Source organism: Gossypium hirsutum, chromosome D03 (assembly GCF_007990345.1).
Source record: "Gossypium hirsutum isolate 1008001.06 chromosome D03, Gossypium_hirsutum_v2.1, whole genome shotgun sequence".
NCBI classification, from domain to species: Eukaryota; Viridiplantae; Streptophyta; class Magnoliopsida; order Malvales; family Malvaceae; genus Gossypium; species Gossypium hirsutum.
The window spans coordinates 10,157,996-10,227,605 of NC_053439.1; the positions used below are offsets into that span (position 1 = coordinate 10,157,996).

Here is a 69,610-nt window from a genome sequence, read left to right on the forward strand (position 1 = left end):
ACTAGTTTAATCTACTACATTGAATTACGACAGTTCAGCTGCAGAAAAGAGACAAGATTATCGAACTGTACAAAGTGTGAACCCTAACAATTGGAAAACTGGTACCAGTGAACCCCTTAATAATTTTTGATACATGGAATTAGGAGAGACCCTACGAGACGTTTTCGTAGAATCTAAACACATAGGGGTCGTTCACGAAGTCCTGCCCTATTTAAGGAAATTTACCCTACGAAAGACTTAGGCTACGTGAGCTAAGCAAGGATACGAACCTCGATGTCAGATAGTTAAACTGTTCTATTTCGTGGGGTATATTGTTTGGCAAAACTTAGGGATCACATGTTCTTAATTCCTTTCATCAAATATATATATCTTTAGGGAAAGAGTAGTTAAGTTCTTGCAAGTGATGCAGGTTTACATGTTACTGCTGCTGTGTACCATGAAGTAACCGAAGTATGTTCGTGAGCTAGTGTTTTCTTAAAACTAAACATGTTTTATGTTTTAACTTACAGCGTGTTGAAGGTTAGGCTCAAAGGGAGAGTCACTTGGTGGCTAATGCAGCATTCTATAGCTCGGGACCGGTAACCGGACCGGGTGTGGGGTGTTACAAAGTCAATACTATCAAATAGTAATTAAGTCATCCATCACAAAAATCAACAACCCCTGACCACGTTTACTTCTGATCAACCATGTAATGCATATGAGAGGATATCATTTACCCACATACCAACATTCGGTTCCTTATCTATGAATTCCACTGTTGTGAATGGTGCTACATACTGCAGAAGTTGTACACCCAACATACCAACATTCGGTTCCTTATCTATTTGAACTCATGCTTTTACTTACATCAAGGTGTATGTGTCAAGCATACTTAGTCTGCCATCCACTCAGGATTTAGGCATGCCACACTATGAATGTAACACCCCTAACCCGTATCCGTCGTTGGAATAGGGTTACGGAGCCTTACCGTATAAATGTAACATAAAAACATACATTTCAAACATTAATATAACATAACATAATCCATTCATATACATGCATATTGTCCCTTATTCGAGCCCTCGAGGCCCTAGAAATACGTTAGAAACAACTCAGGACTAAATTAGAATCATTTGAAAAGTTCAGGAAAAAGTTAGAAAAATTAAATTGTATGGGTCACACAGTCGTATGGGTAGGCCCTGTGACTCACACAGCTGAGACACACACCCGTGTCTCAGGCTGTGTAACAATTGAAATAGGGACACACAACCATGTCCCAGCCTGTGTTCATGCCCGTGTAACTCTGTGAGTTGGGTCCTATGGCCAAGCCACACGCCCATGTGCCAAGCCTTGTAACACTCGACATGGCCTCACATGCCCATGTGCCAGACCGTGTGCTAGGCCGCGTAACTGCCTGACTTGAATGCCTTTAAAACCTAGAGGGGACACACAACCGTGTCACATGGCCGTGTGTCACACACGGCTGAGACACACACCCGTGTTTTAGGCCATATGGACATGAAATTGGCCAAAATCAAGCCATTTCCATCACCAAGCCAAATGTGTACCTACAAGCAATTTACCACCATGACCAACGCATCAAAAACATACCAAAACATGCTTAAATTGACCAATCTAAATGACTAAATCCATTCAACCAATATGCCATATAAGGCACCTCAATCACAATCAAACAATCTTATTTAAACATATGTATTACCACATTTAAAAGATACACAACTAAAAACAAACAAATGATGTGCCATTCATAGGCACCGCAACTATAACGAACATCAACAACTAAAACATGTAAACATTGATCCATTTCTAACATAGCATTTAATTCCCTCACAAGCCAAAACAAACTACAAGTGTTCAATTTCATACCATACTAATTGTACCAAAAGATACCTATTTACAATCTTAATAAAGTACCTAACAAATTAGTTTAGTATATTGTCATATTGTACCAAAACAACCTATATAGCCACATATACATGCCACTACCCTATGGGAAATAAGAACTACCAACATCGATGGATAATGTGAGCCAAAGGTCCAATCTGTCCAAAAGTCAGCAACAATGATCTACAAAACAATCACAAAAATGAATAAGCTTATAGAGCTTAGTAAGAACATATTGTATCATAAAACTTAACAACAATTGAAACACAACTCATATTTTACTTGGTTCAAAGTTACCAAAGTGTAACCGGGGCACGTAAGTGCAATTCAGGGGTACCGAAGTACAAATAAGGGCGTATAAGTGCAATTTAGCAGTACCAAAGTACAAGCAGGGACACATAAGTGCAATTCAGGGGTACCAAAGTACAAATAGGGGCACATAAATGCAATTCAGGGGTACAGAAGTACAAATAGGGGCACGTAAGTGCAATTCAGGGGTACCGAAGTACAAACAGGGGATAATTAACAATAATGTATAAATATACAAGTAGAACTTCATTTACATTTGAAATACTATGAACTTACATGACAACTAGAGCGTAGAAATGCTATTGACCTAATCTGTGATTTTTGCCTTTCCTCGATTTAGATCCAATTGAGATTTATCTTGATCTAAATAAATAATCATATTCAATTAAATATTTCAATCAATCTCAAAATTCAATTCAATCCATAATTCACATTTATTCATAATTATAGTTTTTCCCCTATCATTTTAACTTTTCACAGTTTAGTCCTTATTCCCATAATTTAAAATCTAAGCATTTTCACCCTTATTCCATGCTAGCCAAATCCATTAAGAACCCATATCAATAAAAATGAGACCTAGAGTCATACCATGCAAGGAATTCAAGCTTGATCGAACAAGCATTATTCCAGTGGAGTCTTCTCCTTCTTAATTTCAGTTAGGGCAAGAGAAAAATAAAAGATGATAGCTTTCTTTTCTTTTTTTTTAAACTTAATTTACCTAATTACCATTTTAACTTTTAAAAACATTAATAATTTCATTAAAACCATGTCCATAAATATGCACTATCACTTTAATTTTTTTATTTGCCATCCAAGTCCCTTAAATTAAAATTTCATATCTATTTGACATCTTTAATTAATAGAACTCTACTTTGGCACCTTTTACTATTTAGTCCTTTTTACATAATTAAGCATGCAAATGTCAAAATTTCTTAACAAAATTTTTATACGACCTTACAAACATTCTATAGACATTAAAATAATAATAACTAACAATTTACTCATCAGATTTTTCGTTCCAAAATCACTGTTCTGATTTCACTAAAAACGGACTGTTACAATGAACGTTACAAGTGAATAAATCCATAAAAAAATTTAGGACCTATTCTGCATAGGTCTTGTCAAATGTACTGCTAGCCCAGTCAGTCACATGTATGTCTCTATCTTTTGGGAGTCATCTGCTCTAATGCCTAAGACAAGGCATCTCCCCAATTGGACTTGATAGACGACATATTAGTTTTTCAATCGATTTTCTCATTTTCGATTAAACTAAGTACATGTTTAGGTTCATCTACTAATATCAACTATCTTTTTGTACTACGATCCAACAATGTAATATCGCTTAGTATTATTTTAAACAATATGAGTAGCATTTGCTTCTATTTGGTTTTGTCTGCAAAAACCATTTGAAGACAATAATACAAAGTATATTAATTGTAATAAATGACTTTGTTTTATTAACCAATCTATTGGAAAAATTACAAGTTTAGAAATGAATATTCTACACTCATCGAACCAGATCCAACACATTTACCTATTAATCGAGTTATGAATTTCGCTGTTGTGATTGATGTTACATAGTGCAGAAGTTGTATACCCAATGCACTAGCTTTTGGTTCCTTATCTATTTGAACTTAGACTTTTACTTACCTCAAATTATACAAGTCACACATACATAGTCTAACATTCACTCAAGATTAAGGTATGTCACACTATGAAACTCAAAAGTGAAGAAATCCATAAAAGGATATACGATCTATTCTACTTGGGTCTTATCGAAAGTATTGTTAGTCTAGTCAATCACATCAATGCTTCTATCATTTGGGAGCCATCTGCTTCGATGCTTAAAAGAAATCATCTCCCCGATTGGACTTGATAGGCAACATATTAGTCTTTCAATCGGTTTGCTCATTTCCAATTAGACTCAAGACATGTTTAGCTTCATGACTGCCTCCAGACGTACTAGCGTCCAAAGTTTGAATACTGCAACTAGTGATGTGGAATTGAGGCGGTATCCATAAGTATACGGCTGAGGTTGTAATATAGTTACAATGAAATGGGTGAGTACTCTTAGGATCTTACCCAAGAGAGGTAAGTGCTATATTAAAGTTAACCTAAAAGCAAATAGAATTAATTAGTAATCTAGATAAATCATATTACGACAAAATGTAAAGAAGAGATTTTTGGGTTTTTTTGAATGAAAGAATAGGAATCCATAAATAAAGTGAACAGCCCTACTTTCAGTGGTGTCAGAACAGTGATTTTGGGACCAAAAATTCTGATGTGTCAGTCCATAAGTATGAATTAATTAAAATTTACAAGCTCACTAAGATCGTAGTAAAATTTGGTTAAGAAATTTAATGTTTCGATAGTTAATTAAATAAAAAGGACTAAATTAGAAAAACTATAAATCTTAGTTTCTAATAGCTAAAGGAGTTAAATAGATAAAGAATAATGAAGTGGTGGACCACTATAGTAAATAGACCATATTAGTTATAATGGGTTGTGTTGGCTTGGTTATTTTGAAATTCTCATTAATTTTAACGGTTATTTTAATAATTAAATGATAAACTAAAATAGAAAAAAGATGAAAAATTATCGTCTTTTTCATGGTTTTCTTTTCTTTGGCTGAATACCATTGTTGGGAGACCCCCAAGCTTTGGTTTGTGTTTGACTCCGTGCATGTAAGCTATTTCTTACCCATTTTTTGATGATTTTTATGTTTTTGTGATTGTTGTATTGATATCTAGCTAGTTTAGGGACTAATTTGTGAGCTTTTCAAAGTCTTGAAAAATTACCATTGATGTTCTTGAAGTATTCTTCATCTTATTTCATGAGCATGAAGCTTGATGATAATTATGATCTAGTTTGTAAAATGATTTTTTTATCAATTTTCATGTTTAGTGATAAAATTTAAAGTAAAATAAAATGGACATGGTTTTTCTTGATAAATTAAAAATTATAGGGCTATTTTAGAATGGCTAAAAAATTAGGTTTAATGGGTTTAAAGTTTTTTTTTGACAAAGAATGGGCCCGAAGGCCACAACCTCAAGTTAAATTGCATCAAAAATTACAATGGGTTTAAAGTTTAATTGTGAGAAATAGGCTTGTTTTGGTCTTAAGGACCACATTGAATAAAGTGTAAATAGTTGGGGCAAATGTACAAAAATTGTAAATATGAAGTTATATGTATTAAATTGAATAGTTTATGAAGTTGAGGCTAATGATTGAAATAAATTATATTATAGATCAAGATCAAGTAGATAATCGAGGAAAACAGAAAGCTACAGAAAAGTCTCTAAACTTTTGTTATTACTGCAGTTTAGCCCTGGTAAGTTCGTTCAATTTAGTTTAATATATATTTTGAAATGTATTGAATGAGAATTTGGTTTTTGAATGTTCAATTGATGGTTTGATGTTAAATTAGAGTGAATTGAAGTAGTAAATTGTCGGAGCACTGTTTACTGATGATATTTCTTGAGCCGAATGAACGTAGGATAAAGTACGATTGCCATGCCAATAGGTTATAGTGTGAACTGTAGGGCATTGGTATGTGGCGAGACGATAATTCCTGAATTGTGTTTATACACTGAGTATATCGAGGTTCAACATTTATTGCGAACTATCGTGTTATATTACAGTAATTCTGGCATATTATCGGGTTAGGCACTTGCTGCTTAGGCATGTTTTCGAAGGGATGTTAACCTTTGGGCTAGGCACTTGGTGCCAATGCATGTTTTTGGTTGGTTGGGCTTATTTGAGTGTTTGGCGTGTTTCAAATGGATAACCGCGTACTCGTATTCGTTATATCATTCATCGAGCAATATTTCCAGTGTTAAGTGTTTAATTAATGAATCATATAATGGTTGTACATGAAATTCCCGATAGTGTTTAGACTTGATTTTGAATGAGCTTGTATGATATTATTAATATGTAACTTGTATATGATTGAATATAAAATCACCTGTTTATGCTAGTGGTTGAACAGGAAGCACTGTCTAACATTCTTGTTATTAATAATTGTTATGTTTATCTCAGTAAGCTTTATCATTTTAATTGTCAAAATTACTAAGCCCTATATAATCTTACTTGTGTTATATATTTAATTTCTTTGTAGATAGTATTTTGTGGAAATCAAGCAATTAGATCAATTCGAAGAAATCACACTATTCGAATATCTTTTAGTAGCTTTTGAACGTTTACTTTCGGTTATATGGCATGTAATAAGTGATTTGAAAATATTTTGGTTACTTGTTACTTATTGTGTTTGTTACACTTAAATGATGTTTGTCATAGATGGATTATTGGTACATGTGTATATACTTTTGCTGTTTGGCTTATAAATGTTCATAAGAATGTGATTTGGTCTTATTTTCCTATGCCATTAAAGAATGACTATCCTATAGAGAACTGGACTTGAATGTTGTGGATGAATGGTAAATTTTGGCATAAGCTAATGCATGGTTTTTTTAGTTTAAATGCAAACTATTTGGCAAATGCTTTTTGACATGAGAACATAGCTTTGATTTAGTATTGTTTAGGTGTTTGAATTGTGTTTTCATTAAGGGCACATTGGTTAGGCACATAGATTGGTTGTTTTGGGATGTTTTGAATCTATTTGAATGTGTTTTGAAGGCTTGTAAACATGTGTTTTTGGTATGTCTTGGCACCTAAGCAAATGGGTATAAAGTGGCTTGTTTTTGGGGCAATCTAGGTAGCACATGGCCTGGGACACGGGCTGTCACACGGTCGTGTACCACACAAAACCACCCCACACAGTCATGTGTTGTTATTTATTTAGGTACAGGTGTCACACGATCTGAGACACGACCTGCAATATGATCTTGTGTCTCAAGTCATCATGTAACACAGTCTAGAACACGGCCTATGACATGGCCGTGTAACCCAACATCGAATGCACACACTATTTGGCAAACGGTTTGCACCACGACCATGTGGCCCCATTTCGAATACCCACACGGGTGGACACATGGGCTGGGACATGACCATGTGTCCAAACTTTGAATGTCCATACGGTCTACGCTATGTCACACGGCCTAGCCACACGACCGTGTGACCTCTATTTTCAAAATTCTCCAGTTTCTCCAAAATTTTAAATTTTATTTCAAATTGATCCCAGAATGTTCCCAAACCATTTAAGGCCTCGTAAGTTTAATTTAAGGCCAATAAATGTATTTCTACCCTAATTAATATAAGTATTGAATGTTATTATTTAATTTATATAATCGTTTCTATTCAAAGTTCATTGATAAGAATTGTACTATAATATTTTATAACCCTAATCTGGCGACGGAAATGGGTTAGGGGTGTTACAGGTAGTCATAATCAACTATCGTCTCAGGCTTTCTTGTTCAATCAACTAGTGAATACCCCAGTAGGATCTTCAGATACGTCCACTAAAATACTAAATGAATAAGAAGTATTTATCTTCCGACCTCACAGTCCAGACCATTTCAGGGTTAAGGCGTTCACAAATAGGCCATACCAACTTTGGGTTACTTCCTACCTTGATGACTTCCTAGGATTGTGAGGCCTAGGGTTTAGATTCTTCCTTTCTTGAATAGCTGATCCGTTAAGAAATCCCTACAAAACAGTTAATTACTTATATTACCACTCACTAGTTCCCCATAAGAGGATTATTTCCTCATGAAATTCATAAACACAATCTACATTACAAGCCATTTGGTACCAAATCTGAGCCAACCCAAATTGCTTTCCTGGGTATTATTACCTCGAGCTACCTCCTCTCCCTGTTGTGTGAGGTTTTGGTTGGTCGAGCCTTGTTTCCATTGTCGAATGTGCATGAATCAAATTCTTCAACCTCTTTGGTTGGCATCTCCTCTTCTATGGCCAGAAAGTGTATTGGCTCTTCCACACTTTCATTCACAATCAGTTTAAGTTCCATGTTAATGGTTAGTTCATCCCTTACTTCTTCCTTTACAGTTAGATCTATTGCTATGTCAATTAGACCAGAGACCGTTTCAACTATGTTCAACTCATCCCCATGTTTTTCAATTACAAGCTCAGGTTGAATCTCGCCATGAATCTAATCATGGTCATCGATGATACCAGAGTTTTCATGATCCAAGTTGTGTGCATCAGATATGTCCTCCTTCATTGGAGGTAGCGCTTCGGATATTTCTTGTATGATTTTTATCATTTGTGCCATCATATCTGGCATGTTTCCTAATACCTTAGAGTTGGTCGTCTTGGTGATTTCACATAAAGGCATTTTATATGAATCATTGGGAGGCTTGTCTGGATATTCGGGCATATCATGATCTCTTTCAAGTTCCTCATACAAATTACCAGTAAATTCAAGAATATGTTCAACTATATTAGTACATTGTTCATTATTCCACTGATTCGTTGAGGCTTTGTTCCCTCGTTGGCTTAACTCGATCATGAGTAAGTTTTTGTTCTCCATAATTTCCCATTTTTCATATACTCCCTCCTCGCATATTTTGTCATCAAAGACCATCTTATTATTAAACCACATGTAATAAGTTTCATCCACATTTAAATGATTTTGCTGGGATAGTCTCTATGGACCAGTGACTAACTAAACAGGTATTCCTTTCCCCTAAGGCATACACTGAAATCAAAAAAGAAAGAAGTTAGGAAACATAAATGAATAAAAATAGAATAGAATAAAATCATATCTATAATTTAAAATTTTCTAAATTATTTTATAGAACGTAAAAATTAAAATCAATCTAGTAACGTTGCCTCCCCGGCAACGGGGCCAAAACTAGATCGCCTCTAGACGTAGTAAAGTCTAGAGTGTGAATACTACAACTAATTATGTGGAATTGAGGCAGTGTCAGCAAGTATATGGGTCAGGTTGTAATATAGTTACAACGAAGTGGGAAAGTACTCCGAGGATCGTACCCAAGGAAGGTGAGTACTAGATTAAAGCTAACCTAAACGCAAATAGAATTAGTAATCTAGATAAATCATATTATGACAAAACATAAAGAAGAGATTTTTGGGTTTTTATGAATGAAAGAATAAGAATTTCATAAATAAAGTGAACTTCAAATAACTAAAATCTAAACTTAATCAAATCTAAACATGGGTGATTAGCTCACTTCGGTAGTAATAATCAACTCTTGTCTCGAGCTTTCTTGTTCAATCAACTAGTCAATACCCCAGTAGGATCTTCTGATACGTTCACTGAAATACTAAGTCGGCAAGAACTAATTATCTTTCAACCTCACATTCCAGACCGGTTTAGGGTTAAGGTGTTCACGAATAGGTCATACCAAATTTGGGTTAATTCCCACCTTGATGACTTCCTAGAGTAGTCAAGCCTAGGGTTTAGATTCCACCTGTCCTGAATAGCTGATCCGTTAAGAAATCCCAACAAAATAGTTAATTATTCATACTGGCCGCGTCTGGATGTACTAACGTCCAATACTTCATTAAAAGATATATAAACGAGGCGATATATGCAAGTATACGGGTCCAATTGTAATATACTTATAGTAGAGTAGGTGAGTACTCCGAGAATCGTACCCAAGGGAGGCTAGTGCTAGATCAATGTTAACCTAAACACTAAAAGATCTAATCAGAACTCTAAATTAGTTATAGTATGAAAACGTAAAAAAAGGGATTTTTAGGATTTTTATAATAATAAAGAAATAAATAACAATATATTGAAGAGCAGAATTCATCAAATCTGATTATGGGTGATTGGCTCACTTCAGTAATCATCATTCACTGTCACTTTGGGTTCCTCATCAATCAACTAGTCGCTATCCCAACAGGATCTTCTGATCTTCCACTAAAATAACGAGTCGCCAAGAACTATTTATCTTCTAACCTCTGAGCCCAAACTAGCTTAGGGCGAAGGTGCTCCCGAATAAGCCATACCAATTTTAGGTTAATTCCCACCCTGATGACTTCTTAAGGTTGTCAAGCATAGGGTTTAGGTTCTTCCTTTCCTAAATAGTTGTAAGTAACCCTATAAAATAGTTAATAGATCATACCTCCACTCATTAATCCTCAATAGAAAGATTAGTTCCTCATAGTTTCCATAAACAATATAGAATCGATATAAAGAGTAAACTTGATAAATGAATTGAAAGTTTAGAGTTTAAGAAAAAGCTTGATTTGTATTAAGAATGAAAGTTTGATTGTCTCTACAAATTTGATCTCTCGAGATAAAAAAAAAGAATAAAGTGAAAGTAACTCTAAACCTAAGAAAAGAGAAAAACTAAACTAAAATTAAAAGAAGAATTCTAAACTAAGTAATTTGTGTCCATAATTTGTGAAAAACAAGCCTATTTATAGATTTCAGGTGGTTGTCATCCTTAACCTTAGGTTAGCTGATGTTTCCGAGCATTATGTTTGATTGTGAAAAACAAAACGCCCCATGACTGGTGTTAATTATCATCCAAAGTCGATGGTCAGACACATTAAGACTTGTGTAACGACAAAGGAGATAGTATACTCTGCTTGGGATTTCTTTAGGGGTATGTTGCGACACCATTAGACTGTGTCACGACATCGAAAGTAGTCTTGTGATTTCTCTATTAGGCTCCCTATGTTGTGACATTGATCATTCTGTGTTGCGACATAGGGACTAGTATCAGTTTAGTACGCCTTCTAATGGTCTCTTACACACTTACAAAGTTCATTAGCTCACCCTTAGACCTTATTCGACCCCTAAGGTTAATAAAAGAGTCAATTTGCACATTTTATTAACTTTAAGAAAACTTATGAAAACATAATTAAAACCTAATGAAACTGCTTGCTTTCAAGCTCCTAAAGCGCAAAAATTAGTTTAATATGCTACACAGAATTATAGCAGATCAAAATCCCCCACACTGCAGTCATTGCTTATCTTTAAGCAACACAAACAAAAATAAGTAGTAAAAGAGATGACCCTTGAGCAAATATAATACCAATGTTGACTTTGGAGCACATGACTAGGCATTTCATATTCACAAATAACTTTGACATGATGAATAATTGATTTATGACTTTTGACCTCAAACATATGAGTTCAGTGCATTACAAAGTATAGAAGCATTGAGGGCCTCACCTATAGGAATCCATCAACAATTCATACAAGTAATTTGATTATTCGAGAAGAATATAAATAGTAGTTTATGTGATTGTTTAATAAAATGTCCATTCATGCATAAGGATATTTAAGTCACTTAGGACTTTTTGGCTTGTAATGTTCTAAGGCTTATGATAGGTATGGAATTCAAAAACAGTAAGCATCAAATGGGTTACAAACACAAAAATAGTTTGTCACATCGTATCGATCCCTATTCTTCCCCCTTAGCGACCCTTACCCATTCACCACCTTCTTTCTCCTTCTCTCATCTTCCTTGTTTTTCGACATAGGAAATCATAGCCTACGAGTTTTTGTACACTAATGAATGAGTTTTTCTTACTTTCGTTACTTTGTCACTTTCTTTTTCAATTCATCTCACTAAAAAATGTTTTTTTTTCTTTTTAGGAACTTTTACCACTCGTATTGATTCTTTTTTTGGATTTTTCTTTTGTTCTACACTTTAGGCTAACCTATAGTTCCTATATTACACCAATATTTCCTATTTCACTCTGTTTTTACAAAATCTGCCATGATGTATCTACTTAACCCTCAATACTTATGGCCAGACCTCTATAGTCATGTAGTGCAAGACAAAGAAAAAAGGCAAATACAAATTAAGTTTCAGGCTTGGGTTTTGTAATATGGTTCATCAAGAAGTGTTAACAGTCTCAAAAATTGATACTAAAGGTGAATAAATATAGGTAAGATTTTTGGCTTTGGATATGTTCCAATCAATACCTTAGGTCATCCCTTAAATATCTCAATATGCACAAACTTAATCAACTAAACAAACTCAAATTCAACTATTTATCATTCATACTAGCATGCTCATTTCCTTGTATTTTCTATATCATTTGGTATAACTGATTCCTTAATGCCTATTTAAAGTGTAGCATATAGAACTTAGTAGTCTAATAATAAAAAATTTAAAATCACCTATCATCATGCCAAATTTATTTGTAAACACAAGCAACCTATGCACATGTTTCTAACCAATCAGTTGTATTTCTACAAGCTCAAGCACAGAAATGACAAGAAAAATAAAAGAAAAGCATAAAAATGAAAATTTTCTATGTTACCCCCCACACTTTAGATAATACATTGTCCTTAATGTGTGACTCATAAAAAGATAAGGAAAAATGTGAACCGATTGATCGTGGCCATTCCAACTGCTAATGATATTTGCTTCCTCCTTTATTTGTTGAAAGATCAAGAATCTTGTGTCTCTCTCATGAGGGGTTCATACAAAGAAAGTTGTAAAAAAATAAAAAAAAAACTAATTGTCCATTATTATTACTATTCCTACCTACTCAAAAATAAATTAAAATCATCCAATAAAAATTAATGCAATCTTCTTCAAAATAGAAAAAATTAAATTTTTAAACCTCCTCCAAATTATCGAGGGAAGGGGAATGCCTCTGCTCCATAGGTAATTTGCCCTTGGCCGAGCTACGAATGACAGGCCCTCATGAAGTTGAATATTGTAGCTAGAATGTCACTTCATACTCATCCTCTATCCAGGAGTACTCTTGTGTGCCCTTATAATCTTCGGAGTTTGCCTCCTCATCATCATCTCCCCCCTTAGGATGAGTTGGTCCCGAGCTAAACATATTTGAAAGGTAATTCGAAACTCGTAACCCACTTATTCTTGCAAATTCTTGGAGCATCGGTCCCGTCTCTTGCATCCAACTAATAATTACATCGGGGTTCTCCTTAACACTGCCACTTGTTCCTCTTCTTTCCCTCAACTACTTCTTCTGTTTAAGTGATTCTAGAATATCGAACTTCTATTTCCTTCTTTGGTTCCATTCAGTCATTTGTATTCTTTGAGCTTAACATATTGAATATATAATGCATCACCAATTACACTTTTTGTAGGCCTCATAAATTGTTCATTTTCGCTCATCCGAACTCCTACCCTTTGACATAGTGCTTTTACGAGATGAGGAAAGAAAAGACTGGCTTTTTTCCCACTCACGTAACATTTCATCTCGCGAATTATCCATCTTCTTATGCATACATGTTTTCATTTCAAAATGCTATACAGAAGAATAGCTCAGAAAGTATTCACATTAGAAACATTTAATGCAGGTGGAATTCGAGTGCCTGTGAATTGCATCCATATTTTTACTACCAAAAACATTATGGCCTAACAAAAGTTCATTGGGAACCTAGTATCTAGTCTAATGTTCCAGGTACCCCGGCCTGAGCCAAATATTTTATCACACTATCCTTATCTATGTTTTCAAATTTATCCAAATTAGTGCTAGTAAGAAAATCGCTTTCATAATATGGAGTGTCATAAAATTCACATATTTCACTAGGAGTTAAGGGGACTTCCACCCCTCGGACCAAGACATCAATCACATAAATTCAAAGACCATATTGAACTATCTAATGTTTAAGTGAAGCATAGAATTCATGGATTATGGGAACGATTGCGTTCTCTTTGGGAATGATACAAAATTGCACCCAACGATGGTACTTGACTAAAGACCAAATTTCTTTGCAGTGAACCATGGAGGGTTCAAACCCTCGCTCCTGAATGAGAGGTCTCCCCTAAGACTCGAGAAAGTATTTCTCGATATTTAAATGATGAAATCTTACAAAGTTCAAAACATCTAAGGTTTCTGAGACCTTAGCCTATTTTCTTCTCCTAAGAGGCATTTTCTATTGTTTGATTTGAAAGCAAGCAAATAGAAATTAATGAAAACTAATGGAATAGTAGAATGAGTAAAGGATTACATAACCTCAACTTCCTGGCAAAAGTTTCTATTGGCCCTTCAATTGATCGATGAAACTCCAAATAAAGCTTTAGAAATTGTAATAGAGATTTGGGTTATTTAGGGTTTAAGATGAAAAGAGGTTTATAGAAGAGTTTAGTGTTTTAAAAGAGTTTAAAATATGAGGTTAAGGTGTTTTTAAGTTAAAAAAAAGGGTTTTAAGGGTTAAAAATTGAATAAATTAAGGGTTAGGCTGCCTTGTTACGCAAATGGGTTGGGTCAACCATGTAGAAAATTGCAGCGATGTCACAACGTAGAGGTTTCATGTCACAATATCCCTGTCAGATTACTTATCTCGCGAAATTGGGGTTCGATGTCGTGACACAACTTGTAGTTTTGAGATTCTAAGAAATTGTCTAACATGTCGTAACACAAGAGATGGTGTCACAAGGTTGTTAGGATTTTCGTAATTCATGGCTATTGGACACAATGTTGTGAGTGAAGTGACTGTGTCGCGACATCGATTATTTATTTATTTATTTAAAATTCCAATCTTCAGAGTGTTTTGCCTACTTGTTAGCCCTATCTTTAATCATCCTATAATATTACAATTAGTTGGTTAGTGAAATATACAATTTTATACAGTTAGTTAGAGTTACTGAAGAAAACATCAAGTCTTGCTGCCAGACTCATCCTTCAACTCGGTCAATATGCACTTAGGTGCTTCCCGCAAGTTGTTTCTGTCATTATTTGACTAACACCCATCGTGCCATTCTATTCATCTGTGGTTATTTCACTCTTTGAATTTACCTTTTTGGCCTACCCTAACTACCGACAATTCTTTTCGCAGATCATGACTGTTAATTACTTGTAAGACTACATAATCACGTAACCACTTTAGTTTTTGCTTAACGTCCCTGCTTTGTAAGGATGTTGAGTATTGGGGTTCATACTTGTCAAGGATGTTGAGAATTGGGGTTCATATTTGTCACTCATTATGTTCATCTCAACCACCAGAATGATCCTCTAAGAATATTCTCTGGGATTTTGAGTAGCAAGGTATTATGTACTTATTTCCCCTACTGGCTCTATCTCTTCTCTTGTTGATGTTTCATTCGATTTATCTACATATTCTTCTATCCCCCGGGATGAATAGTCTAGGAGGTCACTACTCTCACAATTATCTATAGTGGCACTCTCTCCTTTACCCAATTCTAGACTTGACACATTATGATGCCTTTTTGAGGGTACACTAATATAGTTGTTATAGTCTTGAGTAAGAGTTAAGGCTTCTCCTCAGAGTTGACTTGGTTCAAGCATCAATAATTGTTGGTTCTTCTGTATTTCCGAGTCCTCACAGACTCCCTCTTCGTAGATATTAGTATCATAATCTAAATCTTCTTCTGACTACATATAAACAAAATTATCCATTCTTTTGTTGACTAATCTCTTATGGCTACTGAGGCTGCAGTTCTTGTTCAGAATGTGCACTAAGGTCTTCCCAAAAAAATAGATAGGTACCAGTGAATTTAATTATTTAAATAAATTAGAAATCGTATCTATAACCTAAAAATTTCCTAATTATTCTTTTTATAGTGTCGAGGTTAAAATTAAACTTGTGACATTGCCTCCCCAGTAATGGCACCAACAACTTAACCGCCTCCGAACGTCCTAACGTCTAGAGTGTGAATACTATAGTCAAAGATATATAAATGAGGCGGTATCCACAAGTATACGGGTCCAGTTGTAATATAGTTGCAACGGAGTATGTGAGTACTCTATGGGTCGTACCCAAAAGAGGCTAGTACTAGATCAATTTTAACCTAAACACTGAAAGATCTAATTAGTAATGTAAATTAGTTATAATACGAAAACATAAATAAAAGGATTTTTATGATTTTTATCCTAGTAATAATAAAGAAATAAATAACATGAGATTGAAAAGCAGAATCAATCAAATCTGGTTATGGGTGATTAGCTCGCTTCGGTAATCCTCATTAACCGTTGCTTCGAGTTCCTCATCAATCAACTAGTTGCTATCCCAAAAGGTTCTTTCGATCTTAAACTAAAACAATAAGTCAGCAAGAAATACTTATCTTCTGCCCTCACAGTCCAGACCGGCTTGAGGTGAAGGTGTTCATAGATTGGTCATACCAATTTTAGGTTAATTTCCACCCTGATGACTTCCTAGGGTTATCAAGCCTAGAGTTTAGGTTCTTACTTTCCCAAACAGCTGTGAGTAACCCTATAAAATAGTTAATAGACCATATCAACACTCGTTAATCCTCCATAGAAGGATTATTTCATCATTGTTTCCATAAACTATATAGAATCGATATAAAGAGTAAACTTGATAAATGAATCGAAAGTATAGAGTTTAAGAAAAAGCCTAATTTGTATTAAGAATGAAAGTGAATCCACAAATTTTGATTGTCTCCACAAATCAGATCTCTCAAGATAAAACAAATAACAAACTGAAAGTAACTCTAAACTTAAGAAAAGAGAAAAACTAATCTAAAATTAAATAAAGAATTCAAAACTAAGTAATTCGTGTCCATAATTCGTGAAAAATAAACCTATTTATAGATTTCAGGTGGTCGTCGTCCTTGACCCTAGATTAGCTGATATTTTGTAGCTTTAAGTTTTATTGTGCGGACCAAAATGTCCCTAGCTCGTGTTAATTACCATCCAAAGTCAATGTCGCGACACATTAGAACCAATGTCATGACAAAGTTGTCAGTATACTCCTCTTGGGATGTTTTTAGGGGTATGTCGTGACACCCTTAGGCTATGTCACGACATCGAAAGTAGTGTTGTGTTTCTCCATTCTACTCATAGTATCGGTTTAGTATGCATTCTAATGGTCTCTTGCACACTTAGAAAGTTCATTACCTCACCCTTAGGTCAATAAAAGACTAAATTTGCACATTTTATTCACTTTAAGAAAACTTATAAAACATAATTAAAACCTAATGAAACTACTTGCTTTCAAGCTCCTAAAGTACAAAAATTAGTTTAAGCTGCTACACCAAATTACAGCAAATCGAATACCTTCACTCATTAATCCCCCATAAGAGGATTTGATCTTCATGGAATCCATAAACACAATAAACTTGATAAATAAGATATGCATAAAGAATAAATCAAGAGTAAGGTTTAAGAGAATCCTGATTGTATTTGATTAGTGAAAGCGTATAAATCCAAAATAGTTTGATTGTATCTACAAATCAAGTTCTCCAAAGAACACGAATGAAAAGAATTGAAAAGAAATCTAAACCCTAAGAGTAAGAAAAATATCTAAAAACTAAATTACAAAGAAAAACTTAGAATATCAAAAGTTGTCCTTTAACAAGTGTTTAAGAGCCTACTTATAAAGTTAGGTTGTCATCATTCTCAACCCTAGGTCAGATGATACTCTAGTATTTAACTTTTGATCATGCGGACCAAAATGCCCCTGGCTTGTAAGTGTTTCCCGTCAGGACCGATGTCGCGACACCTTAGTGCCTGTGTCACAACATCAAAGGCAATATGCTTAGGTTTAGGGTAGCTTCAGGGGTGTGTCGCAACATCTAATGACTGTGTCACGACAACAAAGGTAGTCTCGAGATTCTTGCATTTTGCTCCCTATGTTGAGACATCAAACTTCCTGTGTTGCAACACAATGACCAGTATTGAGTTTGTACAGCCTCTGATGGTCTCCTACACACTCGCTAAGTACATTAGCTCACCTTTTGGCCTCATTTGGCCTCTAAAGTCAATAAAAGACTCAAAATACACTTTTTATTGGACTTAAACTAAACTATAAAAACTTAACTAAAAGATAATGAAAATGCTTATATTCAAGCTTCTCAAGTGTGAAAACTAGTTTAATCTACTACACCGAATTACGACAGATCACTTTATCTCCTAATGCAAGCTATCTTTCTATATTACGATCCAACCACTTAATATCGCTTAGTAGTAGTTAAACATTAGATAACCAGTTAACCAATATTTTCTTCTATTTTTCTTTGCATGTAAAAATCATTTGAGGAAAACATACAATGATATTAATGTAATTTATGGGTATTTTTATTAAGCCAAATTATTCAACAATACAATTATACTACACTTAAGGCATCAAATCCAACAAGCCCTGAACACTCATACTCAGGTTGTGTTTTTGAAATCATCTGCTTAGGTACTTATTATCCTCAACAGGTTCCTCGGCAACTGCAAGCCTCAGCTTAGGAGGCGTAGTGGGCATAAATGTAAGAGTAGGCAGATGTGGTAGTGAGGATGGGAATGACTCACTACACTTTCCAGAGGTCCACATTGGTCCCGAGCCTTAGATATTACGATATAATGTCCCCAAAAAAATACGACAGCCCATGTTGCATATCACTGTTGGTATTCAACTAAGGCTCAAAAATCCCCCATACAGTCTACCATTGTATCCCTCATATCCATCTGGTTGTTCCGATTGCAATCCAACATTAATTCTCTACCTATATTTTTCCATTTTTCCCTATTTTATTTAAACTATGGACATTATTGAAATTGATTGGATCATTGGAATAGTTTACACACATCCGAATTGTCGCAACACCAAGTCCCTATTGTACCACTCAAAGGATGCAAATTTTATTAAAAGGTGCGTTAATACACCACACATATGATTGAAGGAAAGTTGATGTTGGAACTGCACCCAAAACATTGTCAGCAACCTATGGCCTCCAAATAAACCTAACCATGGGTCGGACCACTCGCCTAGGCTCGAAGGCCCACTCAAAAAGTGGGAGGCTTCGGGCAAAATATAGGCCTAAAAAATAGGCTTGAATAAAAAATAAGGCCCGTTATCTAAAAATCCCGAGCCTCGAGTAAGATTTTTTGGCCTAGGCCTGACCCGAATCAACCTAAACTTTTATTCTACTATTGTTTGTTGTTGTTTTCCTACAATTTTGTTGTTGTTTTGCTGTCATTTCGCTATTATTTTGCTACTATTTTAAAGGCATTTACTTGGTAAGTTGCAATTATCTTGTTATTTAAGTATAAAGACTTTATAATGAATTTTCAATTTGTTGAGAAATATTTATTTTAACGAGTCTAAAATTTTACATCGACCCGACCTAGGGTCTATGATCAAGTCTACCTCCAAACGAACTACACAATTAATAACATAATTAAAATATATTAATGATAAAATTATTATATATTGCATAACTAAACCATACAAAAATTTAATAACATAATAAAAAATGATTTTGATAAAATTTACCTTTTCTCAAGCATATACTTCAATCATTTGCCTATATACACCAAGTGTTTCTCATTCCCAATCCTCGGAGAAGAATTACTCCATCTATAAATTTTTTTGGAAGATACCATTCCTAATCATTGTTTAATATTTTTTTACCTATTTATAAGCAAGTAAATAACAGTTTGACTTAGTCGGGCCAAGAATGACATCATGTATAATTTCCAAGATTGCAACAATGACAAGCAACCGCCTATGTCTTGGGTATCAAGCTTTGTTGTCTGACAAAGTTCATGGTATAAAGTGGCTAACACCACAAAACCCTAACTGTAAGAATCTCCAATTTTAGAATCTTCCAATAGAGGCAAGTAAATCAAATGGGCTCTTTTACTAAATGAGCTCAACAAAAGTACCCCTTATCAATTGCAGTATGTACGCTTGAGTAATGCACATTAGCTCCCAATCAGATGCATAACTCGATACATGGCTAAAATTTTCCTTCAAGCATTTCAGTTTTACACAACAAAATCGAGAACCACCATCAACCAATACTTGTCTAAGAAATTGTCAATGAGTTTGCAAATCCACTGCTAAACTGGAACTTGTGACCACAATGATGCCTACTAAGAGCCTCAGTTATAGTGCATCATCTTCTAATGTGATGGTGCACTCCCCACACGACAAATGGAAAGTGTGGGTCTCTAGTTGCGATCTTTCAACCAAGGTTGATATTAAATCCGCTTTCAAGTCAAATGGCTTAATCAATGATGTTGTTACAAATCTCGCGACAATCAAATCATTATAATACACGAGTTCGACTCATAATCCAACACAGCTGCCCTCTATTTGAGAAAGTGGTAATTTCCTTATCCATAACCAATTACAATATTAATTAAACATACTCATTATTAGAACAAAAATATTTGAAAGAAATCTTAATCATTCATGACATGCAATATTTGCAATTAATAATGAATTCTTGAGGATACTTTAGTTTTGTTTATTTTATGTATTATTATGATTAATTAATTCTAAATTATATACTTTATCATTTATTATATGTTATTTTACAAATGTACTTGTATTCTAAATATGTAGTTGTCATTGATAAATTTTTTAGTTTTAATAAAATTCTTTTTTACTTTCTCCAATTTAAAGTACATAAAATAGTCTTTTGAAGGAAAACCGAGGTTACTTTCCTTTAGTTAAATTGAATATTTTCTTTTATTTTCTTTTTTCTTTTTTATCACTTCAATCCAGACGTAAGATATAATTTTAAAATTGTTAACATTTTTTACTTAAAATAATGAAAATTTTATTTTAGCCTAACAAAAAATTACTTTTTTAATATTTCTTTTAACTTAATTTTTCAATATAAAATTTTTTATTTGGTTCCTCAACATGAAGCAACCGGCTACAAGGGATCAAGCAAAGAGTGAGTTAACCGATTAGTTTCCCAAAACCAGGTGACATGCTACAATGGGCCTTACAATGAGAAAGAAAAGCCAATAACAAAAGGTAGGGTCCACAACTTTTGATGCTTTTTGGGGCTTTGCATCAAATTGCGTAGTGAGACTGCCTCTTCATAAATTCCACGTCAATGGACCCAGTCCCCTTATTTTTTTTAAAATTTAGCACCATATTTTTTTCTTGAGTTATAATAATATCTTCACTTTTTGAGAATTTCATCTCTCTTTTATTTTTCTTTTAAGGTAGATGTTGGGGGAGTGAATTACATAAAATATCGATTTTTTAACAAATTATTGGATTAGGTTATTTTTTTCAAAAATTACGGGATTAAGTCGAAAGAACGAAGCATTTTCCCCTAACGACTATTTTCTCCAAAGGCTACCACCCTTAACAGCTATAATTATTTTTTTATATAAACCCCCTATTTCATTTTTTTTCAATTCAATCTCAATTATCTTTCTCTCACATTCTCAAATTTCTCTCTATTCCCTCTTAATTTCTCACTCAAATTTTATTTCTCTCTCAACTCTCCTTTTTTTATTAAAATTGTATTACGATTTTCTTAAGTTACTTTTTCTATTACAATTTATTTCGTGTTTTTTGAAATTAGCAATGGCAAAATCTCTAATTCGTTTGGATGGCAAGCACATTTCGGTCGATCAATTGCAAATGGTAAGAATTTTTTTATATTTAATCTAATTTAATTTAAATAATTTCTTGTTATATTGGAATTTAATATTTTGTATTTTTTATATATACCCAAAAGATTAAATTTTGGAGACGTATATTCGTAATCTACTTGCTCCTCCATCACCCTTAATCGAACCTTAATTGAGAGATTTAGGATTTTTGCACGTGGCCTTTATGGGTAGGGAGTGTAAATTGGACCTACACTTGTAAGCGCATTGATGGAAAGGTGGAGACCCGAGATGCACACATTCCATCTTCCATGCGATGGGTGTACTATCACTCTAGAAGACATGGAGTTACAACTCTGGTTACTGTTGGATGGGCCGATAGTGACTAGGTTAGTTGTCACAACAGATTGGAGAGACATATGCGAACAACTTTTGGGGAGGGTTCCTAAAATGATTTAAGGAGCCTAGATAGATATCAATTGCTTAAGAAAAAATTTTGGTGGGCTTGATGTGGATTCGAGCGAAGTCCAAAGTGAACAACATGCTTGAGCGTACATCTTTATTACCATCGGAGATCTCCTAATGCCCGATAAGTCATAGAATCTTGTTCATTTAAGGTGGTTGCTAAAACTCATCAACTTTAGAGAAGCGGGCGAACTCAGTTGGGGGTCAACCGTATTGGCGACATTGTACTGTGAGATTGAACCACAAAAATTTAAAATCAGTGGTTGCATGCTACTACTGCAATCATGGGCATGGTACCAACGGCCATTTTTATGTCCTTGAGCGGACTATCCTTATACATTCCCACTCATAACAAGGTAAAATTCATTAGATAATATATTTACCTTAATAAAATTATTTAAATTTTAAATTATTGTGTTAACATATTACTCCAATGGGTGGAACCATGGGCTGATTTAAGTGGGACTACCAAATGAGCTTCGAGAAATACAGCTTCTGTTAGACCAATGATCGGAAGCAGAGGTATAAATTTTTTTAAATTTAAATTATATAATATTAACGTACTTGATCTAAAAATTAATAGTATATATAACTAATTTTTTTATAATTTAATATAGTTTGAATGGACGTCATACTTCGATTCGACAATTCAAGAATGCATCATATTTGAATTCTTAGTAAATCTCAACATTTGGCAAATGAAGGTGTCATTGGTAGTGTACGTAATGATGGAGATACATGAATCGAATAGAGTGTTGTAGCAGTTCGATTTAGGCAATCGATTTTGCTGGCACCTCAAGACATCGAAGATCTGTATCATATCAACTTACAGGGGAGAATAGATGAACATTGACCTACATTCCACACTCAATATATCAACATTTGAGACAATAAGTACAAGTTTTTACCTACTCGCGAGGTCATTATCGCTCCAGAGTTAGCTTGCGATGTGGAGTACATACCATGGTTTAGGGTCCATGGCAAGCCATATCTGCTAGTAGAAGAAGCGAGGGATAGGAAACTGCATATGAGAAGGCCAGGACGAGCACCTAGGCATCCAAGGTCTGAAGTAGCTCCCGAGGCAAGTCCATCATCTACACCTAAGCAAGAACCAACACTGTATTACATTATGCACAAAGACCAATCATGAGATGATTGTAATCACATACTCGTTTTACCTTGTTTACTAATATAAGACATTGTCATTATTATTCCCATTTCTTTTTCTATGTATATAAATAAATTGAATTATAATAAAGTCCTAAGAAATATGATTATTCTTAAAAGATGCTTATTCAAGTATTATTGCAGACTTCGACAACAATAATGCATTAAGACTAATATGTAGTTGATTGATGAAAAAGAGTTGTCATTGACATAGGAATGTCAAAATCAATAAATGAGTATATTTTAGAGAACAACATATTAGACTGACCTGCTATAAGTATGTTTCTTAGATTATTATGTAATATTCACAATATTACTCATAGTGATAACTATGTATATGATTCTCAAACTTGATATCATCATTGTCCCAACTCGTGAGTCGTATGTTTTGATACAGTCAAAACGTCTACCGGAACAGGTTGTACTATAAAAATTGATGTTGGATATTCCACAATCCATGTAGTGGGATATGGTTGATAAAGATATGATTAGCCCTCCTACATAATGGGAGCAATATCTTAGACATTTTGATGGAGTGAGACTAGAATTGCATGGCCATACTCAAATAAGTTTACATGAGTTATCATACTTTTTTGCTTGTTGTAGTCTGTTCAGAAAATCAAAAAATATGAGATTGAACTGTACAAGTGTGATTATTCCATGACTTGTGTCCAATCTAGGTATTAAGGATAAAATGATATAATACATGAAAAGATTATCACAGAATGGTTATGTTGAATCATGACTTCTTCTAACTTGGGTGGCAATGATGCATTGCTAGATGTCACTCATTGTTTGTAATGTTAGAAACATTCTAATATTACTACCAATGTTACAAGAGCCTACAAGGCCACACCCTATAGTTGAACTGAACAGAATTCAAATACATTTGGTATTGTATTTAGTTGTCACATGAATTAAATTAATTGTTGAATTAATTTAATTTGATAGTTAAATATTAAACACATTATATGTACAAACTTCTTGTACACAAATAGAGAACATGGATAAAATTAATATATGAATTTGATTCATACAAAATATTAATTGTATATATTTTACCGAATTTATTAATAAAAAATTATATTAATTAATTTTGGTCAAAATATAAAAGACATAGAAATTAATATTATTTCGGAATGAATATAATTAATATATGAATTTGATTCATACAAAATATTAGTTGTATATATTTTATCAAATTTATTAATATAAACAGTTATATTAATTAATTTCGGTCAAAATATAAAAGACATGGAAATTAATATTCTTTTTGAAAGAATATAATTAATATATGAATTTGATTCATACAAAATATTAATTGTATATGTTTTACCGAATTTGTTAATATAAATAGTTATATCACTACACCAAAACAGGATTTTAGCGGCGTTTTTAGTGGCGTTTGGATAAAAAACGCCGCTAAAGATTGAGTATTAGCGGCGCTTTTTGGAAAACGCCGCTAAAAATAAGCATTAGCGGCGTTTTTCAAAAAGCGCCGCAAAAAACCTAAGCCCTACGACATCGTTTTTGGTATTCGAGGATTTTGTGGCGTTTTTTAAAAAGCGCCGCTAATGCTCAGGGTTTTAGCGGCGTTTTTTGTAAAACGCCGCTAATGCTCAGGTATTTAGCGGCGTTTTTTAAAATGCGCCACTAATGCTTAGGATTTTAGCGGCGTTTTTTAAAAAGTGCCACTAATAATCAGGTCTTTAGCGACGTTTTTAAAGCGCCATTTTTTAATCATATTTTTTTATCCCACAATTTGAAATGAAAATCCCTCTTTTTTTTATCCCCCTTCTTTTTCCCAAAATCGATCCCCCTCACCCTAGAAATCTTTCTTCTTTTTTTCCCCCATTTTATTTTTCCCAAACCATTTCTCCCCTCCCCCGATTCCCTTTATTTCGCCCCCCCAATTTCCCCAAATCGGCAGCCCTCACCCTAGAAATCTCTTCTTCTTCTTCCTGATTTTTTATTTCCTCAAGTCACTGTATCGATGAAGTGCCCCAAAGGAAAATTTATTTGGGTTTTTATTTTTCGAGAACTTTCTTTGGTTTCTCCATTAAAATTGTTCATCTTCTTTTCTTTTTTTTTTTACCCATTTCATTTGCATCGTCTCCGTTTGTCTGTCATCTTGCACCTATTTTCCATCTTAGCTAATACGGTAAGCTTCTCTGAGAAAGCTTTCATTGGGTTCTGTAAACCAATATATTATGTTGATGCCTTCTGTAAGTTAACTTGAAGTTTGAAAGTTTTTATTCTTCATTGTGAAGGATGCCATTCTGTTACTTTTAAGGTAATACTTGATATTATACATTAATTTCTTTCAGGCTTTATATGCATCTGTGGATAAATACCTTCATGGTTTGTTTGGCCTTGCTAATGAACCTCCAGCAGAAGTGCGGAAATTGGTGAATAGTTTCTCCTTTTCTCTTGTATTCTTATTGTATTTATAATCCAACTTTTGCGTGGAATGATCTACTGTAAATATTTCCTAATTTTCCTGTAATTTACTATTGAAGCCTATAAAAACTTGACATGAATTACTTGTCATTTCTGATTTTCTGATTTTCTGATTTCAGTATTTATATTGAATACAGCCTTAGAATCAGACATGCTTTGTCATCTAGTCTTTGGTGTTAATGGTTCTTGTCTTTTTCTTCTATAATGAAACTGCTGAAATGTTGGACCGTGCAAATATATATATCATGTAACTGAATACTATGAAAAGGTTGTTTTTGACTCTTTTCATGATTTCATCTGTATAACATTTCCATATTTTTAATAAAGCTAGTGATGAATTGTAGAAAGCTCTCTCATTTCTTCCAAGTTTGTGCATTGTCAGATCAATGTTTCCTTTTCTTTTTCTTGCCACATGATCAGGTTTGTGCAGCATTTGTTCAGCTAATTGAAGTCCGTCCATCTGTTCTGGAGGTAGGTATTGCAGTATATTGTAACATCTTTAGTTCCATGTCATTCTCTTTTTAAGCCTGTTTACAAATCTGCATTTTGTTTTTTCTGATGTCACTTTCCATTATTTAACAGCCACATATGAAGAATGTAATTGAATATATGTTGCAAGTAAATAAGGACACTGATGATGAGGTGGCACTTGAAGCATGTGAATTTTGGTAACTTTCTTTGTTCAAGCCATTTTTAGTTTTTATTTTATGTTTCTTTGTTCATGTCTCTGAAATTAGATCCTTCTTTTTCATTTTTATTTTCAGTTTTTTGCCTCTGCTTGTGTCACAATATATGGGTTGTTATCCGTACACCTTAATATGAATTTAAGCTAATATGGATAATAAAAATAAAAATAAAAAGAGAAAAAACAGAATTGAAAAGGACATGGTCGCTTGCTAGCTGGCTTGCTTTTCTAGTCCTTACTATATCTGTAGTGGCAGCTACAATTATGAACTCATCATGTGATACTTGGATAGGATGTGAAAGGTATCTTAATTTTTATGCCTTGGAGAAAACAACAAGGAGATTGATCATCTATTTTAAAATTACTGTTGATAATACAGCTATTTAAAATGCCCCCAAGAAGATTTCAACCTAACTCTTTTGATTTCACTTCTGTTATATGATTATTTACACTTATTTGTCAACCAGTATCATAATTATATAGTGTTTTTTAGTCATATATAATTATAGAATATGAATTACACCTCCAACCATTTTAATATGAGTAAATTAGGTTTTATACATTAGATTAAAGAGTAAATCGAGGCTTTCTATTAAAAATTTCATCTAATTCTATTGTTAAAAACTGATGTGGATGACAAAATAATCAAATAGTTGCACGTAATGTGTCATATATATCTCATTTTAACATATATAAAATAATTTTTAACAAATAAAATAAATAAAATTTTTAATAGAAAAAAGAACTTCTAATGCAGCTCTAATATATTAAGAAATTTGATTTTGGCTGAAAACAGGGATCAGTCATTCATGGAACAATTTGGATGTCGACTAAACAGACTCTCTTTTAAAGTTCCAAAGACAAAATGGCATTTTAGGGTTTCAACCTCTGACAATTCATATACATATATATATGTATGTGTTATCTTCGAATGACTTGTTCCATCGCCTTATACTAAATGCTTTGATTAGACACATCAGTGCAAATATAAACATTTTCTTTGCTTCTCTTAATTCCAGGGTGCAGGGAATAGTTTTGGAACAAGACAACATAGACCCTATGGTATGTCCAGTAGTAATTTGTAGTTGTCCCCATCCCATTTATTTATTATTTTTCACATGCTTTATGCATTTGAAATTTTTATATTTAAAAAAATGGAATGAGAGAGTGCAAAAGGATAAGAAGCCGATAAATATGAAATGGATATTAATGTGCAATGAAAATCATGTCATTTTCTTTGTCCACTCCACATGTTTGTTTAGTTTTTACTAAAAATATTAATATCTCGTTGCTTAAATTGTACAAACCAATGCTCTTTTTAGAATGGTCAGTACACCTTCAAGTAAAGATAGCTTATTGGAAGAATTCTTTCCAGATATATGCCTAGCAATATGGACTACAACTCCGTGGACTGCTCCAGCCAATGCTGGTATGTCTTCTTTGACGTTTCCCTGCATTTGCCTATATCACTGTCATACTTGTCCTTTTCAGCTTGTTAGACATGCATCTTACAGAAGTGTCGCATCCTTTCTTTAAGTTGGAATGGTGGTCTGTATGAAAATTATGGCACTTTTGGCTTCTTTTTAAAACTTGAGTAGGCATCTTATTTTTGGGCCTTTTGGTAGTCTTTTGTCACCATTGAAAAGGTTTAAAGAGAGATTTTGGTACAAATATCCTATTAGGAAAATACGCTTGTAACTTATCTGATGTTTACAATAACTGATGTTTACAATAGCTTGGGACTTTTTTTCACTTTTGATGTTGATGTGACTTCCTATCTGCGTTTGGTACTAAGTAGAGCATGCTGGCATAATCTGTTCTATATGGATTGCAGCATCTTATGGGAGAAAAGCTATGTTGTTGTTGTCGTAATTGTAACACGTGTTATTGCTATTATTTTTTTGTATGGTAGAATTTGATTAGTGAATCTTTACTGCTATTACTCTTATTGATTATGTCCACTCTAAGGAGTATCTAAATAATTTTATGAAAAATTTGATGCCAATTTTTTATCATTACAACAAGTGTTATGTTGAATTTGTTGTATTCTGCACGTAGTTAACTTTTCCTCTGTTGCATTTATTTTCTAAATATTGATTTCATTTCTTGAAAATACCTGTTTTAAACTTATGACCAGATGGACTTTGTAATGAATGTTATGAAGAGATGAGCAGCCATGTACCTACTAGGCGTTCCTATCTTCTTTTGCCCGCTACAATTGTACCACTGGAAACTGTTCTATCATTGAAGCTCAAGTTCATGCTGTTACTGGCTGGTGCAGTTCATGAAGGTTTCAGGAGGGCTCGATGGAGGATCAGATCCACCTGCATTCCAGCGTGCTGAGAAAGAGAGACTGGAAAAATTATCTATTCAGGAAAATGCTAAAGTATGTTCTGTAATCATACTTTCTAAAGGTTTAAGGACAGTGAAAGGTTGAAAATCCTAATTGTAATCACTTGATATATTTTACTTTGCGAGAGCCATGTGGGCACTCAAGTTATTCTCTCACAATATACTTCTCTCCCTTCCTAATGTGCTAACCGATCTCTTATTTGTGTTATTAATTTATTATTTTAAATTCTAAAACTAAATTCATTAATTTTTATATTTAGTTTTAAAGTTAAAATTTTCTTAGAAAATTTAATTTAAATAATATTTTTATTTATCCTTCAAAGTATATTTAAAGTTCAAATTTAAAAAATAAAACATAATATAATATTTATATAAAAATAAATATTTAAATAAAATTTTTTAAATGTTATGTTTTTAGCGGCGTTTTTGCGAGAAGCGACGCTAAAGGCTTGTTTTATAGCGGCGTTTGTGGCAAAAAGTGTCACTAAAGATCATGACCTTTAGCGGCGTCTGTGATAAAAAGCACCGCTAAAGCTTGTGATCTTTAGCGGCGTTTTTGTAAAAGCGCCGCTAAAGGTCGTGTTCTTTAGCGGCGTTTTTTGTAAAGGCGCTGCTAAAGTTCATGATCTTTAGCGGCGTTTGTGGCAAAAGCGCCGCTAAAGACCGTGATCTTTAGCGGCGTTTTTTCACATAAACGCCGCTAAAGTTAGCGACGCTATCAATAGTGGCGTTTTTTGCGACGCTAATGAAAGCGCCGCTAAAGGCCTTAAAAAACGCCGCTAAAAGCCTGTTTTGGTGTAGTGTATTAAATAATTTCGGTCAAAATATAAAAGACATGAAAATTAATATTATTTTGGAAAGAATATAATTAATATATGAATTTGGTCCATACAAAATATTAATTGCATATATTTTACCGAATTTATTAATATAAACAGTTATATTAATAAATTTCGGTCAAAATACAAAAGATATGAAAATTAATATTCTTTTAGAAAGAATATAATTCATTTTTCTAACTTTCCTTTTGTCTTCTCTATTAATAAGGAAATAATGCTATATTCTTTTGGAAAGAATATAATTCCTTTTTCTAACTTTCCATTTTCCTTCTCTATTAATAAAGGAATAATCTTGGTTTTCCTTTTTAATATGTGATATCAAAGAGGATAAAAGGATGATAACCCCTTAGTGTGTTAAGGTTACCAACTTCATAATTTAAAATATCTAGCAACCACTTTTAATCCTTTCTGAAATGTTCAAGAGAAACTGGTTGTTCATTTTTCACAGAGTGGACTACGTAAAGGCCGAGACGTTTTGTTGTGGCTTGAAATCGAAATCGAATCAGCAGCATCCTTTCAACGTTTTCAATAAAGAAGTATATTTTCAATCGGACTCATTCCTCGTACATGGATCCTTGGTTCTGAAATGCCAAAATAATTTTTTTGTTGTGCCACGGGGCGTTGTCGCGTGTGAATGTGTAATGTGAATGTCCAAGTGTACACGTCGAAACAAGTAATTAAGTGATGAGTGAGCATCATCTCCACATGTATCGGAATTGATTAAAATAATTGGTTATGCTATTACTTATGAAATTTACTAATTAAATTGTGCAAAAGAAACAGAAGACAAATTGATGAAGAGAATTAATGAATGGATTAATAAAATCAATTATGAATGAAAAAATGTTAGGGCAATTGAAATGTTGTGGCAATTCTCAAAGAATAAGTAGGGAGGATTTGTACTGTTGAATGATAAAGGTTGGAATTACTTAGGCTTTATTCTTATACCATAATATTGCCATGGCAAAATCTTGAACATTCTACTGCTCAAGGATTCACTACTGCAGCCTGCTTCTTTCGAAAGTCAAACTTGGAGCTACCATTCTGAGTTTTTTTGTATGTCTACAGAACTCAAGAATGATATCAAGATTATTCTTCCTTTCCCTGTACAAATCGCAAATTCTATGTCTAGAGTGCTACAAATATTCTTTCGAATACTTGCCTGTATCAACCGATAATAATCCAATTTATTTAATCTTTTCAGAATTAAATTAGATCTACCAACATATCATACAATCATATATGTATAGAGCTTACATGCATGCATTTAAAATAATCACAAATCGAATGAAACAGTAATCTACTCAAAATCATACTATGAGCATTAAAGATAATAAAATTTCAGCTAAATAATTCCAACCCAATAAAATTTAGCTCATAGATTGGACATTTAAATACAAAACAAAACTATTCAACATCTTCATTCAAGTTCACGAATCACAAAGTTCAAATTAGAAAATAAATGCAGAATTGTAGAAAGCTCTTGCTACTCCAGCTTTGTCTTTAATAATGAGATTGATGCAAAACACAGGACAGATTTCTCTTCCTCTTTCTTGATTTTGTGACTTTTCTGCTCTGTGAGCTGCTACCCTCTCCTCTCTTTTCTCTGAGATTTTCCACGAGAATCTGATACAGAGAGAAAAACTACTCTCTAATTCACTCTCTCTAAAAATCCTATCCTCTTTTCTTCTCTCTTTCCTCCTTTATAGGGTAGGTCCCTCCCTCTTAGCACACACCTTTTGCTTCCTCTTTTTCAGGGTGGTTTATCTAGTACAAGTATAGTTGGCTGAGAGTGACGTGGACTGAGTGTTATGTCAAATTCCTGGAATTATCATGGCTTTCTTGTTGGCAATCCAACTAGCATTTTACCATGGTAATATTTCAGTTCTTTTATTTTTCTACTCTTTTCTATCTTCTCCTCTTCATCCTGCACCTGCTGCCAACCACAATCAACTCCTTTCTTCCCCAATAATAAAAGTAACAAATAATAACATTTACAGCACAATCCAAGCTTTCTTATGCAATGTTATAAAAATTCCTAAAAATGAAAACATATTTACTTAATTACAAATAAGTAGTTCACTCTAGAGGCTAGAAATATAACTCTTTTCAAGAGTTATTACACCCTCAAACCCAAATTATTTCTTGTTTTCAAGCAACATATGTATGAGTAAGCATGAATGAATAAATTTTCCAAAACACACAGTTACCATATATATACTGCTAAACCATCTGCCATATATTCTATACCTCCATTCTCAGAAGTCTTCTACTAAGAAAAAAAAATCGTTCAAGCTTTAAAGGCTTGTTTAGCAAATGAAGTGCGGAAAATGTTTCCTAGAAATAAAAGTTCCTAAATAATTATACAATTCTAACTATAGCAGACCTCTCCTAATGTATTTACGTTATCTTTCCTCTAAATTTAGTTTCTTTATTCTCACTTATTTCGTCATTTCAAAACTTTAATTACAAATATTATTTATTTTTTTTCTAGGGAATTCATCTTGTCATATGGTTTCTTTACTTAACAATCTCAATTGAGCATACACTAGATTGCCAGGTAGTATATCATGCCACAATTTGAATGCAGTTCACTCATGGAGCTAAGGCTTTTAACTTGGAAGATGGATGGAGCAAACAACTACCTCATTAGCTACTCAGCCTAGAACTACAGTGGAATGTGTAACAGCCTGTTTTCAGTGAAATTAGAATAGTGGTTTTGAGACCACAAATCTAATGTTAAAATAATTGTTTTATTAATATTTTAATGTCTACAGCATGTTATTAGTGTCGTATAAAAATTTTGTTAAGAAATTTTATTATTTGCATGCTTAATTTGATAAAAAGGACTAAATTGCACAAGGTGTAAAATTTGAGTTCTATAAGTAAAAAGTATCAAATTGCTATGAATTTTGAATGTGGGTGGCCTTAAATGGTAATTAGACCATTAACATTAATAGTGGACAAAGATGGACATCTTTTAAGTGATTTTTGAAGGTTTAATTAAAGGTTATATGTGTAACTTTAAATAAAATCAAAATAAGTAATAACAAAACCATTTTTTAGTCCATCTTCTTCTTCTTGCCGGTTTTCCTAAGTAGAACCATCACCATTTTAGCTTTTGAGCATTTGGCAAGTTCATCCTTGTGTGTGTAAGTGATTTTTGTCCCGTTTTTAATAATTTCTATGTTTTTGAACTCGTTGTAGCTTAATCTAGCTATCCCACGGGCTAATTTTCAAAATTGTTGAATGTCTAGGGTTTTACCATTAATTCATTTTAGTTCTTTGTGATTTTTAATGCAAGAAAATGAATCCTTGTTGTTAGATAAATAACTTTTGTTAAGTGATTTTTGATAAATTTGTCAATTAGGGGTTAAATTGAAAAATATGAAATATTCATGTTGTAATTTATTAATTAATGAAATGTGTGAGCTGCTATAAGCTTGTATGATATTCAACTAGGCTTGGGTAGGGGTGAAATTGCATGAATTTCATTTTACGAGCCTAACGACTAAATTGTAAAGAAATAAAAAGTATAGGGGTAAATCATAATTTCGCTAAAATGTGAATTTGAGTTAAATTGAATAGAATCGTTATTGAATTGAGCTAAATTTATTCATTTAGATCAAGATAAACCATGTACGGCTATAGATCGAGGCAAAGAAAAAGCTTCAGATTAGATGACTTCATTTTTCTACGTTTATCGTCGAGGTAAGTTCGTACGTTTAAGTTTCATTTTTATTTTATGAATTGAATGCTATTATTGTATAGTATTAAATTGAGTGTTGACAGAAAAATCCAGCGACATAACGTCGATCATCGACAAATGAAAAAGGATAGCTTCGGCTATTGCATACAAAAACGGATGGCTTCGGCTATCGATCTATCAAAAGGGATAGCTTCGACTATCAAATTATGAAAAGGGATGGCGACGACACTCGAATAATGTAAAGGGATGGTAACGACCATCAAATTATGAAAAGGGATAACTTTGGTTATCGAATTATGAAAAGGGTGTGTCAACCATTGTTTTATTGCCTCGTGTGAACTTCGGTAAGAGCTTACTTTGTGTTATTTTTTTCTATGTTTTGTAGTTTTCAGAAGCTCGTTCGGGTTGGAAAGTCTTCAGAGATCTATCACACTATCTATCGACTCTTTCGATACTCATAGATGTTTAATTTTGGTTATAATGGCATGTATAGGTATTTTGGCTATTGAAATGGCCATTTGGTTTGGCTTGTATCATGGAATTTTGGTGGTGTAATAGATATAGTTTTCACATATAAATATTAACTTTAGAATCGTTGATGTTTGGCTTTTTATGTTTGAAAGATGGATGAAGCTATGATAGCATAAATATGCATATGGTAGGTGTTTTTATGAGGTAGGTGAATGTGGTGACTTGGTGCATTAGTTACAAGTGAATTATATGACTACTTAAAGCTAATTCTTGAATGTTATATTTAGTACCTTTTTGGTATGTTTTTGATTGGTAAAACAAATAGTACAATATGGTATAAACTTGGTTAAGCCTTTGTTGAACAATTTATCAATTTGTGTTTATATTGGTACATGTTTTAAATGTTGTTATTTGAGGTGCCATTGGCATATTGGTTGTATTATATTATACCATATGTAGATAGCTTAATTATACATGCTTTTGGTGCCTTTTTATGGCTTGTGCATATGCGCAAAATCTTTGTTGTAAGTACATGCCTAGTTGGGTGAGAAAAATGGCTTGTAAAATGGCCTATTTTTGTCCACACGGACAGACACACAGGCGTGTGTTTCAGCCGTGTGTCACACACGGCTAGGTGAAACGACTATGTGTTTCCTGTAGCTTTCAAAGGGTTTCAAGTTAGACTATTACACGGCCTAGCACACAGCCTAACACACGGGCATGTGAGGTTATTTCGAAAGGTACACAGTCTGGCACACGAGCATGTGGCTTGGCCATGTGACCCAAGTCAATGAGTTACACGGGCACAGACACCGGCTGGGACACGACCGCGTGTCCCTACTTCGAATGCTCACATGGCCTGGCCACACTGTCGTATGACCCCTGCAGTGTTGAAAATTTTCATTGTTTTCTGAAAAATTCTCTGAGTTTTTTATTTAGTCCCGACTTGTTTCTAACTCATATTTAAGGCCTTGAGGGCTCGTTTAAAGGACACTATGTATGTTTTGAATTGGTTTTAATGTGTTTATTGATATGATTTGAAAACTCTAATAATGCTCTAAAACCCTATTTCGGTGACGGATACGGGTTAAGAGTGTTACAGAGTGTCCCTAAATCATTATTATTAATACAATTATTTTTTTACTCACTCTTATCCGAACTTGTTTTTTTTGATGCATAATACGATGGAGCAAACAAAGCATTACTGACCTACTCAACAGTTTCAAACATTGGAGTGTAAAATTATTGCCATGGTATTACTTATTATTCATAACCAAATTATTGAATTTAGGTTCAAGAAATTCTAAATGCATTAAAAGAAACCTACACAAATTAATTGCAATGATACTTATTCTACTTTTAGGAATCAATTTTCAAACAACTATCTTAAGCTAAACATGCTTAATCAACTATCATAATTTTCTAAATTAATCGAAGAGTTATTATCCTCATTGAACATCACCAATACCAATATACTCAGCATAGTCTGGCAATTATTTGGAAATTGTATGTATGGAAAAATGAATGACAAAATGTATGAATATTAAAACGTAAACCTATTACATACTATATTTACAACACAACACACCCCCAAACCTAAAGGATGCATTGTCGTCAATGCATGAACAATTAAACCTGACAAAATACAATGACAACCAAATATATATGCGTGAAACATATGTTATATAATGAAAAAAATAAAAAATAAAAACAAAAGCTTGGAAGGAATTGGGTTACTCTAATTGGGTTGGATTGATTTTCTGGCAGTGCGTTTGTAGTGCGGTTGCCTCTCCACCTCACCAACATTAGCTTGAATTGATTTCCCAGCAGCTTACTTGTAGCGCTTCCTTTTTATCTAGTTGATTGGCACCTCATCTTCATCATCAGTATCTGACTTTATGATATCATTAATCAATTGATGAACCGCATGTTCTTGCTCTGTCATATGTGCAGTGGATTGCGATGTAGTGGTAGTGTCAGCAGGTGTAGTAGTTTGAGTCACATCAATATCATCTTTATCAGATTCAATATGTACAGATTTAGTTTTCTCCTCTTCTCCCTCTTTTTCTATTATCTTCTTCTCCATCTTCATTATCGTCGTCTGGTTCCAACAACAATTCATTAGGAAAAACAAGGAACGTAGGAATAGGTCGAGTAAATTTCTTATGAAGAGATTTCTTAATGGCCTTATCCCTTCATTGGACATATCCCTAAAATATAGCCATTTACTCTTGAGCTCGGCCAAGATCAGTGGCTAGCCTTAATTGGTGTTGCTACATCATCCGAAATTGTTGTTGCAACATCTCAAGATTATCAATGATTTTCTATTCAAAGTCACTATGAGACATTGATGGGGCAACATCAGAAGTCATAGGAGGAGAAGTTGTGGATGTAGAGCCCGGATGCTGTGGCATTTCCTCATCAAAGAATCTCAGGCAAAGTTGCCTTGTTATGACTCCTTTGTAAGGGATTGTGTCTTTATTCACTTGAATAAAAACCTTCACCCTCTGACAAAGTGTCGTAATAAGTGATGGAAAATTTAAGGTACTGACATTCTTTTACAAGCAATAGTGGACTTCTCTAAAGATAATGCTTCCAACATTGATCTTTCTGGTCGTCGTAATCGAGTGCAATAATAACAAGCGTTCTTTTGAAATAGTTGAGTTATGTGTAGAAGGGATGAGACGAGTTTTAAGGAAATGATACCAGACTTTACAATGAGGCTTCAATGATACACATTCAATGGTGTAGCAATCATTTCGAGAAACTGTCCACTTTGTCCCCTCTACATATAAATCTGTTAGAACTTGGTTGAGTCCTTCAGTTTTCACGGTCTTAAAAACTTGGGTGTGTTCATCAGGGACATTATATAACCCATATTGCGCATTGATTGTTTCTTCATTGAACATCACCGAGACACCGCACACATATATAAAAGCATTATCAGGAGAGGTGATATAAGCATAACATTCTTTCACTACCCTGGTGAGAACATCAACGGGGTGGAGACAGAAGATTTGCCACCCATGCTTCTCCATGATCGAAGAGATCGCTTCAAAGTAGCCCATAAATGGGGCATCTTGGAAAAAGAAACCTTTTTCCACGCAAAATGGCCTATTTGATATGTTCTGGGTATTTTCTTCCATGATTTTACTAAAGAATGTCCGCGGGTGCACAGAGGTAGAAGAAGATGGTGTTTCCCAAGCCATTTGAGAGAAAATAGTGACTGGAAAATGAAAAGGTGAGACCTTTACAGTTTTATGGATTAAAAACAGAGAAGAGTGAAAAAGATGAAACAGAAAAAAAAGTTAGAAAAGAAGTGAATCAACTAGGGTAAAACGTGAGAGAAAATATAGCAATGACGTGGCGAATAAGATTAACCTGAGATTGTGCCCTGACACAGAAAAAAGAAAAATAATAGACAAATTATTAAATGAAAAATTAAATAATATATTAAATGGGTTTATTTCTACAAAGCTGGGCCATAATGTGCCTAAAAACAAAAGAAAATAACAGTTAAGTAAATTGATTGAAGAAACGAAACAAAGAAATTAAAAGCAAAGTAAATGAACAAAACAATGCAGGAAAGAAATATTAAGCAATTCAAAAAGTGATGGATTTTTTATCAAGAATTATAGGAGCTCCAAAGTAAAGCTTTAATCGTTGGCCATTGACTTTGAAAGTAGAACAAGTCTTGCTGTCTTTGACTGCTACAGCTCCATGAGATGAGACATGCACTATCTCAAATGGGCTAGACCAACAATATTTTAACTTTTCAGGAAACAATTTAAGCCTAGAATTAAATAACAAGACTTGTTGTTCAGGTGCAAATTTCTGTGGCAAAATCTTGTTGTCATGCCATCGTTTAGTTATTTTTTTCTACAGCTTGGCATTCTCATAAGCTTGTGCTCTAAATTCTTCCATCTCATTGAACTCCAATAGGCGATTAGTGCTAGCAGCACTCCAATCTTATGTTCAAGTTCAACAGGAAAATGACAGGGTTTCCCATAAACAAGCCGAAAAGGCGACATCCCCAATGGTGTCTTGAATGCAGTGCGATATGCCTACAAAGCTTTGTCCAATCTGGATGACCAATCTTTGTTGGTGGGATTGACTACCTTCTCCAAAATTTATTTAATCTCTCTATTAGAGACTTCCGCCTATCCATTTGTCTAGGGATGGTATGCCGTGGCAATTTTATGCTTAATGCCATACATGTTCAGAGCATTAGCAACTAATTTACAATCAAAGTGTGAACCTTCATCACTAATTAGAGCACGAGGGGTACCAAACCTAGTAAAAATATTTTTGCGTAGAAATTTCAATGCCGATTTCGCATCATTCGTTGGTAAAGCAACAACCTCAACCCACTTAGAGACATAATCAATAGCTAAAAGTATGTATACATTGCCCCAAGAAAGTGGGAATGGACCTATAAAATCAATTCCCCATACGTCAAATAGTTTCAGTTCTAAAATAGTTTGCAAGGGCATTTCATACCTTCTCAATAAATTTCCAGTTCTTTGATAGCGATCGCAAACTTGGCAAAATTTATGAGCATCTTTAAACAATGTTGGCCAATAAAAACCAGATTGGAGAACTTCCCCGAAGTGTCCTCCAGATGGTGCTAAATGACAATGATAAAAAATACTTTGAATCTCATCATCTGGAACACACCTTCGAATTATCTAGTATGCACAATGTTTGAATAAAAACAGCTCATCCCAATAATACTGCTTGGCATCATGGATAAATTTCCTTCTTTTTTTATTTGTGAGCTCAAGTGGCAGTAACCCACTAACCAAAAAATTGACGATATCAACATACCACGATAATGTCATGGCAACTAACAGTTGCTCATCTGTGAAATCATCCTAAATGTACTAAATATTATTGCCTTCATTTCCTGCTTCAATTTGAGACAAGTGATCAACCACTTGATTTTCTATGCCTTTCCTATCTCTAATTTCCAGATCAAATTCTTGTAGTAGTAGTATCCATCGAATTAATCTAGGCTTGGCATCTTCCTTTGTCACCAAGTACTTAACAGCAGAGTGGTCAGTATAAACCAAAACTTTGGTGCCCACTAAGTAAGCTCTGAATTTGTCGAAGGCAAATACCACAGCTAATAGTTCCTTCTTAGTGGTGGTATAATTTAGCTATGAATTTTTCAATGTACGGCTTGCGTAGTAGATAGCATGAAATACCTTGTCCTTTCTTTGCCCAAGTACTGCTCCTACGTCAAAATCACTATCATCACACATCAGTTCGAAAGGTAAAGTCCAATCTAGTGTTATGACTATTGGTGTTGTGACTAGCTGCTTTTTAAATTCCTCAAGTGCTTGTAAGCACGGCTTATCAAAATTGAAAGATCTGTTGCGTTCTAACAATGTACATAGAGGTTTCGATATTTTTGAAAAATCATTGATAAATCATCAATAGAATCCTACAAGGCTAAGAAAACTGCGAATACCTTTAACTGTGGAGGGTGGTGGCAATTTCTCAATAACCTCAATCTTTGCTTTGTCGACGATAATCCCTTGCTACAAAATTTTATGTCCCAAAACAATGCCTTCACGAACCATGAAGTGGCATTTGTCCCAATTAAGAATAAGGTTGGTTTTTTCACATCGAAAAAGAACTAACTCCAAATTTTTTAAACAATCTTCAAAGATATCGCCAAACACCGAGAAGTCAATCATAAAAACTACTAAAAATTTCTCCACCATGTCCAAATATATTGCCATCATGCAATGCTGAAATGTTGCAATGGCTTTGCATAATCCAAACGGAATTCATTGAGACACAAAAGTTCCATAAGGACATGTGAATGTGGTCTTCTCTTGCTCAGTAGGAGCTATGGCAATCTAGTTGTACCCCGAATAACCATCTAGAAAATAATAGAAGGCTTTCCCCGCTAGTCTATCTAACATCTGGTCGATAAATGGTAGAGGAAAATGGTTCTTGTTGCTTTGTTGAGTTTCTGATAGTCTATACAAACCCTCTATCCCTGACAGTATGAATAGGAATGAGTTCATTATTATCATTGCTTATCACGGTGACACCCCCTTTCTTAGGTACACATTGGACAAGGCTCACCCAAGAACAATCAAAAATTGGGTATATAATTCTAGCATCCAACCATTTGATAATCTCCTTTTTCACAACTTCCTTCATAATGGGATTCAGTCTTCTCTGCTGCTCGATAGATTTGCCATGGTAATCCTCCAGTAATATCTTGTGCACCTAGATTGTCAGATTGATTCCCTTAATATCCGTAATCGTCCACCCCAATGCCTTCTTAGATTTCTTTAAAAATTTCAACAATTGAGCCTCTTGATCTAATGTCAATACCGTAGAAATAACTTCAGGAAATATGTTGTTATCTCCTAAGTAAGCATACTTTACATGTACTGGAAAAGGCTTCAATTCCAACGTAGGAGGATCTTCTATGAATGGCCGATGAAATTTAAAAGAACACTACGATAAATTTAATGATTCAAAACTTCTCCTTGATCAATTCTCAATTTGCATAGCTTCTATCAGTTAATCAAGCTCTTCAATCATTTCTGCTTCAATTAACTCAAATGTGTCTGCATCATCATTAAAATTATTGTGATAAAATTCTGTAAATTCTTCCTAAACTATTATGTCAACAATCTCAACAGCATGACATTCTTCATCTATAACTGCACGTTTCATAGCATCAAAAACATTAAAGGTTATCTGTTGATCATTAACTCTCATAGTTAATTCGCCTTTTTTGTAAATTAACTAATGTTCTACCAATTGCTAGAAAATGTCTCCCCATTATGATTGGAACCTCCTTATCAGCCTCACATTCTAGAATAATAAAATCTGCTGGAAAAATAAATTTGTCAACTCTTACCAACACATCTTCTATTTTACCTTCTGGATGTGCATATGAATGATCAACTAATTGCAATGTGACAGTTGTAGGTCTCGCATTCCCTATTCCCAACTTCCTAAAAACAAACATAGGCATTAGATTTATACTTGCATCTAAATCACATAATGCTTTGCCTACATAATGGTTTCTAATAGAAAAAGGTATAGTAAAACCCCCTGGATCCTTCAGTTTTGGTGGCAATTTGTTTCTCAGCATTACTGTGCACCCTTCAGTGAGAGCAACGATTTTGAACTCCCCTAACCTTCTCTTAATTGATAAGATATCTTTCATGAATTTCACATAGGTAAGCATTTGTTCCAATGCTTCCACCAATGGTATGTTGATATGTAATTGCTTCAAGACATCCAAGAATTTCTTGGATTGAAAATTTTGCTTAGATTTTTGGAAATGTTAAGGAAAAGGTGGTGGTGGCATTCCTTCCAATTGTTGAGTTTGTTTTTCCATGGCATTTTTATTGGAAATACAAGATGAATCTGCTTCAACATTTTTCTAGTTACTCATTTCTTTTGTAGCCTACTCCACTACTGGTTCTGAATTCTTCATATTTGTGAAATCTGAACTATTTTCTTCAATAGTGGTATCATTAACAACTATTGGTAGTTGTGTACCACTTCTGATGGTAATGGCTTTGCATTGTTCCTTCCCTTGAGATCATGAATTTTCAGTATCACTCGGCAGTGCTCCTTTTTGTATTAAGATTAAAGCTTTGGAAATTTCTCGCACTTGATTCTCTAAAGCTCTTAAAGGTGCGGCTTGACTTTGAATGACAACATCCTTCTTGCCCATGTATTCCTTTAATAAATTTTCCATATATGAAGAACTCTAAGCTGAATTTTGTTGAGCATTTTGATGTGGCATGGGTTGATTGTATCCAAGAGGTGCCCTTACAACATTCTGTCGAATAGCATTGCTAGAATTTCCTACCCCTTGATTACTCCAACTAAAATTGGGATGTTGCTTCCACCCCGAATTATATGTATTGGAATATGGGTTGTTATCATTGCGATTAAAATTCCCCATATAATAAACTGAGGCTGGATTCGATGGGCATTCATCAAAACCAGATCTTCTCCGCAATAAACACATGCTAACTCAGCTGCTTTCATTTCCTACACTGCAACTGGTCTTTTCAGTGTTTTAATCATATTCATTAAAAATGATATCTGAGCTATTAGGGAAGCAATTGCATCAAGTTCCATTACTCCAACAACTCTTCTGCTAGTCCCTACTCTTGCAGTGGGGTATTGATAATCGTTATTTGCTATCGTCTCTAGAATTTCATATGTCTCATTATATGATTTATCTTGCAAAGTCTCATTAAACGATGCGTCAACCACCATCCTTGTATGCGCATTCAATCCATTATAAAACATTTCCATTTCTGTCCAATGTTGAAAACCATGCATTAGGAATTTTCTAATTAGCTCATTGAATAGCTCTCACGCTTCATATAATGTTTCATCCTCATATTACCGAAAGGACGTAATATCATTCCTCAATTTGACATTCATGTTTGGAGGATTATATCTTAGCAGAAACCTCTGACAAATTTCATTCCAAGATGCCATCGTACCTGACAGCAATAAATTTAACCATGCTCTGGCACGATCCTATAATGAATAAGGGAATAACTTCAGCCTCAGAGCATCTTCAGGAACACCTTACTGCTTGAATGAATCATAGAATTTCAAAAATAGTCTTAAGTGCAACCGTGGATCCTTAGTAGGCAATCCACTAAACTACCTTACAGTTTGTAACATTTGAAACATCACCGGCTTTAACTCAAAAAGTTGAGCTTGAATATGCGTCCTGACAATCCTTGGATTTAGATCATCCAAGATCGGTACTACATGTTCTTTGATGGGTCAGTCTCTGTCATCTAATATTCGAGGAATATCAGCATCCCTTCTATCCTGATGTAATGGCTCTCCTCTAACCTGATCATTTCTAATTCTTTCCATTTCTTGCAATTCTTTTCTCCTTCTTCTTAAGCTTCTTTAAATTTCTGGATCAAAAGAATACTCTTCAATTGTAGAATATCTCTACTCATACACCAATAAAAATCCTGAAAAACAAAAAAAAATTAAAACAACTAACTAAACTAACTAATAAACTTAAAGAGCTAATAACACGCCAAATTTTTCACCAACTTTATCGATCCCGAAAATGACGGTAAAAACTTGTCGCCTGTGAATGTATAATGCGAATGTGCAAGTGTCATGTCGAAGCAAGTAATAAAATGATGAGTGAGTATTGTCTCCACAGTGATCGAAATTAATTAAAATAATTGGTTTTGCTATTACTTATGAAATTTACTAATTACACTGTGCAAAAAAAACATATGACAAATTGATGAAGAGAATTAATAAATGGATTAATAAAATCAATTATGAATGAAAAAATGCTAGGGCAATTGAAATATTGTGGCAATTCTCAAAGAATCAGTAAGGAAGATTTGTATTGTTGAATGATAAAGGTTGGAATTACTTAGGCTTTATTCTTATACCATAATAATGCCATGGCAAAACCTTGATCATTCTACTGCCCAGGGATTCACTACTGTAATCTGCTTGTTTCGAAAGCCAGACTTTCAGTTACCATACTGAGTTTTTTTGTATGCCTACAGAACTCAAAAATGATATCAACATTGTTTTTCCTTTCCCTGTATAGATCGCACCTTCTATGTCTTGAGTGCTACACATATTCTTTCGAATACTTGCCTGTATCAACCAATAATAATCCAATCTATTTAATCTTTTCAGAATTAAATCATATCTACTAACATACCATACAATCATCTATTTCTAGAGCATGCCTATATGCATTTAAACTAATCATAAATCAAACGAAATAGTAATCTACTCAAAATCATACCATGGGCCTTAAAGAAAATAAAATTCACCCAAATAATTCCAACCTAATGAGATTTAACTCATGGATTGGACATTCAAATCTAAAATAAAACCATTGAATGTAACAGCCCATTTTTATTGAAATCGGAATAGTGGTTTTGGGACCAAAAATACAAATTTGAAAAATTAATTTTGTAATTATTTTATTGCCTTTAGCATGATAGTAGTACCGTATAAAAATTTCGTTAAGAAATTTTACCGTTTACATGCTCAATTTGATAAAAAGGTGTAAATCACGTAAAGTGCAAAAGTTGAGTTCTAGTAGCTAAAGGTATTAAATAACTATATAACCTTAAACTATGAGTCCTTAAATGATAATTAGACCATAAATAGTTATACTGGATGTACATGGCTTGGCATTTGTGTGAGCATACATGTATAGGATTTGACGGGCTACAGTTATATGAGTTAGGACACTATGTGTGAGCTATCTCGGGTATCCAACGATATTCTAATGGTTCAACGGGTATTATTCTGATATGAAATGGTAAGGGTTCATTACGGACTATTATAAGGGTACATATGAATTATATGGAAATGTTGTTACATAGTATATGGAAAATTGAATTGGGTGATACATGTATATGAAACTTAATCAATTGTTCCACTCATCCATGATTATTGGTTTGTACATGTATTTACATGGCTAACATGGTTAGTTTATATGTGCTTAGGCATTTGGCCAAATTATGTTAGGACATGCTATGTTTATCTTACCTATTTTGTGATTAAATGGTAAGTTATGTTTTAAGTTATACGAACTTACTAAGCTTAAAAGCTTACTCTGTGTTATTCTTCTATGTTTTATATTGAATCGGAAGCTCATTCGGGTTGGAAGCTTGTCAGAGCTATATCACACTATCCATCGGCTCTTTTGGTACTTTCAGTTGTTTAATTTTGGTTTGGCTTGTGCTCTGGCATTTTGGTGATGAAATGAACTTAGTTTTGCATGTAAATGATAGCCTTAATATGGATGATGTCTGGCTTGATATGCTTGAATTATGGAAGACAATGTTATGGTTTAAATATGCATATTATATATATGGCATCTTTTTAGAAATGTTGAGAATTGGTACTTTGTTTTGAATGGCTTATATGGTTATTGATGTTATTTGTTGAATGGTATATTTGGCACCATTTGGTAAGTTTTTGGTTAGTAAATTCAATGGTATGTATTGATACAAATATGCCTAAAAATTAGTTAAGTATTTTGGTCAAATAGAGTACATGATTATACATATTTACATGTTGTCATTTGAAGTGCCTAAGGTCATATTGGTTGTATGTGATTATACCATATGTATGAAGCTAGAATATGCATGATTTTGGCGCCTTGTTATGGCTTGTAATTGTGTGCAAATATGCTTGTAGGTACATACTAACTTGGGTGAGAAAAATGACTTGAAAATAATCTATTTTTCGTCCACACGGGCAAAGACAAGGGCATGTGTCTCAGCCCTGTGTGATTCGGCCAGGCGACACGGTCATGTGTCTTCTATAGCTTTCAAAGGGTTGCAAGTTAGGCTATTACATGGCCTAGCACACGGGCATGTAGGGTTACTTCGAACGGTACATAGCCTGGCACACGGGCATATGGCTTGGCCGTGTGACCTAAGTTAGTGAGTTACACGGGCACGAACATCGGCTTGGACACGACCGTGGGTCCCTACTTCGAACGCCCACACAACCTGAGACACGGGCGTGTCTCTTGGCTGTGTGACCCTTGCAGTGCTAAAAATTTTCATTAATTTTTGAAAAATTCACTGAGTTTCCCTTTTAGTCCCTTCTTGTTGCGAATGTGTTTTTAGGGCCACGAGGGCCCATTTAAAGGACAATATGTTTGTTTTGGATTGGTTTTACTATGATTATTGATATGATTTGAAATGTTTGAAATTTATGTTCGTTTGATTTGAAAACTCTGGTAATACTCCATAACCCTGTTTCAACGATGGATACGGGTTAGGGGTGTTATATTTATTATTATCAGAGCTACAGTTTAGTCGATTCTCAGACTGAACATATCGTATATGAGTCTAGTTATACATGCCACTATATAACATGTGATAGTGTGATATCTCCTAACTGTTTTAAAACATGTTTTCTTATAGTAATGACATCCAACCGAGCTAACTCTGATGAAGTAGAAAGTAACGCTCCAGCCTCCATTCACAAAGTAGCATCGAGCGGTACAAGGCCTGTATCTGAGGGCCGAGAATGAGAGACTAAGGAAGCCTTCTTTCAGATGATGAATGAATGATTTACCAAGTTCGTACGGACGAACCCGGCTGCTCAACAACCTCCACCCCCTCATGTTTCCCAACTGGTCCCTTTTATTCCTCAAGGTATAGAACCTTTACATGCTAGTAAGCCACCAATTGATAAGATTCATAAGTACGAGGCTGAGGAATTCAGAGCTACTGTTGAAGATGATCCCGAGAAAGCAGAATTCTTGTTAGAGAATACAATCAAGGTTTTCGATGAATTGTCTTGTTCACCGGCCGAGTGTGTCAAGTGCGCGATATCCTTATTGAAAGATTCGGCTTACCAATAGTGGAACACGTTGATTTCTGTAGTGCCAAGAGAGCGGATCATCTGGAAATTCTTCCAAACCAAGTTCCAAAAGAAATACATTAGCCAGAGATTTCTGGATCAGAAATGTAAATAATTTCTTGAACTCAAACAGGGTCGTATGTATTTGTTAGAGTACAAGTGGGAGTTTGTCAAACTGAGTAAATATGTTTGGGAATGCATCCCAACCAAGACCGCCATGTGTAAGAGATTCGAGGAATGGTTAAATGAAGACATAATGTAATGGCCCAAATTTAATATTATCAGAACAGTGGTTTCGAGACCACAAATTCGATGAGAAAATTTATTTTTCTTATATTTTTATGGTCTACGATTTCACAAAATGATTTCATGAAAATTTTGTTCGAAAATTTCAACGTTTGGGCACTCAATTTAGTCAAAAGGACTAAATTGTAAAAAGTGTAAAAGTTGATTTCTACATGTTAGAGGTGTCCAATTGTTATGAAACTTTAAATTGAAGGTCCTTATATGGTAATTAGACCATTGGTAACTTGGTAGACAAAAATGGACATGAAATAAGTGAAATAGAAAATTTTTAAGTTAGGGGCAATTTGGTAATCTAGTAATAAAAAGAATTAAAAGGGAAAAAGATGGCAAAAATCATCATCTTCTTCATTAGGACGAAATCAGTAAGGGGGGAGCCATAGTTAGGGTTTTCAAGCTTCCAAGCTCCATAGTAAGTGATTCCAAGCCCCGTTTTTAATGTTCTTTACGTTTTTAGAGTCCCGGTAGCTTAATTTAGCTTATTCTAGCAATAATTTAACCTAGGGTTTATATTTGGAAAAATACCCATAGGTGAAATGTGTTTATTTTGATGTTTTATGGTAGAATATGAAGCTATAAATTATGTTAAACAACTTTTGCTAAGTGATTTTAAGTGAAAACGAGTAAAACGACATAATCAGTAAAAATACCTAATGTTCATAAGTGTTAGAGTGGGAATTTGATGTTGCCATAGAAGGGAAAAATGTTTAGCATGTCATAAAACATAAGAATAAGGGATGAAGTTTAATTTCCGGGTCTTGGGGCAAAAATGTAATTATGTAAAAGTTTAGGGGTAAAATCATAAATTTTGAAAAAGTTAGATTCGAGGGCTGTTTTGATGAATGTGAGTATTAAATAAGTTAAGTTTGCTATTTTAGATCAAGAAGAACGAAACTCGAGGTTAGACAAAGAGAAGAATAAAGTTGAAGACTAAGTTGGTGAATTGGGCTATAGTTGATACCGAGGTAAGTTTACGGTAAATAAATACAATATTTCAATAATTATTATTAATATTGTTATTTTCCAGCAATTATGCATTTATTTTATGAATTTATTTAATGTTGATCCAAGCATAAAATGATAGAGAATTAAAATTAAAAAGTCCCGTTGATACATAAGGATGGTACTGGATACGAATGTCATGACATTTGGGTAAAGAGGTCCCATGTAAGACCATGTCTGGGACATGGCGTTGGCACCGAGATGAGAGGTCCCATGTAAGACCATGTCTGGGACATGGCGTTGGCACCGAGATGAGAGGTCCCCTATAAGACCATGTCTGGGACATGGCATGGGCACCGAGATGAGAACATCCCATGTAAGACCATGTCTGGGACATGGCTTTGGCATGTTATTATCAGAAGAGACCCGAGTATCCTTATTGTTCCAATGTAGCTCAACGGGCTAATAAGCGAACCATGTTCATGAAAGTTTAGTTTAAAGCATAAATGGCAAGCTCAGGTAAGTTATAAGAGTTAAGAACTTATTATACTATCAATTGATGTTCAACGATGCAGCAAGAGATGAGTAAGTTATGCACACAAGTATTCTAAGTAAATAAGCAAGAGAACTAGAATGAGATTAACTAAAGAGTAAACTAGAGATATAGTCACTTGAGTTTAATTATTTGTGTTTAATGTTGTTATTTATTTGCTAGTAAACTTACTAAGCTTTATGCTTACTTCTTTTATTTCTCTTTCTCTTATAGTATTGCAAAGCTACTTCAAGGATCCTAAAGAAGTCGGAGATCGTCCACACTATCAACCATAACTGCTCGGTATTTTATGTCAAAACACGTTTGAGTTATGGCATGTATAGGGATTTAGTTATTTTGTATGTTGGTAATGATGATTTTGCTAATGAATGATGTGTAAGCATTTGATGATGTATGGTCATTAAAATGGTTAAGTATGAAGGTGTTTGTTGTTATGAAAGATTAGGTGATAAATTATGCATGGAAATCATGAAATGATAAAATTTTGCAAAGAAACATAATTCAGCTAGCACAGTGACGTGAATTTGAAAAATCACCTAGGATGGTATAAAATGAATTAGAGGGTTAATGATATATGGAATTAAATCTTGTTGAGTCTATTTTCATAGAAAAATAACAGTGTATCAAAAGGAAATTTAAATTTTAAGATATGTCAATTTTAGTGAGACAAGGTCAGAACTGTTTCTGGAGTCCCCTGTTCTAAGTTTAGAAAATCATTAAACATTTTATAAAAATTTTTATGAGATATAGTTTATATGTCTAGATTCCTTATTGAGTCTATTTTCTGTAGAAACAAGTAAGAACTTCATATGAAAATTCTACAGTGAGAAAATTTATTTTTAGTGACAAGAGGTCAGGACAGTCGATTGGTGAAATAGGAGAGACTTTAACTAATAAACTGTACTAATTGGCTGAACCAAAAATTCTAAAAATTTTATGGCAAGTAGATATATGAGTCTAGTTTCAAGGAAATTTACGGAGTTAAATTTTGAGTTCCGTATCTCAAGTTATAATTAATTTAGTGACTGCTGCGCAATTGGACATCTTTGCTGTAAATAGTGAAATTAATTTGCAAAGTAAATTTTTATGCTCCGAATTAGTAAGATAAGTTAAGCAATGCCTCGTGCTCGAATCCGGAAACGGTCTCGAGTAAGGGGTGTTACACATAAAGCCTCTAGTCAAAATTCTAAAGTTCAAAGAATTTATTATCTTAGTTGATCGAGCACACAAAGCCGGAGAATTGAGTAAAGAGAAAAGACATGCTGATTTTGAAACTAGAGACACGAGAAAAGATCGAATGGGAAGTCACGTCAAAGAGATCAAAAGAACATCACAACCGTTCCACGGCTTCTGTGGGATATTATAGTAAAGACAGGGGTAATCGGTCCTCTAGTCCAAAACCTCAGGCTACATTTGTAGCAAGTGTGGGTAGGGTCAGATATGTCAGACCCGAGTGTAAGCACTAGAAAAGACCACATTATGGTGAATCTCGACTGAAGAACGGGGCATGCTTCAAGTGTGGTTCCTTTGATCATTATCTTAAAGATTTTCTAGAGAAATCTGAGAAAGAGAAAGCTCAGACTACGAGGCCGAACAACACTGCTGCGAGAGGTAGACCACCTCGTAATCCCAAAAATGTGAGTGGTATCCGTGGTGTAATGAAAAAATCTGCAGTGATATCTGAGGCATGAGAACCAGCTATGGATTATGCTATTCACGTGCGAGAGGATGCTTCTACACCAGATGTTATTAGCAGTACTTTCTCTATTTTTGATACTGATGTTACCGCTTTAATTGATCCAGGATCAACTCATTCTTATGTATGCACGAGTTTAGTAACTAGTAAGAATTTCCTTGTTGGGTCCACTGAATTCGTGGTTGAAGTGTCAAACCCCCTAAGTCAGTATGTGCTAGTTGATAAAGTTTGCAAGAATTGTCCTTTGATGACTCAAGGTTACAATTTTTTGGCTAATTTGATGCTATTACCGTTTGATGAATTTGATGTGATTTTGGGCATGGATTGGCTAACTCCACACAACGTTATTGTGAATAGTAGACGAAAGCTTATTGTTTTGAAATGTCAGAAGGAGAAACGCTTTGGATTGAATCAGATAGTGTGAGTCGGTTGCCTAATGTTATATCTGCTATGTCAGCGTAGAAATATGTGAGAAAAGGTTGCAATGCTTACCTTGCTTATGTATTGGATACTAAAGTTTCTAAATTAAAGCTTGAATCAGTGCCAGTAGTTTGTGAGTATTCTGTTGTATTTCCATAGGAGTTACCTGGATTATCGTCGATCAGAGAGGTTGAGTTTGCTATTGAACTAGTATTGAGTTGAAAGAGTTGAAATCACAGCTGCAAGAATTGACAAATCGGGGTTTTGCTCGACCTAGTTTCTCACCTTAGGGTCCACCAATTCTGTTTGTTAAGAAAAATGACGGATCGATGAGATTGTGTATTGATTACCATCAGCTTAACAAGGTTACAATCAAGAACAAATGTCCACTGCCTCGTATTGATGATTTGTTTGATCAGTTGAAAGGTGCCACAGTATTTTTGAAGATTGATCTTTGTTCTGGCTACTATCAGCTACGAGTTAAAGATTCAGATGTGCCGAAAACTACATTCAAAACTAGGTACAGACACTATGAATTTCTTGTGATGTCGTTTGGTTTAACTAATGCACCTGCAGTATTTATGGATTTGATGAATAGAATATTCAGATTATTTTTAGATAGGTTTGTTGTGGTATTTATTGACGACATTCACATATATTCACAAGACGGGACTGAGCATGCTAAACACTTGAGAATTGTGTTGCAAACTCTATGAGATAAACAACTTTTTGATAACTTTAGCAAATGTGAGTTTTGGCTTCAAGCAGTTAGTTCTCTGGGACATATAGTATCGGCTGAAGGCATCAGAGTTAATCCGAGTAAAAGTTCAACAGTTGTTGACTGGAAAAAACTGAGAAATGTATCCAAAGTTAGAAGTTTGTAGGGATTAGCTGGTTATAACCGAAGATTCGTCAAAGGGTTATTGATGATAGCTACATCAATGACAAGATTATTATAGAAAGATGTGAAATTTGAATGGTTTGAGAAGTGTCAACAAAGTTTTAATCAGTTGAAAGCACTGCTAACTGATACACTAGTCTGGGTCAGCCTAAATCGAGTAAAGATTTTGTGATTTTCAACGAAGCATCTTCCAATGGTTTAGGCTATGTTTTGATGCAAGAAGGCAGAGTGATAGCTTATGCTTCCAAACAGTTAAATCCGCATGAAATGCATTATTCGACGCATGATTCAGAGTTGGTAGCTATTGTATTTGCGTTAAAAATTTGGCGACACCATTTGTTATTTGGCCTGTGTTATTTGACGCATGATTCAGAATTGGTTTGGCCTGTGTTATGGCATTTTGGTGATGAAATAAACTTAGTTTTGGCATGTAAATGGTAGCCTTAATATGGATGATATTTGGCTTGAAATGCTTGAATTATGGAAGATGAAGTTATGGTTTAAATATCCATATTATATATATGGCTTATATGGTTATTGATGTTATTTGTTGAATGGTATATTTGGCATCATTTGGTAAGTTTTTGGTTAGTAAATTAAATGGTATGTATTGATACAAATATGCCTAAAAGTTAGTTGAGTATTTTTTTTTCAAATAGAGTACATGATTATACATGTTTACATGTTTTCATTTGAGGTGCCTAAGGGCATATTGCTTGTATGTGATTATACCATATGTATGAAGCTAGAATATGCATGATATTGGTGCCTTGTTATGTGTGAAAATATGCTTGTAGGTACATGCTAGTTTGGGTGAGAAAATGGCTTGAAAATAGCCTATTTTTCGTCCACACAGGCAGAGACACGGGCGTGTGTCTCAGCCGTGTGTGACAGACGGCCAGGTGACACGACCGTGTCTCCCCTATAGCTTTCAAAGGGTTGCAAGTCTGGCTGTTACACAGCCTAACACACGACCTGTCACACGGGCATGTGGGGCTACTTCAAAGGGTACACGTCCTAGCATATGGACGTCTGGCTTGGTCGTGTGACCCAAATCAGTGAGTTACAGGGGCACGAACACGGGCTGGGACACAATCGTGTGTCCCTACTTTGAATGCTCACACGACCTGAGACACGGGCATGTCTCTTGGCCGTGTGACCCGTGCAATGTTGAAAATTTTTACTAATTTTTAAAAATTTCTCTGAGTTACCGTTTTAGTCCCGACTTGTTGCTAACGTGTTTTTAAGGCGTCGAGGGCTCGTTTAAGGGAAAATATGTATGTTTTGGATTGGTTTTTCTATGATTATTGATAGGATTTGAAATGTTTGAAATTTATGTTCGTTTGATTTGAAAAATTTGGTAATACTTTGTAACCCTGTTCCGGCGATGGATACTGGTTAGGGGTGTTACATTCAACATCATCATTTAAGTTCACAAATCACAAAGTGCAAATCATAAAATAAAGGCAAAACTGCAGGAAGCTCTCGCTACTCTAGCTTTCACTTTAATAATGAGATTTTATGCAAAACCCAGGGCAGATTTCTCTTCCCCTTCCTTGCGTCTATGACTTTTCTGCTCTGTAAGCTGCTACCCTCTCCTCTCTTTTCTCTGAGATTTTCCATGAGAATCTAATGCAGAGAGAAAAACTACTCTCTAATTCTCTTTCTCCAAAAATTCTCTCCTCTTTTCTTTTTTCTTTCCTCATTTATAGGGTAGGTCCCTTCCTCTCAGCACATACCTTTTGCTTCCTTTTTCTTCAGGGTAGTTTATCTAGTACAAGTACAGCTGGCTGAGAGTGACGTGGGTTGAGTGTTGCGTCATCTTCTTGGAATTACCATGGCAATCTTTTTGGCAATCCAACCAACATTTTACCATGGCAATATTTCACTTCCTTCAGTTTCCCACTCTTTTCTCTCTTCTCTTCTTCATCCTGCACTTGCTGCCAACCACAACCAACACCTTTCTTCCCTAATAATAAAAGTAACAAATAATAATATTTGTAGCATAATCCAAGGTTTGTTATGAAATGTTCTAAAAATATCCTAAAAATGCAAACATATTTACTTAATTACAAAATTTTAATTCACTCTAGAAGCTTGAAATATAATTCTTTTCAAGTGTTATCAGGCGTATCGGCAATCCCAACACACCAATAGCTGCACCATCCCCCGATCAGTATGGCTCGACTTATTCTGGTGCTTATACTAAGCCCGTCATTTTTACACAAGCACCACATATTGCACCCCATTTTTCTGTTTCTAAATCAATGCCAAGTTTTATTTTTGGATCTTCGTCCCCGGCATATTACATGCTGATGCCATCAACATTTTAAATGACGACAGATTGACCACCTTTAGAAGTACTAACGTCCAGAGTGTAAATACTGCAATAAAATATATATAAATGAGGCAGTATTCACAAGTATATGGGTCCAATTGTAATATAGTTACAATGGAGTAGGTGAGTACTCTAAGGATCATACCCAATGGAGGCTAGTGCTAGATCAATTTTAACCTAAACAACAAAAGATCTAATTAGTATTCTGAATAAGTTAAAGTGCCAAAATATAAATAAAAGGGATTTTTTCAGATTTTTATAATCATAAAATATAATAAAGAAATAAATATCAAGAGATTGAAAAGTTTAATTAATCAAATCTAGTTATGAGTGGTTATCTCGCTTCAGTAATCTTCATCAACTGTCGCCTTGGGTTTCTCGTCAATCAACTAGTCGATATCTTAGCAAGATCTTCTGATACATCCACTAAAATAACGAGTCAGCAATGACCACTTATCTTTCGACCTCCACACACTAATCCCCCATAAAAGGATTAGTTCTTCATGGTTTTCATAAACAATATAGAATCAGTATAAAAAGTAAACATGATAAATGAACCAAAAGTATAGAGTTTAAGAAAAAACCTAATTTGTATTTAGAATGAAAGTGAATCCACAAGTTTTAATTGTACCCAAAAATCAAATATCCCAAAAATAAAACAAAGAACAAACTGAAAATAAATCTAAAATCTAAGAAAAGAGAAAAGCTAAACTGGAATTAAAAAAGAAATTCTAAACTAAGTAATTCATGTCCATAATGTGTGACAAATGAGCCTATTTATAGATTTTAGGTGGTCGTCGTCCTTAACCTTAGGTTAGTTGATGTTCTCGAGCTTTAAGTTTGATTGTGTGGACCAAAACGCCCCTTTGCTCGTGTTAATTCCTGTCCAAAGTCGATGTCGCGACATATTAGGACCTGTGTCACGACATAGAAGTCAATATACCCTTCTTGGGATGTCTTCAAGGGTATGTCGCAATATTTTGTCGCGACATCGAAGGCAACTTCAGAATTTCTCCATTCTATTCCTTATGTTGCAACATTGAACCCTCCGTGTTGTGACATAGTGACTAGTATTGGTTTAACACTCATTCTAATGGTATTTTACACACTTACAAAGTTCATTAACTTACCCTTGGGCTTCATTTGGCCCCTAAGGTCAATAAAAGACTCACTTTGAATTTAGTTAAACTTACTAAAACCTAATTAAAACCTAATTATAATGCTTGTTTTCAAACTTCTAACGTGTGAAAATTAATTTAATCTGCTACACCATATTACGAGAGATCACAGATCCAATGACAACGTATAGGTTACCTATGTTTGGGGCACCGACCGGAAGTCCAATCATTCTGCCATCGGTGTATGGGACACAATATAGTTATACCCATATGCCGATGGTGTTGCAAAGACCTCTAAGATCATTATTCAACCAAGGTGGAACATTTTCGCAACTACTTGTTCCTAAAATGGAGGATACACGATAACAACTGATGAGCAACCGATCACAATCAACTATAGACGAAGGCAAAAAAGATGAGAGGCCGAGACCACAGCTTCTACTCGAAGAGGCCGATATTTAGCTAGAACCAAAAAGCAATTTGGCTCACAACTGTCAACCACTCTGATATGACACACATTCTCACTAAGGATTGGATTGATTTTTTTTGTACTTCTCATGTAAAATTTAATTTTTTTTAGCTAAGTTATTGTCGATAAGATTGTATCGATGTTGAATATGAAATATTTTTAAATAAATATCATTTTTGCATCAAAATTGGTTGTCATTATTTCATATTATTAAATCAAGTTTGCACGGGAAAAATGGAACAAAGTTGTATATTTTATTGATTTCTATAGTATAATAAAAACGCAAGTTTACAAATTACAACAAAACTTGAGTATGAATAAAAAATCAACAAATAGATTACGATTAAGAAACTGACCTCCAAAGGCCTTCATTTTTCCTTACAAACTCCGCATATAAATTGAGAATTGGTGATCCACTAACAATATGCATTTGCACTATCACCTCCAACCCCCTTGCACCTCTAATATCGAATGCATCAAGCTTAACGGGGTCGACCGAAGCACAAAATCAATATTTATTTGATGATACTCTCATCTGGTTGGATCCGATGACTTTTCACCATTCTTCCACGTAGCTCGGAAATTGTATGTTCGGGTTAAAAGCAAATCGTGTGTGTTCTCTGATAAAAAAATGACCCCGCTCTCGGTGTCACACACTTCACCGTCGTAATAAACAATAGCATTGGTTCGTCCACTCATTTTCAATGAAATCATCTGTTCCACATGTTCGAAACAAAAATATTATGCAAAAAAATAGCGTTGTAATTAAATATGAACAACAAAAATTAATCCTTACTTGATGCAAATTGCGTGGTAGCTCCAAATTATGCCATATGTGCGAACTTCCTCTTCTTCTTGTTCTTCTTACAAATTTTTTTGGTTGTAAATGTCTTATGCCACTCAATGCTGAAAGCCATACTTTTATAGACCCGATGGTGACTGACAATTAATTTAGAAAATTTTCCCAGGTGAGTGAGGATTTGAAAGTGCTAGAGGGAAAACGTTCCACGTAGGACGTGTTTTCAGTGCATTATCAGAAAAAAGCACTGAAAGTACCTCTAGTTGGACGCATTTTCAACTAACATGGCACGAAAATGCGTTCAACTGGATTCACTTTCAGTGCTTTTTTCTGACAGTGCACTGAAAACGCGTCCTACGTGGAGCGTTTTCCCTCTAACACTTTCAAATCCACACTTCTTTCCCACTTACCCATCAAATATCTTGGGAATCCCAGGATATATTTTCTGAAGTAATTTGAAAGTTTAAAAATAATGGACTGAAAAATCTGATCGACCTCAACCTCCTGTGAAAAAAATGATCAAAACTCAATTGCACTCAAAAAAATCGAAAAAATACAAACTAATATCTAATCAAATCGAGTAGTTCGAGCTTTGATTATGAATCAAATTGAATTATACAATTCGAATAATTCAAATATACGATTGGTGTAAATACGATGCCTCTAAATATCAAATTGAATAATTATTAACTTTACATCTCAAAAAATTATAAAAAAAAAACTTAAAAATATATATAAAAGAATACTCAAAACCCTACACAACTTTAAATCTTTAATCTTAAAATTCACAAAACCCTAACCTTAATTTAAAATAAAACCCTAAACCTAAAAAAGCATGTCAGAAAAAAAGTGCTTCCAGCTGGAAGCATTTTCTTGCAAATTAGTTGAAAACGCTTTCGAGCATTTTCATTATTTTGGTACGATTCTGTAATTTAAAAAAAACAAACTAATCTAATGATTATTTTAAGAAATTAGTATTTTTCAGAAATTCCCTCGATGTTGGGTTATGTATTGCACTTACATTTTACGCCATGGGTCAAAATTATAACCATGTACAAGTGTCACGGACTTAGAGTTTTCCCACGCAATCCGTGCGGCCTTAGGCAGTTTCTCTGCTTCAAACGCCTAAGTCAGCCTAACTTGTAACAAAAAAAAGATTCAGCAGCAAAAACGCCCAAGTCAACTTCACTCGCAACAATAAAGGATTCAATAGAATTCCCTTAAGATTTTCACGAAGAACAGCAGAAGAACGAAGTAAGAACGAGCCTTGAAAGATGAACAAAAGCAGGAACACTTGAGAGAAAAGTTTGAGTGAATACTCTCAAAATTCTTATTAATAACTTAATGAATATACAATGAGCAAAGAGGTCTCTATTTATAGTTGAGCCTCACAGTATATCAATAGCTATAATTAAAAGCTGAATACAATTAGAACTCTAAGCTTATGTAACCAGCTATATACAAATAGAACTCTAAGATTCCATAATTATATCTTCTAGAACACTTCCCATTTCTATCAGGCTCTTGAGATGGGCTTTTAATCTCTCAAATCACCAGGCCAGTTTGGTTGGGCCAGTTTGGTTGGGCTAAATGACCTCCCTCGAACACGATGGATCGCACCAGTTTGTCATGGTTGCGGGCACCGACGCGCAACCCATGACATTCTCCCCCACTTGTTCTAGCGACGCCCTCGTCGCATCCTCCTTATGGAACTGGTCAATCTTCCCTTGGAACTGCCACAATGCCTCAGCAGGTTCCCAACTTGCTTCGCTATCAGGAAGTCCCTTCCATCGAACTAAGTACTCGTGCTGTGGTCGGTGGTACTTTCGTCTAATTACCCGATCTGCCTCAATGTTTTCTACTTCACGATCATACGAGACTTTTACCCCCATCGGTGCTCGTTCGGACTTGCCTCGATTCGGATCTTCTTGATCCTCATGAAACGGCTTAAGCATGCTTACATGAAAGACTGGGTGTACTTTAAGTTTTGGTGGCAACTCCAGCTTGTAGGCCACCTTGCCCACTCTCTTCACAACTTTAAAAGGCCCTTCATACCTTCGCACAAGACCCTTGTGCAAACCAGTATATCGTAAAATCAAGTGTAGTTTAGCAAGGACTGAGTCACCCACTTGAAATTGTATATCCCTTCGGTTCTGATCGGCCCACTTCTTGCTACGCTTACTTGCCTTGTGTAAACAAGCTCTAGCCAAGTCATTCTTCTCTTGCCAATCTTTTGCGAATCTATAGGCTGCTGGATTTGGTCCTGTGTAATGGGTCACAACAGCGTTGGGTGTGAGTGGCTGTTGACTCGTCACTATTTCAAATGGACTTTGATTCGTGGTCCCACTTTGCTGCAAGTTATATGAAAATTGGGCCACATCCAGCAACTTTGGCCAATCCCTTTGTGTGGCACTCACATAGTGCCGAAGATACGTCTCCAACAGTGCATTTACTCGTTCAGTTTGCCCATCGGTTTGTGGATGCATGCTCGTGGAGAAGTTCAAATCTGAGCCCATTAACTTGAACAACTCCGTCCAGAACCGACCAGTAAATCGACCATCTCGATCGCTGATAATAGATAGTGGCACTCCCCAATATTTCACCACGTGTCTAAGGAATAACCGAGCTGCTTCCTCAGCAGGGCACTCTTTGGTCGCCGGAATAAAAGTCGCATACTTTGAAAACCTGTCCACCACAACAAGAATACTAGCAAACCCGTCAGACTTAGGCAAACCAATAATAAAATCCATGGATAAACTCTCCCATGGCCTTTCTAGGACTGGCAGGGGTTGAAGCAAGCCGGCTGGAGTCTTTAACTCAACCTTGTCTTGTTGGCACACTAGACAAGTTTTCACATAGGTTTCCACATCAGCACCCATGTGAGGCCAATAATAGCGATCCTCCAAAAGGGCCAAAGTGCGATGCATCCCTGGATGGCCTGCCCATTTCGAGTCATGACATTCCTTCATGACTTCCTTACGGAGTTTCCCATAATGGGGCACATAGAGGCGGTGTCCATGAGTGTATACTAGCTCCCCATCAAGCCAAAATCTTCTTGTTTTTCCCTCCTTGGCAAGCTCAATCAAATTTTTGGCCGTAGGATCATGGGACAATCCCTCTTGAATGCGTTCCAACAAAGAGCCATCAGGTTGACTGATTGCTGCGAACTCCATCTTTCGACTAAGTGCATCAGCAACATTGTTGGCACTTCCTGGTTTATATTCCATTGTGAAATCAAACTCTGCTAGTAAAACCTGCCAACGAGCCTGCTTGGGAGACAACTTTTTCTGGGTTAGAAAGTAACTATTGGCAACATTGTCGGTAAGGACCACGAACCTGGAACCCAATAAATAATGTCTCCATGTGCGCAAGCAGTGTACTACCGCAGTCATCTCTTTCTCTTGGACCGTATATCTACGTTCCGTTTCGTTAAGCTTTCGACTCTCGAAAGCAATTGGGTGTCCATCTTGCATCAGTACTCCCCCAATAGCATAATCTGATGCATCTGTACGTACCTCATAAGGCTTCGTAAAATCTGGCAAGACAAGTACGGGCTCCCTCGTCATTTCTTGCTTCAATTGGTTGAAGGCCTTCTCACATTCTGGACTCCAATCCCATACCTTCCCCTTCTTCAACATGTCCGTCAAGGGGGTGGTAATTTTGGAGTAGCCTTTGACAAAGCGGCGATAGTAATTTGCCAATCCAAGGAAAGATCTCAACTCTGTTACCTTGGTTGGAGGCTCCCACTCTGAAATGGCTCGAATCTTATTTTTATCCATTCGGATCTTACCGCCTCCCACAATGTGGCCTAAGAATGACACCTCTTGTTGGGCAAATGAGCATTTCTCCTCCTTGACGAACAGCTCATTTTCCCTCAAAGTCTGGAACACCTCCCTCAAGTGTCTTACGTGCTCTTCAAGCGACTTGCTATAGACCACAATATCGTCAAGGTAAACAACCACAAAACGATCAAGAAAGGGTTGAAGTACCTTATTCATTAGGGTGCAGAATGTAGCTGGAGCATTCGTGAGTCCGAAAGGCATCACAAGGAACTCATACGAACCGTACCGTGTCACACAAGCTGTCTTTGGTTCGTCCCCCTCGACTATCCGAACTTGATGATACCCCGATCTCAAATCTAACTTGGTAAACCATCTTGCACTACCAAGCTGGTCGAACAAGTCTGCGATAAGAGGAATAGGATACCTATTCTTCACGGTGATCTTGTTTAGAGCTCGATAATCGATGCACATTCTTAAGGACCCATCGTGTTTCTTTTGGAACAACACTGGCGCACCATATGGGGATTTAGATGGTCTAATGAATCCCGCATCCAAAAGTTCCTTCAATTGTTTCTGCAACTCTTCTAATTCTGGCGGAGACATACGATAGGGGGCCCTTGCTAGCGGCACCACATTGGATACTAACTCGATTTTGTGGTCCACCTCCCTCTTGGGTGGCAAACTTTTTGGCAACTGAGCAGGCATTACATCTCGAAATGATTGTAGCAATTGTCCCACTTCTTTCGGGGTCTCACTAACAAACTCAGCGGTCTCTTCGATCTTCAAGGTGGCTAAATATGAGACTTCATTTCTCCGTACACCTTTAGCAAATTGAATTGCTGATAGTGTTTTTCCCTCAAAGCTTCTCTTCCTTGTCACTTTCACCATGCATTGATGTTTCGCATCTGAAATCACCATGTAATTGCTCGAAGGGGCAATAAGAGCTTTAACCTGATCAAGGAAGCTTAGTCCCACCACAAAATCATAGTCATCAAGTGGTATTACTTTAATGGATACCTTCCCTGACCAATCGCCGAGCTAAAGATCCACTCCCTTTGCAACCCCCTTGATTGGAATACTTTCCGAGTTCACTGTTTTGATCCGACCCCCTTCATTATCTATCTTGAGGCCCAGTTTACAAGCAGCCTCCTCAGACATGAATAAATCAGAAGCGCCTGTGTCAACGAGTGCATTCAATTTTCTGCCGGCCACAATGATGTCTACAAACATCAAACCATGGCTCATTCTATCTTCGACACCCCCTAGTATCGATCCAAGGTTGTTATCCTCCACATCGGACTCCCCCTTTGCTTCCATAGCCTTGAGAGCGGCCTTCTTTGGACAGTCCTTGATCATATGTGGACCCTCACAGTGGAAGCACTTTATAGGCCCACTCTTTCTCTTGTCCCAAGGTTTCTTACCATCGCCGTTCCTAGTGGGCCTTTCTTTATCTCCCCCACTATTACCCTTTAATCTGGGTTTAGAAGAATTGGAATTGTCTTTCCTCCCACCAAATTCAGCAAGTGATTCTGCTACTGACATAGCCTTGGTGAGTTCTTGAACTCCTCGGCGCTGCAACTCTTGCTTTGCCCACGGTTTTAATCCGTCCATAAAGGAAAAGAATGCCTCTTTCTCCCCCATATCTGAGATTTGGAGCATAAGCTCGCTAAACTCCTGTACATACTCCCTCACAGTGCCTTGTTGCGCAAGCCGACGCAACCTAGCCCGAGCCTCATCCTCGGCATACTCTGGGTAAAATTATGCTTTGAACTCACATCGAAACTCCTCCCATGTTTCGATTTCAGACCCACCACGTCTCACATCAGTGGACCTACGACGCCACCACAATAAAGCAACATCAGATAAATACATCGCAGCAGTAGTTACCTTAGTGACATCCTCCGTGATGCCTTTGGCACAGAAGTATTGTTCGATTCCCCACAAAAAGTTGTCCACATCTCTTGCGGACCTTGTTCCCTTAAACTCTTTGGGTTTGGGAACATCAATATTGGGCTTGGGTGCGGCAGCCGCTAACCCACCATTGCCCAAGGCAACCTTGTAGATTGTGAGTTCACCCTTGAGCTCCGCAATCTCTCCCTTCAAGGCCACCACCATAGCCTCAATGGCATCATCTCTACCAGTCAGCTGTTTCATATTATCCGTCACATACTCTTTAAGCTGCTCCTGCATGGACTGCAGTCCATCATGGAGCCTATCATCAACATCTTCAACCCTCTCCTTGATATCCCCCATTGAACTCTCAAGAGTGACGACGCGATCCTCTAAAGCTGACAATATGTCCCTTGAGCGACTGGCTTTCCTAGCCCTCCCACGGGTCTCCATTACCTCAACTTCTTTTGACATCTTTCAACGGTGGCTTCGAACCTTGGCTCGGATACCAACTGTCACGGACTTAGAGTTTTCCCACGCAATCCGTGCGGCCTTAGGCAGTTTCTCTGCTTCAAACGCCTAAGTCAGCCTAACTTGTAACAAAAAAAAGATTCAACAGCAAAAACGCCCAAGTCAACTTCACTCGCAACAATAAAGGATTCAATAGAATTCCCTTAAGATTTTCACGAAGAACAGCAGAAGAACGAAGTAAGAACGAGCCTTGAAAGATGAACAAAAGCAGGAACACTTGAGAGAAAAGTTTGAGTGAATACTCTCAAAATTCTTATTAATAACTTAATGAATATACAATGAGCAAAGAGGTCTCTATTTATAGTTGAGCCTCACAGTATATCAATAGCTATAATTAAAAGCTGAATACAATTAGAACTCTAAGCTTATGTAACCAGCTATATACAAATAGAACTCTAAGATTCCATAATTATATCTTCTAGAACACTTCCCATTTCTATCAGGCTCTTGAGATGGGCTTTTAATCTCTCAAATCACCAGGCCAGTTTGGTTGGGCCAGTTTGGTTGGGCTAAATGACCTCCCTCGAACACGATGGATCGCACCAGTTTGTCATGGTTGCGGGCACCGACGCGCAACCCATGACACAAGTTCATGCTAAGTATATTATATATAGATAGTAAAATCAAATATCTAATATTATATCTTAATAAATTTTATTATGTATGATTTTTATTATAAAAATATAAAAACACAAGTAAACCTATCTCATAATTTGTAATATAGGGTTTTTTTTATTTTGCAAACAATTTTAAAATATTAACGTATATCTTTTTCTTTTAAATATTTGTTAACTCTTAATCCAATTTATAAAATCTAGAAATTCTTTTAATATTTAGAGAAGGGAAATAAGGTCTTTTAACGTGAAAATGACAATTTTTATCTTGAACTTAATTTCAAGTCAATGAAATTGTGATGTGAAGTCTAGATTTGACCCTTCACCACTCATGTTGTTGAAGTCATCCCTACAATCTGAAACAAAAGAGAGCCAAAATATTCTTGTAACTATAATAAATATATATTAAGTGCCATTAGACTAAATATTCGTATATTTTATTACATTATAATTATATTCAATTAATATTTTATATTAGATAAAATTTGTAATTTTAATTCTATTAATTTCATTTATTTTGTTAGAGGATTGAGGAACTAAGCTTAAAAACACTATCATTTAGAGACAATTTTCCAACGTCTGGACCCACAATCACATGTCATTGGGAAGGGGAAAGGGTTGATTCAGTCGCTTCCTCCCATTGAAATAATGGGACAAGAGAGGGGACTAGTAGCATGTGTTTATTTCATCGAGAAAATTAATTAAAGGATAAGTCATTTTAAAAAAAATATTTATAAATGATTTTATTTGTTTATAAAAATTCAATTGACTCGATCTTACTATTATTATACTAATAATAAATTTTTAATTTTATTTTTCTAAAAATATTTAAATATTAATATAAAATATTATAATGTTAACATTCATATTTAATATTTATATTTAATAATCTAATTTTAACAATAAATGTTTTATTGTATAAAATATTCATATTTAATTATTAATTTAATATTAGAATTTTATTTTAATAAAAATTTAACAATAATAATTTTAAAAATTAAATACTATTCTTAATATATAATTAAAAATATATTTATATTAATATTTTAAAAATAAATACATATTAAAATTTTAAAAATTTTAATAATAAATATTTTATAGTATAAAATATAAATATTTTAATTATATAAATCTAAGTATTCATTTAAATCTTGCTTAGCTTCATTTATTCTTTCCAACTCTATTGTGTTAGTATTCACTCTCATATATATAATATATGTAATTTAAATTAAATTTTAATTAGACTATGTTTATTATTAAGTTTATATAAGATATTATTTATTATAAAATATTATCTTATTATAAAATAAATTTTGATTGTCAAAAGGAAATACTATTATAATATTTTGTAACAAATATATATATTTATGTTATGTAACAATTTCACTAAAAAAATTAAAATTTATTTTAACATTTTACACAGATTCATCCAAATATAAAAATATTATCTTTTTAAAAAATTCAATTTATACGATTTTTTTCTGAAAGCAATTTTCAGTTAAACATTTACAATTGTATTTTTTTAATGAAAAAGGAATAAAATGTAAAGAAAAGAACCTCATGGATGATATCATGTCTAAGGAGGTCAACCTATAGCAAAGTTGGAGAAGTTGAATTAGATTTCTTTAATAATTGCATTATTTGTTGAAATATTTTTACTTAGACATGTCAAACTGAGGTCAATCTAGCTATCCATTTTTATATTTAGGAAGTATGAAATAAGACTTTCTACAATATCGTAATGAACGACACTACGTTGTGAGTTTTGAGATATGTTAAGGCAAAGGAAATTGTGACCTCCCATGGTTAGCTATTGGAGACTTTTAAGAAATCATGCAGTTGTTCGAAAAAGTTGGTGGTCGGCTCCGAAATTATATGAAAATGGAGAAGTTTTAGACAACTTTAAATGACTATAACTGTTGATTTGGGATTTACATAGACGTGGTTTACTTGATAGCGTGGCAAATTATGATAATAACATACGAGAGCATTTGGATCCGTACATGATAAATACGGATAGGAGATGTTATTGGATAATAGACATGACAAAAACTTCAATTTTTTTCTAAAGGGAAATAAACTTTGAAACTATTTAATAAAATCATATTAAAATTATTTAGAATTGGTTTGCGAGTGATTGGAGTTTTCATAAACCAATTACAAGTTTTGGATGATTCAAAACTCACAAAAAAGTGCAATAATACTATCTAAGGAAATAGGTATTGATACATGGATTCCATGTACCATCACTTTGGGAGCTAGGAATCAAAACTTAAGCTCAATATTATAGTACTTTAGCTATTGACTTCAATAGTTCTGATACTTTTAGTATGGGTTCCGAAACTTAGACCCCTAAGAGCAAATTTTGGCTATTGACTTGTAAAGTTTTCATACTTATAATCAAGGGTCTTAACCCTTGATGTAGGACCAAATTCTTGTTTAAAAACTCTTTTAAAAGACTCCAAACATCTCCGAATCATATTACCACATGAGTTACATATGAGTTTGATACAAGATCAAGAACTCAACTCAAAACATGCATTTCTTCACAGTTTCATCAACACGTTGACATAATTTCAAGATCAAATCTCAACACCAAAGGGGAATAGCATGTATTTCAATATTACTTATAACATCATTTAAGGTTCAAGGCTACCAAATTAATGTCTCAAAATAAGATCAATACAACATCCATCCATAAGACTCAAGAAGCATGAAACTTATATATATATATATTCATACTAACTGGAATCACTAGTACATGCTACTATAAGCTAACTATAAAAATACAAGAATTTTTGTAATGCCCCAAAATTTTGATATAATACATGGCACGGTTGTAAATATAATTTCAAGAAAATTGGAACATGAGTCAGATAAAGAAATTTTATGATAGTAAAATTGATATTGGATATGGGAATGAATGAAAGGTATTGTGGATGTGAAAATGTGGTAAAAAAGGACCCAATTGAAAATTCTAAAAAGATTGAGGAATAATGTACAAATTTGACAAAATGAGAAATGTGAGTTATTATTGATTATTTGGCATAATAATAAGTTGGAATATATATTGGTGAGATGAAGATAACTTTTTGGACCGAATTGGAAAGATTTGAAAGTACATGAACTAAATTGTAAAATCTCTTATTTCTACAGAGAGAAGGGTAAAAGTGTAACTTTCACCACCCATGGGTTTACATTAAGTTTTAAATGTGAATTATAAGATTTTATTTTAATAAGTACTAAATCATGTGAAGAAACTATGCTAAGAGACCAAAAAAAGAGGCAAAATGGTAATTTTACCACATAAGGATATTTTGGTCATCTCTCAAGAATTTTAAATTGGATATATCATTTTAAGGATGTGGAATGTGGACCAAACATTTTATTTTATTTTATTTGAAATTTTACCAAGCTTTTGGTATTAAAAAAAACGGAGAATCAACCCCCTTCTAGCCTTGTTACAATCGTTCACCTGCTTCCATAAAAGCTTTCTTCCATTTTTCATTTCTTCCTTAAATTTTATTCTAATTAACGCAAAAATCTCATCACCTACCCTGATTTTTTGCTAAAATCTCCTAAACTCATTTCCACATTAAATCTCTCCATTTTCAACAAGGGTTTTTCATAGGTTCTTGAAAGAAAAAGTTAAAGTAAGAGAGAAATCTTTAATAAGTTAATTAATGATGTTTTCCACCTCTCTTAATTTGATATTTTTATGGGTTGCTATAAGAAAGCTTGGATACTAATTTTTTGTTATAATCTTGTTTATGAGAAAATGAGGAAATAATGATTAATGGAAAATCCAAGCAAGTTGAGAATGAATTCATGTGATTAGAGGCTTGATTTTGTAACCTCTCCAACTCAGACCAGATGTTATGACCGAATCATAAACGTTATATTAGTCACCAAGACGACTAAGTCAAACATTAAGGTTTAGTAAAAAGAGCTAAGTAGTAAAAGCCTCAAGTTTCTTAGAAGAAATCATCTCTTGTTTAAAAGGCATTAAACAAAACATTATTGTAAGATTTCAGTATATTTATTTATTTAAACTCATTATAGAATTGGTGAGAATCGCTTTTAGAAAACAATTTTGTTTTAGTTTCAAAATCATGATTAAAATCCAAACTGTTTCAAGAAAACATTAGTTTGTTTTAATTATCTCATTTATTTAATGTTAATTACCAAAATCGATAAAAATCCATATTTATACCATTTAAGAATAATTTAAAATAATGTCTTCAAAACCTTAAGCACATTCATGTTTATTGTCAAAAACATATAAAGTCAATACCAAAATTAACACCCATATGAAAAATAGAAAGTCCATACCACAGCTCGTTTCTAAACAATGCAAAAATCACAAAGTTTATAAAAGAGAGTTTGAAATACATTTGTATAAAATCCGATAACAGTGCTCCGATTGCCAAGTTCGAGTCCTAACCTCATGAGTTATCTGGAAAGATGGGAAACCAAAGAATGAGCTATAAAGCTCAGTGTGGTCTTAACACAAAAAATTGGCACTTAAGTAGTAATATAACATACAAATTGCAGAAAACATATTATCAATCTCATGGAAAATTTTCAATAGATACACAGTATGCATGAATAATAGTACGTAATTCCTACCCCAACCATTTGCTAAACTCCACAGTAAAAGTTCCCTAGAACTCATCCATCTTTACATACCACAATAATAATATGCAGATGAACCGCCAGTTTAACAGTTTATTTGATCAGTGAACCGATCCGGCATTTAAAGCCTATTCTTCCACCTTCAATATCCCAATCCCAATGCAACAGTATGCCATGCTTTTATAACTCATAAAACAATAATGATAGTAGTATTAACATGCAACTTTCATGTAATTAGTGGCGGTTTGTAATTTTAACAGTAGTAATAGGCATGCATCGGTAATAATTGTAGAACTAACACAGGGAATTTGTCACCACGTAATCAACATAATCAAATCAGAAAATAACATCATACTACCATCAGATATACCATACATGGTGTTGTTACCCACTAAGTTGAATCGTTCGTTTTTCAGTATCGGATTAAGGCTTATTTTCAGATCAGATATGGGGTTACTTAGCAAACCTAAAACCATTAGAATAATTTAATCCTCATCAAGATTAAAATCAGTAATCAAATTTGCAAGGGAGGTACATACACACTTGCTCAAATGACAACACACACACGCAAAAACTAGTCAAGACACACACTTTCTCTCTAAGCCGTGCGACACCCATCTTGATCATATCTAATCTGAATCTCCCAGATATGTCCCTTAAACGGCATACACACACCAATCGTTCAAGCTTGTAATTGGCACTAGCCAGATTCAGGATTAAAAAAATTTTGTTTAATCAATACGAAAAGGAAATAGATTGTACACACCATTTGTGTACTCAAATCTGAATCTCATTGTAAATAGATGATTTACACTTACCAACTAATGCAATTGGGAATGAATTAATCGCCGGTAGCCTTAAGTATCTACAGGATCTGGACAATCTATATGGTTTGCCAATGAGAAGATTGGCAACTTAGTGAGTGAAAAATCTAGCAGTTTTGATCAGGGTACAAAAAGTGCGGCAGTGATAAGGGGGGAAAAGGGGGAAATGGCAGCCCAAAAAGTGGTGGAGGTGGCCGCGACAAGGGAAAAACCAAGAGCGTTTGAATGATTCAAGGGTGTAATGAGCGGTGACAAGGAAGAAAGAAAAGAATAAAAGGGGAAGAGGAGGACAATATATGGGAAATTAGGAAAAAAAGTGATGAGAAGAAAAGATGAGAGGTGGTGAGTGAAGTTAGAAAGAATAGTGGTGATGAGCTAAAAAATGTTAGGGTTTGGGCGACACAAAACTAGGAAATAAAAAAAAGGGTGGCCGACCAAGAATTGTATGTATATATATCTAGGGTCAGCAGCACCCTAGTGTTTTTATTCCTAGAATATGTGACATATTGGAAATAGATTATGAGGGGAAAATAGGCTTTTAGAAGGTCTTAAGAGACAACTTCAAAAAGAGGCCCAATTACATCACTAAACCTAAAAAATAAAATAAATTTGACATTTAAGAATTTAATTGTAACAACCCCCTAGACGGTAACCATATCCAGGTTACTATTTAGAGTATAAATAGGTTAAGTCAAGGGTAGAAAATGAGTAAGTTAATAAAGTATTTTTTTACTGTGTGGCGTATTCTGTGGGATTTTCCATCTGGTGAACTCTAGGTTTTGGCAAACTCTAGGGATTGGCAGACTTTTCTGTTAAGGTATCTGCCAACCCAAATGTTTTTGGCGAACTCGTTAATTCACAGGTCGATAGATCTGTTTCTGTGTTTAATATATATTTTACGATGGCTCGGTTAGTAAAGTTAGAGTTTAGTTGAGACCTAGTTAGAACTAAACTAGGGTACTATAGATGATTAGATTTTTAATTATTTTTTTCTCGAACTTTTAGAGTGATCGTGGGATCCTCTGACTTCCACTAAGTTTTGTTCCTAGATGTCTTTGGTATATAAGGATATCTACATAACATGTTTTTATGTTTTTTCTTTTGCTTCTTCTTCTTCTTCTTCTTTTTCCTTGTGTTCTTCACTAAATCTTAAGAAATTTCTAAGTTGGAATCGTTAACAAGGAGTTTCCACTATCTAGCCATTGTTAGTACCAATTTACTGGTGATTTCTGGTAAACCCTTAAGTTATTATTGAAGGAATTTACAAATTTACAGTTAAACATGCATAGGTTTTAGAACTGCTTGTGAGGAAGGAGACTTCTTGATTCTAGGTTGCATGCTACCGGTTTATGTATGCATGTTAAATTTTAGTAGTTTAGTAATCTGATAGATATATTTGTCTCTCTTTTTAGCTCAAAAAGCTAACGAAGGTCTAAGAAATAAGAGCATGGTACATGCTGAGTAGATTACTGTAGTAGACTTTCTAATGAGTTCCTTCTTACTTCCGTGTGCTATAAATCCTCTTGTTGTATAAATTGTGTAAGGTAAGTGTTCCCTCTCAATAGCGTAATGTGTGGTGTTTAGTTTTATGGTGATAAACCAATATTGTCAACGTGAGTATGGTCAGTTCATGTTTCAATGTAAAATACCCTCCTTACTGCACAAACCCAGTACCATCTATATGTGAAAGGTGATATGTGATGAAGGAGAATGAGATATGTTTATGATGCCTCTGGTAGGGCAGTTATATTGCAAACCAGACTGAAAAATCACGAGAAAACATGTTCATCTAAACATAAATGATATGAGGAGTTAAGGGGTGGAGTATATGCATATGAATACGACTAATTGATATGATTCTGATTTTGAATTCTAGGTTTGTGACTAGAACGAGTATAGGTCA

At 34.6% G+C, this 69,610-nt stretch overlaps 1 protein-coding gene and 1 non-coding gene across 4 annotated transcripts; both read left to right on the forward strand.

Moving 5' to 3' along the window:
• Window positions 1-24,747: 24,747 nt before the first annotated feature.
• LOC107950615 (transportin-1) lies at window positions 24,748-28,668 on the forward strand. Of its 3 annotated transcripts, none has more exons than XM_041089731.1 (8): window positions 24,748-25,144; window positions 25,311-25,391; window positions 25,864-25,914; window positions 26,026-26,111; window positions 26,925-27,042; window positions 27,148-27,190; window positions 27,504-27,557; window positions 28,266-28,668. In XM_041089731.1, exons 1-8 carry the CDS (start codon window positions 24,977-24,979, stop codon window positions 28,469-28,471), a joined length of 807 nt encoding a protein of 268 aa, XP_040945665.1. In that variant the 5' UTR covers window positions 24,748-24,976; the 3' UTR covers window positions 28,472-28,668. The 3 variants fall into 3 exon arrangements, with proteins under 3 accessions (XP_040945665.1, XP_040945666.1, XP_016740985.1); XM_016885496.2 differs by having other exon boundaries at window positions 24,819-25,208; XM_041089732.1 differs by lacking the exon at window positions 28,266-28,668 and having other exon boundaries at window positions 24,801-25,144; window positions 27,451-27,557.
• Window positions 28,669-41,825: 13,157 nt separating this feature from the next.
• On the forward strand, window positions 41,826-41,932 carry LOC121215810 (small nucleolar RNA R71). Its single transcript, XR_005911783.1, has one exon. It is a non-coding gene; the product is annotated as a small nucleolar RNA R71 (small nucleolar RNA).
• Window positions 41,933-69,610: the final 27,678 nt, after the last annotated feature.

Coding starts and splice junctions, on each gene's coding strand:
- LOC107950615 (XM_041089731.1), top strand. CDS start 24,977: ATGAAGTGCCCCAAAGGAAAATTTATTTGGGTTTTTATTTTTCGAGAA. Junction 26,112..26,924: donor CTTGAAGCATGTGAATTTTG/GTAACTTTCTTT, acceptor GGCTGAAAACAG/GGATCAGTCATTCATGGAAC. Junction 27,191..27,503: donor AAGACAACATAGACCCTATG/GTATGTCCAGTA, acceptor AATTCTTTCCAG/ATATATGCCTAGCAATATGG.